General features: G+C 48.0%; 2 protein-coding genes across 10 annotated transcripts; one reads left to right on the top strand and one right to left on the bottom strand.

Annotated features, from left to right (window-relative positions):
- Positions 1-4941: 4941 nt before the first annotated feature.
- Positions 4942-31441, bottom strand: LOC144122031 (uncharacterized). 9 transcript variants are annotated; one of them, XM_077655543.1, is made up of 16 exons: positions 30996-31441; positions 30867-30928; positions 30731-30793; positions 30537-30593; positions 27845-27903; positions 16196-16267; positions 15532-15620; positions 14754-14805; positions 13966-14008; positions 12787-12880; positions 12078-12099; positions 7552-7623; positions 7438-7484; positions 7339-7388; positions 5564-5621; positions 4942-5377 (listed from the first exon to the last, which is right to left on the bottom strand). In XM_077655543.1, the coding sequence occupies exons 1-15, from the start codon at positions 31333-31335 to the stop codon at positions 5604-5606; spliced, it is 1140 nt and encodes a 379-aa protein (XP_077511669.1). In that variant the 5' UTR covers positions 31336-31441; the 3' UTR covers positions 4942-5377; positions 5564-5603. The 9 variants fall into 9 exon arrangements, 4 of the variants coding, with proteins under 4 accessions (XP_077511669.1, XP_077511670.1, XP_077511671.1 ...); XM_077655544.1 differs by having other exon boundaries at positions 7339-7370; positions 30996-31440; XM_077655545.1 differs by having other exon boundaries at positions 7339-7370; positions 7441-7484; positions 30996-31440.
- A 16810-nt stretch (positions 31442-48251) lies between these two features.
- On the top strand, positions 48252-60046 carry LOC144120274 (uncharacterized). Its single transcript, XM_077652671.1, has 5 exons — positions 48252-48368; positions 48476-48550; positions 53910-54060; positions 56289-56457; positions 59530-60046. The coding sequence occupies exons 1-5, from the start codon at positions 48252-48254 to the stop codon at positions 60044-60046; spliced, it is 1029 nt and encodes a 342-aa protein (XP_077508797.1).
- Positions 60047-63763: the final 3717 nt, after the last annotated feature.

Raw genomic sequence — 63763 nt, 5'->3', positions numbered from 1 at the left:
GGTATTCAGGAGCCAAAAGGGGAGTACTTACACGTAGGCATTCCATTCATACATTCATTTTTTCAAGTGCTGTTCATGTGTTGGAGACGCGCGGCCGGGGTGCGGAACGAATCACTGTCACGTGGCGTCTAGAGCTCGCAGGTTAGACCTTCGGGTTTGGTCGTGTCGCGGCTGCTGAAGCCACTGTCGGTCCGCGACCGCGCAGAGCGTGCTTGAAAAACAAACTAGTACGTTCCTTGAGTCACAACATGGTTTTCAGAGCGACTGCATCATTTATACTCTTGCACAATGTTTGAGTTTTGAGGTTTGTTTGAGCTAAGTGTTGCGTGTTTGAGCGGAGTGATCTTTCACGCCACCTGCTTCGGCACTCTGTTAGAGGCCACATGTGGCGTACATCAGGTGACTGCCCTACGTCGAGAGCGCCTTGGCAAAAAATTTTTATTAGCAAAACACGGACCTTCAATCGTTCAGAATGTGGTTTCGTGCTTGTAGAGGCCAAAGCGGCTGACGGCAGTAGTTTTTAGGCGCTTGATGCACCAATCGAAGCTCCGTCCGGGCACTGCAGGTTGGTCATTCGTAGTTCGGCTTAGTAGAGACCTTTAGTTGAGGGTACGCAGGCATACGCAAAGGCATAGCGAACGCTATAAAATAGCGTCCTTCATACTGCGCATGCGCCAAACGCTATTTCAAATCGAGGTTGGGCTGCAGCTGCGTTCCAATAGTACCAAGTAGACGGCTACTTAGACGTCTAGCCGGACAGCCGCCATCTTGGGACGCGTTCCATTTCTCGGCGAAGCAGTCTCATAAGACTGCTTCGCGGAAGTCCACATCGATGCAGGCTAACTTGCTGTCTAAAGATGGCGGAGCTGATGTACGCGGATGAGCGAGTCGTGCTCTTGCGGGCGTCGGACTGTACACGGAGTATAGGAAAGGAAAAATGTGAGTCATTCTATTTTGTTATTTGGTACGCAAACTAGTGGCTAATTAATCTTCGTGGACGTGCGATTCCTAGCAGTGAATCACGCAGGAGAAAATCGTGCAGTTGAGAGCTTTGCTACAGCAGCGGACGCTGTAGGTCTGTTTACGTGATCCGGCATCTGACGATGCCGGATCTTAATAAGCACCTTGATTTTAGAGAATACTCGTCGCTGTCGTTGGTTTCCTCGACGGGCGTTAAGACGGCTGGCGTGACGGTTAACAAATGTGTTCTTCTGTTGCTGTATTAGTTGCATCAACTCTTTCGCGTGCATTCTTTTTTATCTCTACACTCTCGGAACAAATACACCGGCATGTTGCGAATTGATTTTAGTCTTTGCAGGATTAAAGATCGCTGCTGTATTTAGGTCTCTCGCTGTCTCCGAGTGCCACGTACGGCAAACAGCAGGTTTAATGTCACGTATGTGTTTTCCTGTTGCAGTGTATATTTTTTAATTGGTTTTTGGGGAAAGGAAATGGCGCAGTATCTGTCTCATATATCTTTGGACACCTGAACCGCGCCGTAAGGGAAGGGATAAAGGAGGGAGTGAAAGAAGAAAGGAAGAATAGGCGCCGTAGTGGAGGGCTCCGGAATAATTTCGACCACCTGGGGATCTTTAACGTGCACTGACATCGCACAGTACACGGGCGCCTTAGCGTTTTTCCTCCATAAAAACGCAGCCGCCGCGGTCGGGTTCGAACCCGGGAACTCCGGATCAGTAGTCGAGCGCCCTAACCACTGAGCCACCGCGGCGGGGCTGGTGTATATTAGCCGTAGTGTGACGTCTAGGAAGCAGTATGTCCATGTATTGGAACTTGTCTACTGCTCACGCCGCCTCGCGGCATAATAATGTAACTAAAGCTTATGAACAGTTGTACTACTATTTTTCACAAACTGAGCAATAACGATAATTAAAAACGTGTTTTCAACAAGTTTACACATTTCTTCTGCAATGACTTTGCGCGTAAACAGGACTGGTGGATGTGCCTATCGGTCAGTCTACTTGTAGCAGACGGGGCCGCTCCCCGAAGATGACGGTAAAGAGATATGAGATTATTCTTTTATTATTGATGCTAAACTGTACATGCTCCTCGAACGTGCTCGTCCAGATGGTCCTGTAAACATAAGAAAGAATACGAAAGACTGTAATCAATTTGCGCGAAATGCGATACGGCAAGTGTATATTAGCCGTATCGCATTTCGCGCAAATTGATAACAGTCTTTCGTATTCTTTCTTATGTTTACAGGACCGTCTGGACGAGCACGTTCGAGGAGCATGTACAGTTTAGCATCAATAATAAAAGAATAATCTCATATCTCTTTAGCGTCATCTTCGGGGAGCGGCCCCGTCTGCTACAAGTAGACTGACCGATAGGCACATCCACCAGTCCTGTTTACGCGCAAAGTCATTGCAGAAGAAATGTGTAAACTTGTTGAAAACACGTTTTTAATTATCGTTATTGCTCAGTTTGTGAAAAATAGTAGTACAACTGTTCATAAGCTTTAGTTACATTATTATGCCGCGAGGCGGCGTGAGCAGTAGACAAGTTTCAATAGATGGACATGGGACACTGCTTCTTAGACGTCACACTAGACGTCTTGTTAGACGTCTAGAGTATCTAGAGTATTGGACCGCAGCTGGTCATGGCCTTATTAAATGTACTCGTTTCAGCGGTATGCACAAACGTTCGAAATAAATTATTATCACGTTATTAAAAACCTTTCTCGGTTCAGTTACCTAAGGAAATTAGGCCGTGGCTCGACTGAACTGGCCATGGAACTGGCTATCTATGCGATACGACTTGGATAACCTTGGCTAAGTGCGAAAAAAGTGCCACAATTTATTTTCACAATTTAACACCAAATGGCGCCATTGTGGCCTGCGCCATCGATGCGTTCGGGTTAGCATACGATAAACTAATGGTAACTTCCAATCACAGAGTTGGAGCACTTCTGGAGCAACGTTTCCTGCTCTTTTCGGAGCAACTGTATTCCAAACGCAGATCTGAGGCACGGATCGCGTCTTCCAATCGTAGACAGGGAGCGGTGGCCGAGCCGAGATTGCTCCGTGGAGAAGTCGGGACTGCTCCGCCGAAATCGGCGGATCCGACCGGAAGTTTGCGTGACGTTCTTTTTTAGCGGCGCCCTACATGCTCTGGCCAGAGCAAGTGTACTCCAATCGCAATTTCAGGTCGAGCGCTCTGCGCCGGATTCAGGCGCTCTGTCACAGAGCGTGCAGACCGCTCCGGGCCTGCGGTTGGAATTCACCATAAGTGTTCACGCGACTTCCACTGTAACCTCCTGCTAAATGCATGCGTATAACGTACGTAAGCACTCATGCGCTTTACTAAAAGTCTCTAATGTCTCCAAGATTATTACTACTAGTGCAAAAAAGTGTAACCAGCACACTGTGATGGTAATGGTGCTGGGAACGTTCCTAGCTTGGTTTCGGTTTTGCATCCGATTCTAACGCGCATTCGTTTCGAGGCTCAATTTTCGAGTACGAAGTGCGTGTCAAAATCGGGTAAATATGGTAGTGCATGTATTCCTCCCCAAATCACAGCTTGGCCCATTGTCAATGGAATAAAGATCTGAAAAGTCATATTGCCATCTTGTTCAGCCCATTTGCAAGTACTCTAAAAGCGGCCATCTGCATGCAAAAGCCCGTGTTGATTAGGGATGGACGTTTTAAATCGGAACTTACCGAGACCTTGAAAAACTATAATACGGCTAGCCACATATTGTTTGCTCATAGTGCTTGCATCTGGTTCCAATACCTGACAACTCTCAGTATTAAAGTGGTGCCTAAATATCAACATGCAATGCTGCTTGCGGTCCTATAGGTAGTGCTGTATTCTTTGTTCTACATCCTAACACTTACTTGATCCGAAATTGTTGAGATTTACCATGGTTTTTTCATGCCTTTATGACTCCCGCTGTACATTTTCAACAGCTTTTATTTCAAGCTTGCACAGACATTTTTCATCTGAAACATTATATGCAGCTAGAGAAAATTGTCTTTTGGGGAGTGGTGATATTATTGCTCAGATAATGTATTCTACGGTACTTATGATAAAGATGCCTAGCGACGTGCTGTTGCAACAACTGAGGCTAACATCATGCAATTTATGCCAGGCATTATTGCAAAGAACCGTGTGCCACACGCTGTGCTACTCCAAGCAGCTCTGAGCTACATAACTGAAAAGTACTTGCAAGAGACCCAGATCTTCGCCAATGGTTCATGTTCAAAAGAGAGCGAGAATGAACTTTATTTAGTGTAAAAGTGTGCAAATGAGAGAGTTCCTCCTTTGTTTTCATGTGCGTTCTACAGGGAAAATTCTCTCCTATCGCCTCCAGCGGACAAGTCTCCACACTGGCAGAGCTATACGGCATCAAAGAAGCTATCTTTGTAATAAATCTTGTGCCGAACAGCTGGCCGATGGGTGACATTCAAAGCAGTTCTACAAAAATCTCTGTTTAGGAAAGCTAACCATCAGCCAATCTCCTTGGACATTGGATATCCCCAGCACACTGGCATTATGGGTAACGAGACGGCAAACGAAGGTCTGCCAGGCAACCTGCTACCTCTAGCTGACATTTAATAGTAAATCTCTGGAAATGCCAAACTTCAGCTCATGTTGTTGAGATACCTCATGGTGCAATATTAGAGAGAGATTTGTTTTGAACTTTTTGACAAATTTGCACGGTTGAGTGGGCAGTTTCCACTGAACAAACGGGTAAAAAAATTTCACTAGGCTTCCTTTAAAACTTTCTGAAGCCATTCTGCGTCCTTTATTCAGTGAAGTGAGATGCGAAAATTGTGTTCCTCTCATTTTGCATTCCCCACACAATAGTTTCTTGTAAAAATGGCTGTGCGAGGGATTTATTATACTATCTTCAGTTCTTTGTGTTGGTGCCGCTGGCACAAACTGGGCTTTGGAGTCTGCGGGGCACTTTTCTTGAGATAAAGTGAAGCTTTGTTTTATTGGGTAAACAGCAGGGGAGGCACACTTTGCCATCTCGCTAAAGAACAACTCTATTTTAACAAGAGCTTTAAACTAACTTTTAACTTGAACAAAAACTTTAACTTTTAATTAGAACTTTAACAGCTAGCGATGCTAAATGTGCTGCTGTTATTGCTGTGTTCTAATCTCGAAAACTGAAGCATACACACAGCTGTTGAGGCATACCTTGCCACCTTGTTAAAGAACCACGCTACTTAATAAAAACCGTTCAATTAACCAACTTTTAACTCGAACAAGACTTTAAATATAACTTTAACAATAACTATTGCAACTAGCTATACTAATGTGTTGCAGTTCTCGTAGTGTTCTAATTCCTGAATGCTGAAGCTTTCGCAGGGTCTTGTGGTCTTCTCAGGAGCACTTGCTGATTGGGAACCTGAAAAAGATCAGACCAGCGCCGTGAGCTCATAACTGCCATCAGTAGCAGTTTCTCATTCAATTTTAGAGGTTCAGCGAAATGCTAAGTTGCGCTGGTTAGCACATGGCAATAGGAAAAGGGGCGAGACATAAGGAACGGCAAGAGACACAAACGAAGTGCTGAGACATTTTTGAAGGTACTCACACAACTTGTTTTTTATTCTGGGCTGTCCCACAAGGTGCTTTCAGCAGCTGTCAAAAAACTGAAAATTGAATTAGCTGACTTTGTGTCGCGGCATTATGCACACTGCTTTGTACATACTTCTCAGCTTTGTATGTATCAATGAAGTGCAGCAATTTTGGTGATGCCTAGGAAGCCCTTGGGAGCCAACTGTTTAAAACAGTCTGGCTGTTCTGAAGCTGTTTCAGTAATGGCAAGCCTCGCTAGTTCTGGCCCCCCGAATTTAAGAGGGGCGTATGATTCACCTTAGTTGAGTTGTTAGCTGCCTGTGGAGTTAGCCTTCCAATTTTTCTGCCGGCAATTGCTCCACCATAGTGACACTTAAATATTGACTGCAAAAAAAATATTGCCGCAGATTAGTGATCTAGCGCAGCTATCACAGCTACACTACCACGTAAACAAACTCATGCAATAGTCATCAATCGATGCTTTCTCCATTTTGAGTCCAGTTCAGTGTTTTCAAGGAATTCAGTAATTTCTAATAAACAGTCCACACCCAGGGTATAGCCCGCAGGGCTCAATTTTGGCTGCAAAAATATTTTTTTCTCATGATCGTACCCGGCATATAGAATCGCATTGTGTAATTCATGTTATATTTGGCGCTAGTGAAAAAAAACTGCTGTATAGTTTGCACCTATTAGTCCACAAAGCTTCAAACAACTTTTAAACATCTAGCATGCAGGTTGTACACCAGAACTTACGGTATGTTAATAATATCACATTAAGGCAATGAATTGCTGTTTGCATACACGTAGTATCTCACAAAAGGCACTGGCACTTCATGCTGCATGGCTACTGATTACAACTTGGCCAGTCTGTCACATTAGGACAATACGCCTTTCTAGTCAATATGCGCTGGTTTACATGAGATTCAGTATTCTAAAAACTTAGTGCGATATGATCGCTGATGTATCCACGACAATGTAACCACATTGAGAAGATCAAGCAAAGTGGTACATTGCGTTGACATTGCCTTGGAACCAATGGAGCTGTCTGCTCCCATTAATAGAAAACTCGTAATAAATACTGGAATATTCAAGCTGCCACTAGCATGTTTCTTGCAGTGAAGGAACTGCTGCGCCAAACTGCACCAAATGGTAGAATGCGTTCAATACTGTAAAAAAAAAGTCGTTTTCTCACTTTTGCGCTACATTTGCGACCAAAGGTTATGGAAAAACTTTGCCGATAACAAAACCGAAACTGACGCCCGTGCTTTTAAATGGTGTCTGCCCGCACCTTCAACGACAATGTCGCAGAAAGTAGGGGTATGAAATATCGAAAATTTCCAATAGTTTGTAAATAGAATCTGGTGTTCGATTTGAGTCGCACTGCGCGTTTTCCATTCCAAGTATGCAAGCATGGCGGATTTTGCTGCTTCCCTGAACTTGCGGTCGCAAACTGTGGCGTTTCTAACAGAACTCTCTAGCGTGACAGGCGCGAATGATCACTTCTACAACTTATTTCTCAAAGTTCTTGAGAATGACGATGCTTGTCCAAGAGAACCATGCATTTAAATAATGTTAACAAACGGTGATGAAAGAGAAATCAATACCATTCACACATACCACAGGTACCCAATGTGAAAACTAGAACCGTCTTCACAAGCATTAAAAGCAAGCTTTAAATAGCAACTTTAGCATTTAAGTGCTGTTTGCTTGGATTTTTGATTGGGCAAGCAGTTGTTAAATGTGCACAGCGTTAAGTATTTGATGCTTCTCCTGCATAAAAAGTGGACTCACCCTCACCGATTGATTAAAATATGTCTTCGAATCTGTGAACAAAGCAGTTTCTTTTAAAATAACCACCATACTGCTACAAGCAGAAATTACTGTGCATACCACCTCTGCGGTCATTTGGTGCTGCTGATAGACTGCTAGCACTGTACCTGAAACATGACCAAGAAAGAAATGAATGTTTAATTACTTTTGGATCCATAATTCATATGCACTCACATTGACTGAGAATCAGTGCTTGGCGTCCGGAAGTAGCTGCTGCTCAGTGACGAGTCGGAGCCCGGAAGTGACCTGAGGGCATTCATCAAGAGCAGTCGGGATACCATTGTGTGCAGTCATTTAGATGCTTGGCCTTTTTAACCCCCCCCGCCCCCCCCCCTGATTATAATGGACCCAGGAGTCAAATTAGGGTACGTCAACACTGCATAAAGCGTAGTATCTGAACAGCAGCCAGTAGTTCACGCAGTGGGTGGTGGGAAGAAGACTGGCACATCAGAGTCTGTGAAGGGCTAAATTCTCTACACGTGTGTGTTAACCAGAGGTTGAAAAGGAGGATAGAAGTGTTGCTGCATTTTATAAGTTGCATTTCACACAAGAAACGTTAATGCACGTGAGTGTATTGTACAACACGTTGCCCATTACAGATGTTCTGAAAGCGCAGCAACAGAGCCGCCGCGGTGGCTTAGTGGTTAGGGCACTCGCCTGTTGAGCTGGAGGACCCGTCAGAAGCGCGGCGGCCGCGTTTTGACGGAGGCGATGTCTGTGCGAGGTCAGCGCACATTAAAGATCCTCAGGTGGTCTAAATTAATGAGCAGCGCTCCACTACGGCGTCTCCCATAGCTCATATGTCGTTTCGGGATGTTAATTAAACACCACAATTTACAATTTATTTACGCTTGACTGCTGAGCCTATGTTGCCGGACAAAATCCCAGCCAAGGCGACCCATTTCGATGGAGGCAAAATGCAAAAAAAAAAGCCCGCTGTGCGATGTCGGCGCTCGTTAAAGACCCCCGGTGAACCCGCATCTCTCAACCTCGGTGTCCCGAATATATTCCTGATGTGGAGTATTATAGATGCTGCTTTTGGGTACGGAGCAAAACCCAAGGTACTCAGTGACCTAAGGTACATTTTCACCACCAGGTAGGAGAACGGCGCAAATCGCAGGGCGGCCGACAAGTGGAAGCGAGGCCAAGGTGGTAAAAGCATTGTGACAACGTGGTCAGGCGCTATCTACATTGAGTTGCGCATAGGAGTATTTCCGTGGAGCAAAAGCAACAAAGGTTGGTGGTCTGCTTATATAACCGAAGCGTCTCCGCACCGGTCGGGAGGTCTTGTCAGCTGGTCGCGAAACTTGGGCGCACCACTCTGATCCAGAAATGAAGCAGCAGTCAGAGCAAGGGAACGTTCTACAGACAGGAACATAAAAGTTCTGTGGGAAATATGCTGGCCTCCGCCTTATGGGACTATGAGGGAATTCTGATGGCTGATTACCTCCAAAAAGCCCCGAAAATCAACACTGACTACTATTCGAACTTTTTGGAAGCACCGAAAGCTGCCATTATTAGGAGGGAATGCTCTGAAAAAGCTAGATCTATTGGCGCAATTTTGCAGCTGGACAACGTGCCCTTCCACACAGGACCCCATTTGGTGGAAGCAATGCAGTCACCGACCCCAGCTTAATCACCCGACCTTGCATTACTGAGAGGACAGCATTTTCCCACCGACAATGCAGTCATAACTGCTACTGACAGCTAATGTCGCCTCCAATGTACCTCGGATATATTAAAGAATGAAATCCGTGCGACCGTCAGGTTCATTATAAGTGGCCAGTCAGTCGAGCCCAGTTATAACCAGCCTGAGGGTAGCGCGGATTTTTCTCATTTATGTCTGAAGTTTGTAGCAAGTGCACCTGCCATATAAAAACTTGGAGGATTTCTTAAAATTCTTAAAGAAGATGCAAAAGCATTGAGGTTGCCTTTTAAATGGTGTCTACAGTGAGTGTCTAATGTTCTCCTTGCGATTTTCCCGCCAAAACTTCTGTTGGAACAGGTTCCATTGCTCTTATATGGTACGCATAAATCACCACCTTCTTTAATGTTTGCGTACCTTCTATTGGATCATCAAATGAGATTATACTAATCCATCTAATCCGCCAACCAATTCCCACTAACCCACGTTAATTCATTTTCTTGGGTCGACCTACTTCCAAATATTGGGAGACTACCTGCCGCGCTAGGCAGGTTATAATGATGTCACATAGTCACGTGACCTCTCTTGACCAATCAGAAAATTTTCTATCACTGAAACGTTGCAACAATGCGACTTTTCTGTTTATGTCGGAGGTTAACACATTGTTATCAATGCCCTTTTTTCAAGCGTTTGTGAAACGTAAAAAATGGGCTTTGGAAAACTTGGACGATGTTCACCTACCCTTAAGAGTACTGTGATAGCATTAGCGATGCCTACCCCTCAAGTACTCCTTCTCTTGCATAGATTCATATATCGCGGGGAGTCCTCAAACCACTGCTGACATGGTGGTGTAGTGGTTAAACAATGCGCCAATGCCCCGGCAGGTGGCTGTTTCAAACATGGCCACCGGTGGGGCTTGTAAGACCCAGGTTGCTCTACCCGAGCTCCCGTAAGGCTACTTTTTACACATATAGTTCTTCGGGAGGCTAGCTACCTCTTGACCAATGAGCCGATGCCGAGTGCCACGGTGGGCAGGTGGCAATTGTAATGGAATTTAAAAACGGCTGGCGCTTTAGCAATGCTAAGCGCGGAATTATTTGCGAAAGCACGTTTTGCATGCGGACACCAAGCGCGATTTAGGTGTCTATTGGCCCAGGGAGCCAGTTAGGGAGCCAGATTTCTCGACTAGTTACGTGCACTGAAGGGGTTGCCGTGCCTGCATGCTTTTGAAACCGCATGTATTTCCGCACGATGCACCAAAACTTTGTCGAGCCACAGCACCAAGGGTAATCGCGTTTTCGAAATTCTAAAAACTCATATGGCTATTACTAATGGCCGGCTAGAAATCTCTAATTGCAACCAGGTGCCTAACCATATTAGTTAAAAGTTAATTACTAAAAATTATTTAACCAGCTTACTACTTAAGACGATTAACCGGTTTTCAGGTGTCTGCCAACACTGATAGTACTATGCTGCAAAAGCCATGTTTTTACCCCAAAAAGCCTATTTTTGAAAGCGTTCGCTGAAACAACATCTGCGGAGAGCGAAAAAAATCCGATACGTAATAGAATATATATATATATATATATATAATTTTGCTAGTAGTGACAACAGCGAATAAGGTAGTGCAATATCTCAGTAGATGAAAGAGGGCGAGAGTTGCGAGACAAAGCTTTCGAGATCCTGCATAATCAAGGCAGGATTTGCTAAATCTGCCTAAGCCCTACCTCGTCGCCCAATCTTGGGAGCCATGTACGATTAATTTTTATGGCACAAGGGCATCTGTAGCCAAAGAGCACCATGGCACAAGTTTTTTTCTATTACTCAAGGTATAGGGCCAAAGGTCTATTTCCCAAGCATTTCACCCTAAATAAGCAGAGCACCATGCAAGGTAAAGCTTGTACCCATTGTATCACCGGTGGGTACCCAGCGGCACCGGGGAACGAACCCCACACCTCCTGCATGCAAGGCGAATCCTCAAACGACTAGGCCATTGCTGCGGTCCATGTATGAGCATTATGAACGCCGCCATACAAAACGACCGCGTCGTGGCGCTGAACCCCACTTCCTGCGCTGTCCGACCGCGGCAGCATACTGTGCGCGGTCCGAGTATAGGGCGTGTGGTTTTGAAACAGTCATTGAATGAAACCACGCCGAGCCTTACTGCCAATCGTTCGGAAGCTATTCGAAAACTTGAGAACTTATTCGATAAGAATAACGTTGAAAATGCACTATTTGATTCATTCAACTAATTGAATAGGAGGATATTGAAGATTGTTTTTATGGGGAAAGGAAATGGCACAGTATATGTCTCACATCTCGGCGGACACCTGAACCGCGCCTTAAGGGAAGGGATAAAATGAGGGAGTGAAAGAAGAAAGGAAGAAATAGCAGCTGTAGTGGTGCGCTCCGGAATAATTTCGATCACCTGGGGACCTTTAACGTGCACTGACATCGCACAGCACACGGGTGCCTTAGCGTTTCGCCTCCATAGAAACGCTGCCGCCACGGTGGGGTTCGAACCTGGGTACTCCGGACCAGTAGCCGAGCGCATAACCACTGAGCCACCGCAGCAGGTGAATAGGAGAATATTCGTTCTGCTATTCCAGTTTCCAATATTTGCACAACCTTATCGTTCGTATATTGTCAATGGTCCACCTACACTAAAGATGAACCATTTTAGTAGCAAGGAAAGGAACAACTTTAGTAAGACGTAAGCATAATTCTTGCGTTGTTCTTGCGGATTGCTTAACTTGCCTTTTTGTCCCATGAAAAATGAAATATGTGTATGAGGGGGGCGAGGAGCAAAGTGGCAGTTTCGATCGGAAGTTGCGACGCATCATCAAAAGGAAGTGGCCCCACAGAAATGTCATGTCAATGAAAGTGCTGGGAGTATTGTCTTGAAGGACCAAACGCAATACACGTGGCGCTAGCCGCGCGTGATTGATTAGAATTTTTTTTATTACGCTACTGGGAAGCGCAGCAACATTCTCATCGTGCACACGTTGTTTATATTAGCTTCGCCCATATCCTGGAAAATGGTAAGCCTCCTCACCTGCGCTCTCTCGGTGAACGCCCTGGAGAAGAGAGAGGGAGAAAAAATATAAAGCCAAGTAATGTTAAATTGCAGTGCAGCATCATTATCGTGCTGCCGAAGTCGTTGCGCCAAAAGAGGCCTCCCTAGCTTTCTGTTTTGAATTGCATTTGAGTCCCAGTGACCAAGCTATAGGCAGCACTCGCTGCTGGATCTCCACTTCGAAATGAACTAGGTAATCAACGACTAACAGCACTATGTATCAGTGTGGGCGCAAATTGCAGCTCGAAACAAGGTTCACTGTCTCCTACTTTGCTCGTGGGAGTACCGTACACGAGTACTATGAGGCGGGAATCAACCGGGAACGCCAGCTATGTAGATATCTCGCCATTTTACATTCAGCTCGCAACTAGCTTGGTTGGTGTTTCCACGTGAAATTTCCTGCGAGGTGTACGTTCCGCAACAGAGCATACGTCACTTTCATGCTGCACCGATATGAAGTATACGACGCACGAGAGCGTTCGCGTTTTAATTCGGCCCGGTACATTAACGCTGAAAGTTCGTACTGAGCAATATCTTCGTCCTCCCACTGGTGACTTTGTTGACATTTTTTGTTGTTGTTGTTCCTCCAGGCGCTAATAATGCTTTCTTCAACTGCGCCTTAGCTTTTTCAGCCGCTACAGGATGCCCTGTGGCTGCAAGCAAGCTGGTGGCGGGCGAAATTGCTTACCGAAGGTCGGCGTGACTTGGGCGACGACCATTGAGCGGCCGGTGGCCCGGTCATCATGGGCGTAGGCGCGGTGGCTCCTCTGCTGGGACATATCCTGCGGTATTCGCGTCAAGACTGTCAATCGCGTGAGCACATATGTTCGTCCAGGGCGCACTTCAGGCAAACTGGCCAACGCGCGCTTGGTAAGACGGCGAAGAATGTCTCGTGAAAAAATGCTACGCAGCCAGGCAGTGAACGAGAGCCCGCAAATTCCGCGCAGATGGCGCCAGTGGTACAGCTGGGTGCCATCAATAAAACGGGTGGCCATGGAACACGGAGGGCTTCAAGAGGAGGGACAACATTTTGTACGTTCGCTTCGAAATCCAGTTAGCGTTTTATGCAAGGTGGCATGCATCTTACAGCACTGAAACATGCGAATACGTGCACGATGTACACTATTTTACAGCATGCGGATCAAAAATCCTACACGAGTAATATACTGTTTATTTTGTGCGGTAAGCGCATTACGTATTGGAAGTAGTCCCACAACCACCAGTGCACTCTTGTATCAGCACTCTTGGATATGGGGCTAGCACTAGCAGACTTTGTGAGCTGCCCTGGTTTTGGTGGCAACCAGTTCGGCCAGAAGTGCGACACTGCATTTCGAAAGGTCGGATACTTTTTGACGAGAGCTCGCGGCAGCAGCACGAGGTATGCGTTGCTTTCTAGTAGTACTGGCGAAAGGCTTGCCAAGGGGCGTGAGGCAAAACAAATCAATGTCGAGGCGCCCAGCTGTACAAGACTTTATTCACCACGTTCAGTCAGTATTGGCGCAAAATGCTTAGCCGTTGAAAGACTAGATGCGGATATGTTTACTATCAACGTGCTACTGGTCTAATGTGCCGTAACCAGAAGCTCCGGCATCCATCTGCTAGCCACTGAGAATACTTTTCAGGCAGGTCAGAGAGTTCTCGCGAATTGAGAGGGGAGACCCTTTGGCGCGGATGGAGGGGCAAGAATTTTGCTGGTACTGGCTACTGCTTAGCTGGAACAATGCATGTCGATAGCCACAATTAAGGTGCACGCCAGGAGGGTGTAGTTTTATTCAACACGACACAGCAGTGAAGGCACACGAAAAATGCCAACATGTGCAAATCCGGTTGAACGTGCTACACCTTATGGGTGTCACTATGAACTCACCATGCTGGCCGTCATGGTGGTGGCAGGTCTGCTCGGCGTGTAACTGCATGAGAAGAAAGTTCGGGCATCACCAACCCGCTCCAGGCCATGAGTGAAAGAGAGAAAGAAAGAAAAAAAGAAAGAAAGGAAGGAAGGAAGGAAGGAAGAAAGAAGGCTTCACAAAGCAGTACAAGCCCAACGTAAATAGCTCGTAGAACCCAGTGCAGATGCCCGAGTTCTCTCCTACTTCCCTTCGCAGCAGCGGTCTGCGGTAGGCAGAGTTTTGGTGCACGGAATTAGCACTTTGCACAGACAACATCTGTGGCCTGTCGCAGTTAATAAGGCCAAAAAGACTGCCTGGCCGCGCACGGACAGGCTTCGTAGCCGCGTTTCGGTGCAACGGTCACAAAGCAAGTTTTACGTCAACTGGAATGAATGACTGAGTTATTCGAAGGTTTATGGTTTATGGGGGTCTAACGTCCCAAAGCGACTCAGGCTATGAGAAACGCCCTAGTGGAGGGCTCCGGAAATTTCGACCACCTGGGGTTCTTTAACGTGCACTGACATCGCACAGTACACAGACCTCTAGAATTTCGTCTTCATCGAAATTCAACTGCCGTGGCCAGGATCAAACCCGTGTCTTCAGGTCAGTAGCCGAGTGCCATAACCACTGAGCCACCGCGGCTCCGCTAAGTTATTCGAAGGTACTGCATCATATAATCGTGCCCACGGTTTAGAAGACGTCTGCTGTGAGGCAGTCAAGTTTTCCAGGCAAGGTGAGGCCAGTGGGGAGGTAGCAGTTAACTTACCTGCTGACGATGGAGAAGGGCGCTTGCATCCTCGGAGTGCGTTGTCCTAACGCTGCGAAATGTGACAGAATAAGAACATGGGCAAGGTCAGCATAAAGACAAGCGCACCGCACAGTTCGGCAGCTTCGAGGCCGCTGTCTGTTGGGTCTCTACGATATGTGAATCGCAGTCAGCAGCAGCGACACATTCATGCCTAACCCGCCCGTGCGCTCAGAAGGTCACGGGGGATATGTCAGTCGCCGCTGTGAAGGGGGCCCCCACCTGCCGGAGATTGCAGCTCGCGAGCCGTTCGCGCCGCCAGCGAACCGTGGCAGCTACGCCCAAGGAGCAGAAAGCTCGACGGAACATTAGTGGTCGGCGTGTTGCATTCGCTACAGTACAGATTTCTAGTACAAGACCACGGCCGATCGCTTGCGCCAGTATATGTCGCGCGTCACTTAAGTTCAAGCATGGGCTCGAAGGACAGACCATGATCGCAACGTGAACTTGGTAGCGGGAAGCGAGCTGCGCTTCTTCGTTCAGTGAGTCATTTTAGGAGACTGGCTAGAGTTTTAGACTCCAGCGCTGACACGCCACGCACGGAGGCGGCCCTGGACTGTAGGACTCTCCTGGAGACGCTCTGAATGGAGGGTGTTTGTTGATAAATTCACCCATCTATCTCTACCTGCGAGCTAACTTTGAAAGGGTCACTCGGAGGGGGCGTTTGGGGGGTCAAAAGAGTGGTTCCAGCATGCTTTTCCTTCGTAAAATCTCTCGCTTGGGGGAATGCCTTCCTTACCTGCCACCGGTGGCGTCTCGAAAGCAGGCGGGATCGGGTAGTCGGGCCGGGTCAGGAAGGTCGGCGACTGGCCGATTTCGATGCCAGGGCTGCACAGTGCGAATGTGGTGTCTGCGCTCAGCACTCTCTGCAATATCAATGCGGGAGCTGTCGCGTGCAAAACTGCTTTGTGCTGGGCACATGTTTCCTGCCGGGCGATGGACAAAATAAGTAAAGCCCGCGGGAGCGCATGTTCGTGCATATAGTTTCTTCCAGCGTGCTATGGTGCGACCGATTTCCCAATTAAACCGTGAAATACATTCCTTCTTTCCGCTATCTGGCATGCGAACGCTCTTTGCACGAATCCCTCTTAGTTTTAAAAAGGGACCCATTATATTACAAATTGCGCGCCATTTTTTTCTTGAGCACCCGCAATGAATACAAGAAAATCGCTGCCTCAGTAGTCCCAGCGCAATGCTCTGGACGCTAATCGCGTAACCGCAAATCGAGGACCTCGTGGTCGATTGGATGGGTTGCACAAACCGATGCTTCGACCTGCATGCACCCTATTATTGTAGCCATGGCACGCTGCACACAAGGCAAGGCGCAAGGAGGGAGGAGCCGCACGCGCTTGACTTTGTATCATCACGTTCGCGCGGAAAATAATGGAGAAAGAGAAGGTTGCCTTTGCTCGTCTTTCAGCTTCTTGACCTCGCCCTTCAGCGCCGCCACCTCCTTGCGCAGTCTCTCGTTTTGCCTGGGAAAGAGAGAGGGTGGAAGCTTTCATTTGTCGGGCACCACCGACTACACAAAATGCAACTTGTGTTGTATGCCCCCTTTGCGCATGTGACACCATGAATAGAGCATGCATTTTTGTTTGAAGCCCCACAGGTCTTCTCGTTTTCGCACATTTTCCATTCCTTCATCGGGGACAAGCTCCCGCGGCTATGCGACATGTGCTGGTTGAGCGAGCTGTCACTCTCCGGACTTGAGAGGCTGTCGCACTCGTCAGGTGTTTCAACGCTAAGGAGTTCGTGTCGCAGAAAAGCCGACGTCGGCGTTGTAACACGGTAATCTCCAAATAAAATACCTTGTGAAGATACGGGGAATCGAACCAAGGTCCTTCAGGCTGGAAGGCCAGCACACACAGAACTATGCTACGAAGGCTTTTTTTATTCTTTACTGCGTGAAAATAGTGTGGAAAAGAAAAGTCTAAGCATGCTTACGCCACAAAGCGCCCAGGCCATCATACCCCTGCATGAACCCTCCTTCCAAAACATCAAAATTCTGGGAGGCACACACATGCATCCAGATCGGGGAGCCAGCTAGGCGGCTCTTCCAGGGCAGCATATGTTCCTTGCACCAAAGCGCATTGTTCCCGAAACAAAGATTTCGATGACCGCGGTGATTCGGCGTGGCGGTCCATCATGCGGCTCTTCCAGAGACTAAATGGTCCCAGCAACATAAATAGATCATATGGCACAACACTGTTTTTCTCCACAGGCAAAAAAAATGTATACTGTAGGATGTGATGTCAATGTCCTTCTTAATTGTTCGTTGTAATATGTCCCAGAAGAACACAGCATCAATGCACACAATAAAACAATGCTCAATTGTCTCTGGTGTACTGCACAGGCAGCAATTCACCGACCACGGCACAAGCTTCTCCTTAGCATGAAGCCATGTCTTCACAGGCAGCGTAGACGTGTGTACTTTAAAGAAGAATGTGCAGCAGAAGAAATGCGCAACGCCAAACACATTTTAAAACACTGGTGTCAAGGGACTCCAGAAAGCGTTGCCGATACAATGGTACAGGGAACAAATACTCTGTAAGTGCCTGAGTCATCGTCTAAAGAAAAGCCCACATTGAGGAAATTGAAGGTGTCAGCAACTTCCTTAAGAAATCCCCATAAAGGCCCCTCAGGAGTGTGTCCAGTCAGTGCGAATAGGAAACGCAAGTGAGCACTGAGACGCCTAATAAGCACAGCTACTAGAAAAAGGTGGTTTGAAGATTTGAAAAAGAAAAAAAAACGCAAACAAGCTGATGCACGAATAAGTGAACAAGGCCGATTCCACCAGACTCTAGGGAAAGAAACAGGTTATCGCGACGCATGGGCTCCCGTTGGAAACGTTATACGAATTTAGCAAATATTCTGTGCATTGCCTGCACTTTCTTCCGCGCACAATGGAGAGCCTGCAGTACATAGACAAGTTGTGCAAATAAAAAATGTTGCAGACATGAGCCCGAGCAAACACTGACAGTTCCTTACCCAGGCGAGCCTGGGTCTGTCGCCTCATGGGGACTAGCTGTGAATCTCAGTGGGCTCCACTGTTGCGAATTTGGTGAAGAGGAACACCTAGGTAGTGAAGGGTCCCGCAGTCCCAGCTTATGCCACCATAATGACTTTGCGCTGTACCCCAAAGGCACAACCAAAACCCTTTGGAGCAAGCCTTCATCGCAGAGGACAGCTTTTAAGGCACTTTTAAAGTTCTTGAAGGACTCATGACCGAGTGCAAGATTGTGAACAATCAGTGTGTGCCCTGTGTACCCTGCAAGTAACGGCCAACAGACACGTGGAAAAGTGATCATATCCCTTTGCTCTCTCCCTTTTCTATCTCTCCCTCCGTTCTACTTCCCAGGTGTAGGGTAGCATACCGGGCGCTGCCTAGTTAACCTCCCTGCCTTTCCGTCTTTCTCTCTCTCTTTGTATTTATGTATATTGAGAGCCGAACCTGACACTTCGCAGAACTATTCAGTGAAATGTAAATGCCTCAAGCACACTCTTTTTGTCAGAACAGAAGAGGGCGACATCATCTGCATAGGCCAAAGTCTTAATTTCACATTGCGCCAGGGCGAAACAACGGATAGTTGCTGACAACGGATAGTTGCAGAGTAAATAATACTGAGGCAAAGGGGTTCAAGATATAGGGCAAACGACAAAGGCGATAAGGAACAGCCTTGGTGAACAGATAATTTCAGTGGAATAGGTTTGGTTAGCTCTTGATTAACAGTTAGCATTTTATAGGACTCCTTTTGCACAGTCTTATGCCCCCAAGAAATCGTGACAAACTTTATCAAAGTCCTTGGCAAGGTCAATCTGAATTAGATCTACTTGTCCGGTCTCATCTGATACTGGGGAAGAGACCGGTTTGAGTTCTCGAGGGTGGTGGAATGAGATGCTGCGTATACGACGTGCCGTGCCGAGGAAACGAAGCTTTCGCAATTCAACTATATGGTTAACCAGAACTACGCCACAGCCAATTTTTCTCTCACTCCTTCCTTTATTCCTTTCACTTACGTCGCGGTTCAGATGTCAGCCGATATGTGCGGCAGTGTTGTTGTGTTGTGTTTTATGGCACATAGGCAACTAAGGCCATCATGCGCCAAGCACAAGGTATCGGAGAAGTTTTTTGCTGAATTTTATAGAAATATGAAAAACATCCTTGATGTAGAGGGCCTCAAATGTTAGTGCTAGCTAGTGAAAAGATAGGGAAGTTTTTTAGAAATGGCTACTACTGAAAGCTTTCAAGAGGGTTGGGTAACCTCAGCAGCTATCCTTGGCTGGGCAAGGATCTTGAGGCTCCCAATAAAACAAATAAAGACCTCAGCCTTTTTCTCAGGGCTGAGAATGTGGCTGAGGTGTATTAAAATTTGAACAGACCAGTGGGAAAGAGATTTAGAGTTTTCTGAGAAATCCCATTTCTCTTAAAAAGCTAAAAACGCAAGACGTGTCTACGATTCCATTATCTCCTAAAAGTAGTGTAGGATGGAAAGGAATGTGTTCGTTATAAAATTTATCAAAGTACTTTTTTCTTTGTTTTTTGAGTTTCATGCAAGAAAATAAGATATGGTTAACCGTAAGCTCATCTTCGCATTTTTTGCAGAGGTTTGTCTTGTTTTGTTACCAGGAAGCTGTGTGTAAGGTGTGTGTGGCCTATTCTAAGACGGCAGAGAATCACTTCCTTGAAACGTTTCTGGTGCAGACATGACTTCCATTCGCCTAAAACTGGCTTAATCAAGTGTAATTTGTTATTGAATTCGTTGTTCCCAGACGGCTGCCATTTTTCTCTTAATTTACGCTGTACTGAGTTCATGCAATCCCTAAAAGGTATATTAACTTTTTTTATTTCCTTGCCACGAGCTTGTGCAGCACACAAATCTGCTTGCTCTCTCATTGTTTTTTATTCCGACATGACTCGGGACCCAGCAGAGTTTTATGTTTTGTCCTCAAGCTGTGGCTGTTGCTATGTTGTGTATGATTTCACCAAGTAGCGGAGTGATTGCATTTCTATGGTGAAGAGCTGTAAGTACACTTAAGGAGTCTGTGTAAATTATACTGTTTGTGAGGTTTTCATTTACTATTTTTTCTGTGGCTATGCAGACTGCATAACATTCTGCTGTGAAGATGGATGCACACTGTGGAAGTCGTACTGTGTCCTCCGAATTCCCTCGTACCACTGCGCTTCCTACATGAACATTAGTTTTTGAACCATCAGTATAAAAATCTGTGAAGTCGCCGTATTTTTCTTCAAGTGCAAGAAATTCTTGTATGATATGTTGTTGTGGAGTCTGTTTTTTGTGAAACTGTGCAAGAGTAAAATCGCAGACTCTAGGAAAATTGTACCACGGAGGTAGCGGATCTTGCCTTTGTGCAACAGCGGGTAATATGTCCAGTTTGTCGAGATTCTGGCACATATCTTCAAATCGCAAAAGTAGAGGCTTGGTGGCTTGTGGCTTGTTGTTGAATATTATTCTTGAAGGGCAACTCGTTACAAGTGGATAGCAAATGTGTTTTGGTAGCAACCTTACTTTTAGGATTTATGAACAAGTCAGAGTGGTTCTTCTATGTTCAAGAGGAGGTTCATTAGTTTCTACATAAAGGCTAACTATGAGAGATGTTCTGTATGCACCACAAGAGAGGCGTAGGCCTGAGTTGTGTACTAGATCCAACTTTTTTAGATATGACGGTCTTGCTGAACCGTACACAATGCACCCATAATCTAGCAACGAACGTACCAAAGAGCGGTATATGCGCAGAAGGCATGTTCTATCGGAACCCCAATGTTTTCTTGAAAGCACTTTCAGTATGTTTAAAGATTGGGAGGCTTTCTTTTTCAGTGTGTTTATGTGGGGTAGAAATGTTAGTTTTTTGTCGAATGTTATGCCTAAAAATTTATGTTCTTGTTTTATTGGTAGCATAGCTTCATTTAGGTGTAGGGTGGGGTCGTTGTACAAGCCTCTTTTGAGCGAAAAAAGAACTGCAACTGTATTTTGTGGGAAGAACTTAAACCCGTTTTTGTCTGCCCAACCGCTAGTCTGTTTGGTGTATGTTGTATCTGTCTCTCACAGGTTGATAAGTTGGATGATGTGCATGCAATCTGAAGGTCATCAACATATGCAGAATACATGATGGACTTTGGAATTATTTTCAATATGAAATTCATTCTTACAACAAAGAGCGTGGTACTCAGAATGCACCCCTGTGGTACTCCGTTTTCTTGAACGAATAATTCGGAAAGTGTTGAACCCAGGCGTACATGAAATGAACGTTCCGACAGGAAATCTTTCAAGCAGTTCAGCATCCTTCCGTGGATACCTAGGTCTACTAGGTCGCGGAGAATGCCAAACCTCCAGGTAGTGTCGTAAGCCTTTTCCATGTCAAGGAAGACTGCTAGACAGTGTTGCCTGTGTATGAACGTTTCTCGTACAGTGTTTTCAAGGCGCACGAGATGGTCAGTTGTCGAGCATCCTTTTTTAAACCCGCATTAGTGGATGTCGAGAAGTTCACGGTTTTCGAGGGTAAACATTAACCTGATATTCAACACACTTTCGAAAGGTTTGGTGAGGCAACTTGTGAGTGCTATGGGTCTGTAGCTAGCAGCGGAAGTGGGTGGCTTTCCAGGCTTCAGTAATGGCACAATAACTGCTTTTTTCCAAGCCTCAGGTATTTTTCGTAGTTTCCATATTTTGTTAAAAAATTTTAGAAGTGGTTCTACTGATGCTTCGGAAAGGTATGCCAGCATCTCATAATGTATTTCATCAGGGCCGGGTGCTGTCTGTTTGCCAGCCGACAGTACTTTATGTATTTCCTCGAGTGTAATTGGGCTGTTATATGGCTCGTTCGAACCGCCAGTTGTTGGGAGTCTGTTTTTCAGCCATGTTTTCGTGCCTTACAAATGACTCTATGTAATGTGCGGAACTAGAAATTGTAGAAAAATGTTTCGCTAGAACGTCTGCCTGTTGTTTAATACTTGTTTGTGTGCCTGGGCCTGTGAGAAAAGGGATTGTGAAGGGAGAGTAGCTGCCATTTATTTTGTGAACTTGCTCCCACATTTTCTTCGATGTTATTGAACTGTTTATAGATGTTATATATTTCTGCCATGATGTTTTTTCGGAGCTTCGACGAATATACCTCGATTTGGCTCTTGCTTTTTTGAAATTTACAAGGTTTTGATGAGCAGGGTACCTATGAAAAATTCCCCATGCTTTATTTTGTTTCCGTTTCGCTTCTTTACATTCTTGTGAGTACCACGGCTTCTGACATTATCTCACTACGCCCGACGACTGAGGAATAGATATGCATGCAGCAGTAATTATACAGGTTGTGAAAATCTTATTTAGTTTGTCAACACTTAGATCATCTGAAAATAGTTTCTCCAGACTAGCATTTTCATGAAACATTGCCCAGTCAGCCAAGCGTAATTTCCAACGACGAGGTTTGCCCGGAATTATTGACGGAGAGGATGACAGGCTAATAATTATTGGCAAATGATCACTTCCCCGTGAGTTATCAAGAACATCCCATTTAAAATCAGTAAAAACAGATGGTGAATTAAACGATAAGTCTAAACAGCTCATTTTTCCAGTGCTTGGGGTACAATATATGTGTTTTCCCGAATTTAGCAGACAGACATTATTGCATAGAATAAAATCTTCCAAAACACGGCCTCTAGTGTCAGTTTCTTCACTTCCCCAGAAAGAGGAGTGCGCATTAAAATCCCCGGCTAAGAGATATGGCTCTGGCAGCTGTTCTAGAAGTGTTTCCATGTCTTGAAGTGTAACTGTTTGGTGTGGCTCGAGATATATGGAACATATTATGATAGTTTTAAAATAGATAACAGTGACAGCAACCGCTTCAAATTTGGTTTTTAACCTGATTTCACGGGTTGCAAAACCAGACTGGATGATAATCGCAACACCTCCAGAGAGCCTACTCGCTTGCTCTCGGTCGCACCGAAAGACTTGGTATTTTTTAAAAATGTCTGTATGTTTAGAACCTAAGTTCGTTTCCTGTAGGTATAACGCCACAGGGGAAGAAGAGTTTAAAAGATCTGTTACATCACTGTAATCTTTTAAGAGTCCTCGGCAGTTCCAACTAATTAGGAATGTCATGCTGGATACGTTTTGAGGGAGTTATAAAAACTTGTTCAAGTTTTTAATTGTCCTGTAATGGGGGCCCTGTCTTTTCTTTTACGCTCAAGAGAGCTGTTCCGCCGTTGTAGCGAGGGCGAGTTTTGAATTGTGTCCATTGCCTCACTAGAGGCCCTGGACGGCCGCGGAGAACCGGCGGGTGTGCGGTTTAGAGGCCTCTCCCGACTAGGGGAAGCCTCGACGGCGGCCGGCTGAAATGCCGGCGTGCCCTTTTTTCCGGATGGCAGGGCAGCCTTCGCTGCATCTGCCGGGGGCGAGAATGGCCCTGCTGGAGGCTTTGCCTGGGCAGTGGCCAGAGCCGTGTGTGGTGCTCCGCCCTTGCGCACCACATCCGTGAAGATTGTCTTTGCAGTGAATAGAAACGGGTTTGTAAGTGCCAACCTTTTTCTAGCTTCTTTGAATGATATGTTTTCCTTTGTTTTCAGAGTTATGATCTCTTTTTCAGTTTTCCATCTTGGACAAGACCTGGAGTAAGCAGGGTGATCGCCTTCGCAGTTGGCACAGAGGGAGGCCACTGCATCGCAGTTCTCAGTTGCATGTTCTTTCGAGGCACATTTCGCGCAGGTTTTATGACCGCAGCAGCTGTTTGACCCATGGTCGTATCTTTGGCAGTTAAAGCATCTGCGAGGGTTAGGTATGTATGGTCGGACTTGTATTTTCACGTATCCCACTTCTACTGTCTCAGGTAGTGTGCTTGCATAGAATGTTAGGATCAAGTGCTTTGCAGGAATTTCTTTATCGTCTTTACGTATGGTGATTCTCTGGACAGTGACGACGTTTTGATCAGAAAGACCATCTAGCATTTCCTTCTCGGTGATGTGGAGGAAGTCCGGGTCGGAGATTACGCCACGGACGGTATACAGGGTTCGATGTGCAGTGACGGTCACGGGAACATCCCCAATAGATTGAATGGTTGGGAGCTTTGCATGCTGTGCTTCGTTGTCAAGTTAGAGTAGAAGGTCTCCACTGGCTATTTTGCTGACTCTGTATATTATGCCTAAGGATTCTGTCAAGCATTTTGACACGAGGAATGGGGACAATATTCGAGCTGGTTTTTCTTGGATTTGAGAATGGATCACATGATATTTGGTTCTCTGCAGGAACTCTGCTGTGGCTTCGGTCCGCCCCCTTTTATCGGGGCGATCAGATGCTGAGAGAAGGTTTGCCATAGATTAAGTGTGTTGCTCGGCCGTGGTGCCAGCCACCCACCATGGAGTCCAACAAGGGGACGGGACAGGAACTTGCAAGAAGTCTTGCCCACGCCAGCTGTACACCTCAACTATAACCCAATATGACGCAACTCAGGGTGGTTGGCCACACAACTAGAAGTGAGTAGGAGACAGGAGAGCTGTGAGAAAAGGGTAGGAAAGTTAAATATTTAGGGGAGGATAGGAAAAGGCGACTGCCGGTTTCCTCCGGTCGAGTCAGGCCGGAGGAGCCGTCAACAGGAAGCTGGGGCCAAAGTGGTGTGTTGCCTCCGCCAGGGGCCTTAAAGGTCCAAACACCCGGCATCGGCTCAACCACCAGGATCCCCTTTTCCCCGGACACGGCGATGCCACGCACAGCTAGGCGCGGGTGCTCGGATCCGTGGTGATGCACAGTTCACCATCATCCCCTTGTGGGGATGTCCCTGCAGATGCTCGGGAACCCGCGGTGTCGCCACTTGCAGACACCCCCCTGCTGGGAAATATGTGAGATAGATACTGCGCAATTTCCTTTCCCCCAAAACCAAATTTTTCTCAGTGGTTAGGGCGCTCGGCTACTGATCCAAAGTTCCGGTGTTCAAACCCACTGCCCCAGCATCAAGACGCCTATGTGCTGTGTGATGTCAGTGCATGTTAAAGATACCCAGGTGGTGGAAGTTATTCTGGAGCCCTCCACTACGGCACTTCTTTCTTCCTTTCTTCTTTCACTCACTCCTTTATCCCTTCCCTTACAGCATGGTTCAGGTGTCCACCAATATGTGAGACAGATATGGTGCCATTTACTTTCCCCCAAAACCAATTTTACTGGAGAAAAAAAGTCATTCCGGGACCAGTTCCTCCAATTACTGAACCGGGTTCATCTGAGCTCTAATAGAAGGAAGTAATAAAAATGCCGAAAATGGAGCCCTACAAGAGAGTGGAAAAAATTGTAGGACGCTTAAGCTTCGCCTTTGAGCAGAGCGCGACAGCGTGTTGCAGCACTGCCAGGGAGTCCACGGAACGCCATCGCCCGTTCAGCATGACACCTTGCCCGTTAGACAAATCGCTCTGCTACCTATGTGAAATGGACGCGCGGAGCGGCAAACCACGTAGAAGCACTCCCAGGCGCCTTGCTGAAACGTGCGGGACTCAAGTTGCAGTCGTAGTTCGTCAGCACATCGTTCTCGACAAACCCGATGCCACGAACGCCAGCATAGCTTCTGTGCCGAACGAACGGGCAGCAAGCCGCAAGCTTCGTGGTGAATGCGCTTTGGATGTGTGCTGCGTTGTTCGCAGCTCACCGCGTGATTCCTGCGTGTTCGCACGGCCCCACTGCGCCCGAATGAGACGAGCGGGAGGCGCTGATTTTGGCCTTCAAATGAGCCAGAGGTCAAACCTCTTACGGTGCGGCTCGGGTGCCCACTGATAAATGCGAGACAGTTACTGTACGCCATTGCGAGACAGTTACTGTACGCCATTGCGAGACAGTTACTGTACGCCATTGCGAGACAGTTACTGTACGCAATGCTCGAAGTACAGTTGTTCTTGTCAATGTCATTTTTTTCGCGTTGCAAGAGTGTTTGAACACTATTGGTCAATGTTCCATAAATATTGCTTAAATTATTCAGCGAAAGGGTATGAAAGGGACACTATAATTTATCACAGGCAGCGAGGGTGCTGCTCTGATGTCTGATATCTTCATGAGTCATGACTTGTGCTGAAAGCATTTTTCCACCCGAAAAATTAATGAAAAAACTCACCAAGAATTCATGACGGCAGCCTGATGAAAAAACACTACAGATGATGCGCTTGTGATTATTTCTGATGACTCACTATGATTGGAGAATACAACCACGTATGCAAGGAATGCCTCCTCCCTCCAACGTGAAAGCTGGCAAGTTGGGAAAAAAATGGCGGTGGCTTAGCTCGGCTATGCCAGGATATACGTAGCGGGAGGGATGTTTCCCTGGCTGAGCTTGTTGTGGTCACTGTATGTTTAGCAATGAGAGACACTGGGCTCCACCTCGGCGGTTATGCATCATCTATTATGCTCGGTAGTCTGGCATCTCCGTTTGGCAAGCCGTTCCTGGGCGTCTCCGCTGCTCTCTTTGCCTTCTTACGCTCATTCTCTCTTTTTGTGCGGAACATCACAAAGTCGGGCGGCAGACGGTCTTTACACGCCGCATTATGAGAAGTGTTTCATTTCTTGTTTTATAAGTAGTGGAGGCGGGACGAAGGGGTATTTTAGATTCACATCATTAATATACTTTATAGCGTCACAGTATACTTGCATGTTATCAAGTGATGCATTTTAACGCAATGTGATACTGTGGTGTAGGCAGTCTCGATGTACAAATAAACTCTTTTACTGATTCATTGATTGATTCTTCATGCATAGCGATTTATTCTGTTCGTAAGATAAGGAATAAACCAAGCTCTCCTTTCCTTGGCTTACAATTACCTTGATCATCCAAAAAAGCTGCTCGAACCAGATTTGCGACAATGATGCTTTGTGTACATAATGGAAGGCGACAATAGAGCCATGACAAAAACATGTGCTGCTGAGACGGCCGAATCTTCTGAGTGCCCCCCTTGAAATCTGCCCGTGTTGCACTGATTAAACACGAAGTGTTATGGGGACTGCTTTCTGCTGACATATATGACATGGGCGCCGACCAGAAGGTAGCAGGAATGAGCACATTGACTTTGAAAGTTTGTTTTTGAGGAAAGGAAATGGCGCAGTAACTGGCTCATGTCCACCTCAACTGCACCATAAGGGAAGGAGTAAAGAAGGGAGTTAAAGAAGAAATAGAGAAAGAGGTGCCATAATGGAGGGCTCCGGAATAATTTCGACCCCCTGGGTATCTTTTATCCGATAACCTCTTATGTTGTTTCGGTTTACAAACTCCCTTTCATCAAAACTGTTCGTTCATTTAAAAAGGTTATTAGACTTAATCTTCTTTCAACTGTTTGTATACTTGATATTTGTTTCAATGATCACCATTTGCTAGATTTGCTGTTTCACATCCCTAGTGCTTTATTTATTGAGTTATTCAAAAGAGTTTTCATTCCATCAGACGCATTGGTTCCTGTTTTTGTACTGATGCATGTATCTTTTTGTAAACAATGTTCCACAATGATGCTGTAAACGCATTCCTGTATTGTAGGTTTTTACTTGGTGCCCACAGCCTCGTCAGGCAGACTTATCTGCCTTTAGGCCCGGGCTCCAAGATTCCTGATAACCCAAAAAAATAAAATTCCAATTTCAAAGAACATCAACGCCAGGGCTATGCCTGCAACAATTGCTGCTGCTGATGGTGATGCATTATTAAGCGGGTGGGCACCTTCACATGGTGTCTGGCCAGAGCACAAAAAATTAAGAGAACAAAACAAAAGTAAAAGCACAACCAGTCGCTTGTCACTGTTTACGCGCGCATGCACATCCCCACAACACGCACACGCATAAAATTCATGAAGGCAACGGCGCTGCAGTACCCACAATCGTGACCTTATCGAGCAGTGTATGGGGGAGAACCTTCTGAGAGCAACAGTTCGCAAAGGAGGAAATTATTACAGTTAACATACACCTGAGTGCAGGCATACTTCTTTTGAAAAGGAAAGTTGCTCACGGCTGCATTAAGATGGACATGCTAATCGTAATCATTTCCTCACTGACTTCACACATCTCATAACCACCACATGTATACGTTTTACTCACTGCTTGTACTTGATCCCGTTATCAGTGGCCGCTTTGAGGGACGTCTTGAGGGAGTCCACCTGCAAGGATGGAGCCATGCACTGCCATTAGGGTAACAAGGAAGCAGATCTTGCGTAAGGCATACGGTTAGCAAGAAAAAGAAATGCCAGAAGAACTGGTATGGTACGGTATGGCATGACATGACATGGCAAGATATGGTATCATACTATACGGTATGGTGTAAGGGGTTAAACTCCCGATAATGCGCACGGCATATTAGAGATGCCGTAGTGAAGGACTTTTAATTAATTTCGACCACCCTGGGTCCTTTAACGCACACAAAATTAGACAAGCTGGGTGGCTACATCGCAAAACTTGACAAAAATCGGCCCGTTGTTTCACGCTATGAATACCGTCTGCGTTAGTGGTGCATGTGCGACAAGGGCCCCAACCTAAAGTTTGCCACTCGACGGCAGCGCCGTGCTCCTCCCGTAGCGGCGGAATTCTGAAGCGTCGATCGGACGCAACAGCGCCGCGGCACTCTGGCCGTGTTCGCGTGCTGCGCGCGCTTTCTCTCTCCGCGTGCTACTCGCGCCCGTCTCCTCGCGGGCGAGGCGGATGCGAGCACAGCCTGACGACTGCACAATGCGCCAATTATGCCCATCGGTTGGCAGTTTTTATGCGGTGATCGAAGTGGCACCGTGGTTGCATAAAGGTGGGGAAGCGTCGTGCTTGACTTGTGGGCTTCCCTGAAATGACGCATTTGCTTACTGCCGTGTGTGTTGTCAACAGAAATTACCCAGGTGGCAGGGATCGTTCACTGCGAAGTACCGGTGCAGTATCGGGCACTGCAGTATTGATTAAAAAATAGTACTAATGATCCATCACCTGCGGCAACGGGAGAGAGCGCTGGCGGGCCTTTAAAGGGGCTCTGAAACACCTTCCGAGTAAAGCACATCAACTCCCCTAATCACTGCATTGTGTTGTCATGAGAACCTGAGCCCAATAGTACACTTCTACATGAAGCAGAGGACCCACAATAACACACGAAAGTTGGCCAGCCGTTCCCGGCGCACCCTCCTCCGTTGCTCGCCTCTACATATACATGTTGAGGGGTGGCTACTGGTTAGATTCTTTCAGATGTCAGGCAGATACCAAGGCCGCGGCCCGCTCCCGGAGGTGGGGCCGGCGGAGGAGCGCCGACCTTCGAGCGTGCAAAAAGTGACTAGAGGAGAGGGAAAGGCCCAATGACATTGAAATTCAATCTCTTACTACAGATAACTCAGCTTCTACAAAGTGCATTAGAAAATTTCTTGCTGGACAGAATTCGTGAAGAGGCATGCTTTAACATCCCAGCCATTCTGCAACTTTATTACAGGTCCTGTCAGAGCCCCTTTAATATATGTGCACTTACTCGACCGATACCACATAAACTGGCAGAGCATAGAACTGTGAAGGCGAAGATGGCAGACACGATTCCACATGTGAACTAACCTTGTGACTCTGTCGTACACACGCAGTAGTAGTATAGCTCTGCAGATTACAGACCACGGACTGCACCTCGGGCGGCCGCGCAATAGTGTTACGTGCCCCGTCGATGCGCATCAGAACTGAGTAGTGTCAGTGGTTTGTGAGTTTAACGTCCTAAGGCTGTACGTAGGTTGTGCGCAAAGCCGTTTTTGAAGGGCTCCGGATTAACAGATATTATCTTTAGATATCTGTATGGTAAATACGTCATCTGCTATAGATACGACCATACGGTAGAAGCGGCTACGCAAGCGCGACATCAGTAGGAATGGCATGCGTTTCCATATTGGTCGTATCAGCCGCACGCTCATGCGAAAACTCTCAAACCTCAACAGAATGGGATTAAGTAACTCGCAGCGATATCGCGAAATGCGCTTTCGTATTTCGCACAAATCTAAACGCGGCGCGATTCGACCTGTGGTGGTAGTTGTTGCTATGAAGGGAGGGGGGGGGGGGATGACACTGGGGTGCGCAGCCTAGCGCCAAAGCCACTGAAACACCGCGGAAAGGGAAAAGAAAAAGGTAGCAGAAACGTGTCACCAGCACGCACGGCGGAAGCAAGCAGATCGAGCAGACGAAAAAAAAAAAAAGAACCCGCGAAACGCATTTGTACCGCAGTTTCGTTCGAAGGTAGTCTTTCAGTTTTCACTTCGTACACCACGTGGTTATGCACCCAGGGCGCAAAACTAGGGCGTGACGAAAAAGGCGCCCTTTTGGACTATATGCTTGACGCCGCGCACACGAGCTGCTCAGCACGAGTGCGCGCGCAAAATTTTCGCAGCAATGTCAAAGCGCAAGGAAAACCCTCGAGCGGGCGCGCTTTTCGCTCACAGCGGCGTCCATGCACGAGCGAAGAGAGCATAGCTATAGCTAGAACACTATAGCATAGCGCGCTCGTAGAAGCCTCTCTAAACGGCGCCGAAGCGCGAGCCAGAAAGAACGAGCGCGCGAGCAAAACTAGCTTGCTTCACGTGCGGTCGCCGCGGACGCACATAGAGTCAGTGGCGAAGCTCGTCGGCCTGCCCGACCAACCAGGAGGAGCCGCTCGGAGAAGTCGCTGTTCAATGCCGTCCGCAGCGCCCCCTGGCCCAGGTTGTGTGTACTAGGGGCACTTACCCGAAATGCGCCGCTGACTAGCCTAGTGTAGCTTTCGCTATACAATAAAGTTAGAAAGCTCTGCTCGTACCTGTTGCCTCAGGTATGCAGATAGCCCGGAGAGCTGCGACACCTGGAATCCGGCGATCTAGCAAGCAGAAAATAAAGTACAGGAACGGTGGGTTTCTTATCGAAGCAGACAATAAAGAATCACCCGGATACAAAAAGGTCTTGATACTGCATGAATTTTTCACTACGAAATATGTGACCGCGAAAGTTACCCACCATCGTTGCTTTCTGCATAATGATTTTGGGGTCTTTGAACAGTTCGCGAACGTCGGGGCTCATCTGAAAGAGAACCAGTTGCAACGTGAAAAGCCCTTGTTTTTGTGCTGAACGCACGAGAAGTCGGGATACATACATTCTGGCTCAAGGCGGCAGTTGAACATGCTGCGTTGCAAATCTTGCACTTGCTTCGAGTGCCTAAGCAGGAGTGCAACACCGAGAAATTCAAATTCATTCCCTGCTTTAATAAAGAGAATGTACTCACAATCATCTTTGCAACCCTGGCAGAAGACATGCGCGCAACTTGTAACAAAGAACAATGATGTTCTGGTTGGTTGAGCAAAGCAGTTGTTGCAATAAACCAGCTTGTTCATTGCAAGTTTCTCGTCAACACCTCGGCGCAGATAGAACGACGTCCTGAAGGAATCAAGATACACAACTCTACCTACAATAAGTGTTAATATAACTATTAAAAACTTCACTACTGGTTTTAGGGCGCAATGTTCGTAAACAGCGTCAGAGAGATTCCCGTCAAAAATGTCAAGGGAGAAACTGCCGTCTGCTGAGACGTTATCGCCTAATTGGCACGTTTCACGTCTTTGCATTTACCAAGAACCTGTTTATGCATGAAAATAAGTAAAATATACGTTAAAGGCCTCATAGTAACCGCAGAGAATATATGACTCAATGCTTCTGTGAAATCGTATTTGCCAAGCAGAGCTCCGGAGCCTGCCGCATCGCCTTTTCACCGGCTCCGCGCGCCAACAGTGCTCGCTGCGCCTCACTTTCGTACCACGACCAAGGCGGATTTGCCACGACGAGAGAGCGGCGCCAAGCTGGCCAAGCTCTTGCGGGCGGGTGTGCAGAGCTGGGACGCTCGAGTGCGTACTTCGGCAGTCGTGCAGCGTCATTCAAATATAAGTGCGGGTGGAGTTCGGCGCGGCCGATGAAAGTTTGTTCTTCGGCAGCAGAGCAGCTATTAACGATTTTTGCTGAACTTCAAAACTCTCTCGCGGCTAGATCTGAATTTTGTTCGCGCCAGCGGTGGACTCGAGCAACGGACGGCCCGTCGGGCGCGCGGCGCGTTGTATGAGCGGAGTGTGCTTGCGTGTGTGTCCTTGCTTGGCTCCTAATACCCTCTTTACACGGGCAGCCTTAACCATGGTTAAGCTTAACTGTGGTTATAGGACTTAACTATGCTTAGCGCAAACCGTAGTTGGCCGCCTTAGGGCATGTCGGTTAGTGTGACGGAAACCACCATGTGATCACCTCCATTGCGAATTTGTGACTGCACCTATACCAGTGTATTATTAAATACGGTTACTTTAAAAAGGATAAATGGAAGAAAAAAAAGGTTGTTTATCGCACTACCCCCTGCGGGGCAGAGCTTTGGTTACGCATGTGGCGGACATTAACGAAAAACAAAAAGAAGTCTACAAACGATGGTTTTAGCTGACTTTTTAGCCGGCATAATAGCCACTTGTAGCCATTACTTTGCTGGGAGCCGTCGTGGGAGCATTGGGCCTCTTTTGATTGCAAGCGCACCTCGTGTACGTGATCAGTGCAGTCACGTGCGGCGTCTAATTGCCTGATTACGTTCTGTGTGTGTGCAATATCGTGTATTGTGAGTGTGTCGACATTCAGCATTCAGGCTGCGATGGCTTCACGCGGGCCTGTGGCGGACGGTGGGGACGACGCCGACGTTGAATTTTGGCTTGTGTTTGCGGCGCATCAGGCAGCACTTCAACGTCTCCGCATGCAGCAGATTGCTCTGAGCGCCGAAATCTTCCTCGTTGGCGTTCCGTAACCCCTCTCGCAACGGCGCCTCTCCTCCTCCTCGCCCCCATTTTCCCCCTTTCCTTCTATTTTCCCTTTGCCTCCGCCTCCTCGCCTAGTTGTTCTCCTCTTTCACAGCCGTTCCGCTCTTCGCTCCGTTCCATTCTCTTCTATAACCTCAGCGGCTGGGGCATATTTCTGCAGCTCTGCGCCCATTTATGCAGCCACAGAGCCCTGTTCATTAACCGCCGCAGAGAAAGCGATTCGGGGACGTATTTTCGCCTTATGTCTTTTTTCAGAAGGCCAATTAAGCGTTCCTTCACTGCAAAGTCAAGAGTTGGCTCCTCCTAGAAGCCGCTTGGCGTGAAGGGTATAGCTTCCAGGGTTTGCGTCGCCAAGCTGTTTCTAGTCATTGTTTTCATCAGGTTGATCAGAGAGAAAACTCTGTTGCACTGCAGTGCGGCGAACAGGGAAGCTTGCAGAGGCAAAGCCTTATTTCAGGGCGCCCGTCTGCCTCATTGAGTCTTTAGAGCTCTTCTCTGCAGCGCTTCCCTCATCATCTCTGTACAGTCCGTGCATTTGATTCACCATGTAAATAGAATAAATATATTGTTGTCCCCCAATGTCTTCGTGAGTCCCGTCATCCTCGTACCTCCACCCTGCCCGACCCCGCTACCTCGATCCCATCAATGCTTTCCGCACGTGCAGATGGCGCATTGGTAGACTCTCAAAATCAAGGTGGTCAAGAAAGGGTGAATAAGGAGCCTATTCACACCGAAAAATAAAAATGACCCATACAGAAAGTAAAATTTTCCTACATTACAACAATAATCTATTTTTCCCCTAAACGTTTAAATTCTCTAGATATAGGAGAAAATCCCTGGGGTTGGCAGGCCTGCGCCGAAGGCTCGGAAGAGCTGGCGCAGTGTAAACGGAAAGAGAAGTGGGTGGGGAAGAGGAGGAGGGGCCGGAGCAGCGAGGAGGGTTATGGAACGCCAACGAGGACTCGCGTGCCGTCGGCTCGCGCGCGCCTCGGTACTGCAGTAAACAAGGCAGCTGAGGCGTGCTTTTTGAGAGCTGCAGAGAAGTTGGCGTTACGACCACTGAGAGTGAACAAAGTTGAAAATTAACTTGGAGAGGTTTTTACGGCACCACGGGTGTTCTTGCCCAACAAAAATCCGTCCGTCGCCGTCCTGTTTTAAGCGATGCAAAATCTTAAATGGGAACACAGTTGCATGACTGTGTTCGAAAAGTGTGGAAATGACGGGGCGCTTACATCGCACCACAGTGCAAGTTTATCGCCAAACAGGGCGGCTGCCAGTGATTAGTTGACCACAAGAGCGCGTTTTCCGGAAAGGCGATGCTGCAGTGATCACCCTTGAGATTACTCAGACACGAACGTCACAAGATTCATCTCACTTATTTTTTTTAATCAAAAAACATCATTATGCTAAGTAAAGCAGTTTTCGGATAGGCAGCACAACGACCTTCACCTCAACCAACGACAGCAGTGGGTGACGTATGTGGCATAGTTATGGCGTCGAACCTTTACCCATGACCTTCAGTTGTCCTTTGACATTGGGGTGCCCTTTGGGTTGACCTTAAGAGCACCCGATGGGGTGCTGTGAAGCCACGTGATGGGTAACCATGCGCGCAGAAGCTTCCCGCTGAATTCCAGGGTTATTCAAGTTAAGGCACTGCCAACTTTCCCCCTGAAAATTGCTGCTTGTGGTTTGGTTATTTTCGCGTGGAGGGCGCAATTCCGTCATTTAAGTGCGACGCAGCACTGAAAAAAAATCACACTTTCCAATAAATGCACGCCATAAAGAGAACTTGCGAAGAAGCCGCCTTGTGTCCACGATCAAAGGGACGGAGAGCAAAGACCTCAAGTGAAAAGCAGGGCCGACTAGTATGTGGGTTTCTCAGTAGGCACAGGCCACTACCCACCGCGGGTTCGAGCTTCGCGCGAGCCAAGGGCACCGATCAGCCGTCACCACACGCACCCTGGGGCACCGCTGCGGCGGCGTTCAACCTCTGCAGAGAGGAGAGCGGCTCGCCGCAAGAAACAGGCCTCCAAGTTCACAAAGGAGACGTTTATTGACGCCGCCCTCCAGCGGTACATACACACACTCAACAGTCACCCCGTCCCGGGGCGCGCTCATAGCAAGGCTCCGGTGCGCGCTCGGGGCAACAAGAGAAATGCGCGCCGCTAGCACGCCGCTGCAGGAGATTGTCCCCGCGGCAGTGCTGTGATCTCTCTCGTGTCGGCCGATGGGCCGTTTGCGAGAGAGAGTGGGCAGTCAACGCAAGGTGCGCCTGTCAGAGGTCGTTGGACCCCTGGACAGGCTCGAGCCGCGGCGGATCGAGGACCCACGCTGGCAAGCTCGAGTATGAACTGGTCCGAACGGCAGAGGCCGGCTCGGACGAGCAGTAACGTACGCACCTTACGCTGTCTCGGAGGGGTCTCTCTCCCTCCGGGCAACACCCTGGGTGTTGCTCCGGGCCCCGCTCGGAAGGTCGCGCGACCACCCCAAACGGGTCCCAAATTCCCGCCAAAAGTCACCAATGGTAAAGGACCTTGGGAAGCCGGGGGCGGAGCTGCGGCCGAATGACAGCGATTAGCCACCAGCCGTCTCTCCGCCGCCCGAGGCGGGAGAAAGGGAAAGAGAGCGACGCGGGATGCCGCGCAGACGCCACGGCGGGAATCTAGCAGGCTTCCCACAAGTAGTAGCCAAAAACGATGTAAATGCGTGGGAAGGCTTACTTACCACCAGTACGTCGGTGAGTACTTTATATGTGTCAGTATTTGGCAACTTGCTTCGTGTATACTTGTTCGTATTGGAAGCTTCTCACTCATTCACGCACGAACCGGCAATTGACGAACACAGCCCTTCTACACCATCTACAGGCGCGCTCACATTAGCGGGAAAACGCGCAACGCCGGGCGTTTTCCGCGTGCCGCTTCCCGCCCAAGCCGGTTTTTCTCCCGCGGACAGCCTGCTGTGCCGTCCCGCGGAGCGATGGGTTCGGTACCTATTTTTCCCGTGCCGGTGACGAGAACAGCCAATGGGCGCCGACCGTGAACCGTGACGTCGGTCCCAGTTCAGTGACCCCGTCGGCGGAGGCGGAGGCTGCGCGCGTCCGGCCGGCCGGCCGGGCACTCGGCGGCTGCTTTGCCAGGGCGACCGGAGGGGAGCTAGCAGACGATCAAGACGACGACGCGAGAAAGGGGTGCGCTTTCCAGTCTTCTCTAGTGTCACGTGACTATCCCCTTCTCTTTCTGCTCGTTCGGGTCCTCCCTCAGCGCCTCCTCTCTCCACATTCCAAGACAACCGCAGCGAGAAAACGCGCGCAGTGTGAGCGTCATTCTGAGGAGCTGCGAGGCAGCGTCGACGTTGACGCTGTGCCGGTGCGGGAAGCTTCCCGCTAGTGTGAGCGCGCCTTACCAGAAATTGAGAGGAGGGGGGAGGTATTCACTATACTCTTTTTAGGCTTGAGAATAGTTACCGAATGTAAAGAAACTGGTCGCCGATGTACTTTCCAATGCGACGGTTATGCAGACGCATATCAGTATATTTCGATTTTCTAGCTCTCTCCGGCATAGCGAGAATGCTCTTTTCAATCCTCTGTATGTTGCCTTCGAAAACACTTGACAAGCTGCGACTGCAGTACACGAACAGAGGCACGCAAAAAACGGCACCATGTGACGTCACGAACCGACGAGTCAAGCGACGAACATCATGACGTCGCTTAATTAATGGTAATTAATATAATTAGGCAAAACTAAGATTAATTACTATAATTAGTGATGACATCATATGAGTGTGGCGTCATACCAGGTCAAGTGACAGCGATGTAATGTGCCATCAGACCTAGTCACGTGACGACGCTGTAATATGACATCACACCTACTCACGTGACAACGATGCAATTTCTCGTCGTACCAGGCCCCCATCTACCCCCTTCCACCCCCATTTCAAGATCCATATGGATCCCACATTACTACACATGCGCGCATGACGCATTGCAAACCCACAACCCGGTCCGCATTAATGACATTAGGATTGTCCAGCAGGTAAACGCGCCAGTTCTCATGTATGACTTACTGCAAAGATCATGCAACGACACACGCCTTTGACTCTCGAGATGATGGCGATGATGATGATGATGCTAACAGTGTATCCTAATGAGCGCGGGGAAGTGTGATATACCGCTACCAAATTAAATGTTGCCAGATAATTGATTAAATATTGTACATTACCCAGCAACCGAAGGCAATTATTGTGCGGGAAAATAGGAATACCTGCAGCTAATAGTTAGGGATGATGATGTCGATGTTCCTGGGAGGTCAAGACCCTCCCGCGTTTCAGCTACTTCCCTCCAGGTTTGGAAATCCTAGGAATTCTCCGATTACTCGGTGATCCCGCGTCATTTTGAAAGAAAGGGCTAGATCACGTCTTCGAACACTGTGTCAACTATTGGTCAAAACAACTGGCCTAGAGGGGACAGGGTGAACCGCTCTCTCTGTCAAGAGCACCATGGCTCAAATTTCCCCGCAGCAGAATATCTTTTCCCGAGCACCCTCCCCCCCCCCCCCCCCCATAAGCCTGAACAGAATTTTGTGTACCACTTCGTCAACCAGTCTGAGAAAATTGCTTTAAGTCAATTCACTTGTCTTCCTTCAGGACTGAACTAATCAATGGTACGCCAACATCCTCGACGTTTTTTACCTGCGAGCACCGCCCGTGCATTCTGCTAAGTCGTTTATATTCAACGATGGGTCTCTGCAAAATAGTTGCACGAGAGATAACGCGTAGTGCCTGGTCATCTGCAAGGCAGGCTGCCAACTTAACCGATCCCATACGAGAAAAGAAAAAAAAGACGATGATTAGAAACATACAAACAAAAATCGCACACTAAAAACAGAAGCGAACAACAGTGTGCCCCATTAAACGTCATATTAGAAGGTTTGAAACAGCGACTCAGCAGCACGGCGCGAGCATATATTCAGTTCTATTATACATCTTCATTAAAAAAAAAGGAACGCGAATCGGCTACCACATCTCTATACGTTCATTATAGTCTTGCATTTTTTCGCCGCTAAAACACCGCTATGCTGGCGCGTTCGCCTCGTGTTGCGGTGTTTCGGCATAATAAGCGAATTTCCGAGAAGGAACAAGGAACCGGAGACCAAAAGGGGGTTATTCGGAAGGATAATAAAGTGGATAAAAAAAATGGAGCGAACAGCGGAACAGCTGTGAGAGAAAATTACAATTTTTACAATTACTGCCCCATTTCCTCTCCTCGAAAAGCAATTTTCCAAATAAAAATGCCCCTGTGCTGTGCGGCGTTAAAGAACGGCAAGTGGACTAAACTGAAATGAGTACTCCATTATAGTATTCATCATGATCTCTGCATCACTCCGGAACGTGTAACTCAACGTTTACCTTTCTGTGTTTTTTATTCACCCGTGTACAGAAGTACGGTCGACCTCAGTTTTCGGCATACCGCCGAAGCAGACATGGTTTGGCGCATTCATAACCGAGCTCATTAGGCAGTGTAAGCTTTATCATCGTATCCACAAGTACAGCACCTTATCGCGGACACTTCTAGACGGCGTGCGCTTTACCAAAATTAACCGCACGCCACGCGCCCCCGTTTCATTCCGTCCCGATATCGTCCGCACGCGTCTACAGCAGCGGTGAGTCGCACGCAGCCTAGTAGGCGTTGCATAACCCTCCTCGCCCCACCGGCCGCTCCCCCTCTCCATTCGTCCCAGCAGCGGCGCCAAACAGGCGGGACTCGGGTGCGCGGGGGTGCTGAGGGGGAAAAAAGCGCGGGGAAGAGCGCCCGCGCGACCGGCCGCCTCGCCATTAGGTGTCAGTCGAGTTCGTTCGCGTGGCGGGGCCGCCATATTGCTGACCTGGCCCGAGAAAGCGGCGCCGCTGCACAGACAGCGACTGGGGACGTATCTGCGCGCGGCCAACAAGGTCGAATCGTAGTCTATGCGGTTATTTCGAGCAAAAAAGCGATTCTGCGCGCCATAGCGCAAGAAACTGCAAACTATTTGTGCTCCCTCGTGTGAAGCGCTGTATGAAACTCGCGTATTGCGCGCAATTCGAGCAAAAACGCGATTCTGCGCGCCATGATGCGAGACACTGCAAACTACCAGTGCTCCCTCGCGTCCATCTCTGTATCAAATTGCGCCCGAGCTCGGAAACTCTAAATTGCGCTCGGAAACTCGGACTGCTCCATACCCTCTTCTACAACATGCCTGATACGAGTGTTGCTGCATTGGCCAGTTGGTTTTTCCCAGTTGTCGGCTAAAATTTTCCCATTTTTCCCCACAAATATATTTTTCTTATATATAGTAATTTTAGAGTAAAAATTCAGCGCGAACATAGCAGCAAATTTGTAGTACATCGGGCTCTTTTTTGTGGTCTAATACCTTTCTTTACAACCCGGCTCGTGTGGCCTCTTTGTACGCTGTATATGAGTGCAAGGCTCGTATAGAGTCATGGCACATCGACTGGAACCTGCCCAGCTGACCTGCAGTGGATGTGTGGACCGATGCTTCCTTCCGCGGGACACTCGACAAGATTTTGCCGCATGCTACGCTCGGAATGGTGTCGGCAAGCCCGCTTTTTGAAGGACTGCCTACGTATTGCCTGTGGCAAGGAAGGTGATAACCGGCGTCAAGCACGAGCTTTTAGAGACTGGACGAAGACAGCGGACCAGACCATCGAGTTTCTGTGGGCTTCTGTACGTCCCCAACTCCCGAAGAAGAAACGGGTTGTAAATGCCGGCCAGGACGTCCTTCTGCTTGGAGATGCCCAGATTCCGCAGCAGCACAGGGAACTACTCAAGCTTGGCCCAGTGCTGTCTCCGCCGGAAAAGGTGGCTCTGGTGAAGAACTTACCCGCCGCGTCACCGAGGAAGACCGCCATCGCTGTGTAGTGTAGTGCGTCGACGCATTGACAAAAGCTGTAGGTAGGCCACGGAACTCTAAGGTCCTACGACCTTTGGTTACGTTCCTCAATGAGAATGAATAGCGCCGCATGGTGTCGGATAAGGAAGGATTTTTCGTTGTGCTCCCCGAGGCATCATACTCGCAGGAAGCAAAAGCGGCAATAGATAAGAACTTCAAACAGGTTAAGGTGAAGTGTGAACGAGTAAGGGACCGTGCAGTCGGAATGCTAACGGAGTGTAACCTCATCTCGCTTGCTTCTAGTGTAAAGAAAGCTCCAGCTCCAAGTCTTGAATTGTTTTTTGCCGCAAAAACTCACAAACCGAATATCCCCTTTCGCACAATTGTGTCCGAGCGCCACACTTGGCAACACGCAGTATCCGGCTATCTACAAAAGAACCTCAACGCCTTAGAAGTAGTCGACCCCTATGCTGTTCCTGACTCACAGGCGATCGTCCGGTACCTCCAAGATACCCTCCAAGAACCCAGGAACCTGTTTCGGATTTAGCATTAATGTTGAAGATTTGTATTATTCCCTACCTCATGGCAAGCTCTTGTCCACCGTGAAGGAATGCATCACACTCAAGAACGATGAAGTAGCATTTACTGGTCGCAGCGGTATCACAGTAGAAGCCTTTTTAGAACTGCTTTCTTTTTACCTGTGTTCAACTTTTGTGGAATGGCGCGGGACAATTTTCTTGCAAAAACAGGGTGTTTGTATTGGTTCTCGTGTAGTCCCGATACTCAGTAGCATTTTTCTTGCAAAATTACACGTAGCGATCAAGGAAAATCTTGACGGTCTTGCTTTTAAGATCTGGAGATATGTAGATGACTTTCTAATACTAATGAAAAAGGGAGGGCACGCTAGGCGCGCGGTTGATGTGTTGAAAGTGTTTAAAGAGAACGCAATGGGTCTAAATCACGTTCGCAATGCCGGAAAAAGATGAACTTCAGTTCCTATATCTAAGACTGATGTTCAAGGAGGGCCACACTTGTTGGGTTAATAAACCGCGCCCCAAAAAGCCGATACTGAACTTTTGCTCAGGGCACACAAAACTGGTAAAAAACGGCATAGCCCTCTCCTGCCTAAGATCTGCTCTAGAAAAAATCTTGTGTGCACTCCGTCGCAGACGGTGTTTCCTTGCAAGTACAACGACTGACCGCGGCAGGTTTCCCCCTCTCTGTGATATCACGAACATGCGAAAAACTAATTGGCAATTTCAGAGGTCTCCGGACCACGAACAGAGGTGAAAGAACGGGAGCCAAAAAGAAAGCAGTGGCTGTTCCCTACGTGCCGTGCATAGATTGGCGCACAATCTGAGGAATGTTGCTCGTCGTTTTAATGTCGACGTGGTCTGTACAGCACCCCAAAAGCTTCTACGCCTTTCCGATAACTGGGACTGATGTCCAAGAATGGAAGAAAAAAATGCACCCCTTTAGGTGTTCGGTGCGGCACAGATCGAGATTTGCGTTCGGTGGTCTACTAGATTCCTTTCACTTGCCAAAAGGTGTATATCGGACAAACCGGGCGCTGCTTAAATATCCCCCTTAAAAGGGGCACGAAAACGCATCGTCAGATGTTTCTAAACATTGCGCTCAGTGCGAAGAGAAAGACAGCTGTAAGGCAATATTTCAGAAAACCGAGGTACTGTATACCGGCACCGCGACCAACGTACTAGAGAGATCATGGAAGCGTTTTTTGTAAAGAAGAAGATTAACACGCGCATCAGTCAACCCTCTATCACACTATTTGATGCGGAGATACGGTTCTTGTGCAACACCTGATTTGCCATGAGTCACAGAAGAAGAAGAAAAAAAAGGCGCCCTGCGCTATCTGGTCTGTTTTTTTTAGTTTGTTCCAAGTGTTGATTGCCTCACGTGATTGCTGACTTTGCCGTTTTTTCGGACGCTTTTATATATGTGTTTTCCTCTTGAATAAAATTTTAGCTGCGAGACAGCGCTTGTGTTGTGCACCTCTTCTTCGTCCGTCGTCTCTGTTCGCGATGTATTTTTTCCTTTAAAATGTACGTAACCCAACTAGCCCAACTTTCCATCCTATTATATAGTAATTTTAGACTGAATACAACCAAGGTAATAAATATAAGAATCAGTGAAATAAAACAAATACAAAGCCTGTTAATAATGAACATCAGGGCTGGATTGTTCTTGATCACATCACCGTCAATCACCAATTCGTTTTTATTAGTTTTTGCGTTGAGGCTTGCATTTGCTTTCTAGCCTCTCCTGTATAGACCGTAGAAATTTTCGCGAATTCCTTTACAACAACATGATTGCGTGACTAAAGAGCTGGGAGCGGTTGGAAGCAATTAATAGAAGGGCCACTGCCACTATAGCTGGGACAAATTCAAGGACGCAGCACTCGAAGCCTGAATGAACCTGAATAGACCAGGGCTCTGTATCCAAGGCTAGGCAACAAATTAAAGGAAACATCAAGCCAAATTTCTTCTCGCGACACTAGTCAGGCCGCCATGATAGCAGCATTTTCCCTTCATCTCTGCATATTTTCCCGAGAAAGCACAATTACGACATCGGTTAGACACCGCGCTTTTTTCCCCCTCAGCACCCCCGCGCACCCGAGTCCCGCCTGTTTGGCGCCGCTGCTGGGACGAATGGAGAGGGGGAGCGGCCGGTGGGGCGAGGAGGGTTATGCAACGCCTACTAGGCTGCGTGCGGCTCACCGCTGCTGTAGACGCGTGCGGACGATATCGGGACGGAATGAAACGGGGGCGCGTGGCGTGCGGTTAATTTTGGTAAAGCGCACGCCGTCTAGAAGTGTCCGCGATAAGGTGCTGTACTTGTGGATACGATGATAAAGCTTACACTGCCTAATGAGCTCGGTTATGAATGCGCCAAACCATGTCTGCTTCGGCGGTATGCCGAAAACTGAGGTCGACCGTACTTCTGTACACGGGTGAATAAAAACACAGAAAGGTAAACGTTGAGTTACACGTTCCGGAGTGATGCAGAGATCATGATGAATACTACAGTGGAGGACTCATTTCAGTTTAGTCCACTTGCAGTTCTTTAACGCCGCACAGCACAGGGGCATTTTTATTTGGAAAATTGCTTTTCGAGGAGAGGAAATGGGGCAGTAATTGTAATAATTGTAATTTTCTCTCACAGCTGTTCCGCTGTTCGCTCCATTTTTTTATCCACTTTATTATCCTTCCGAATAACCCCCTTTTGGTCTCCGGTTCCTTGTTCCTTCTCGGAAATTCGCTTATTATGCCGAAACACCGCAACGCGAGACGAACGCGCCAGCATAGCGGTGTTTTAGCGGCGAAAAAATGCAAGACTATAATGAACGTATAGAGATGTGGTAGCCGATTCGTTTTCCTTTTTTTTAATGAAGATGTATAATAGAACTGAATATATGCTCGCGCCGTGCTGCTGAGTCGCTGTTTCAAACCTTCTAATATGACGTTTAATGGGGCACACTGTTGTTCGCTTCTGTTTTTAGTGTGCGATTTTTGTTTGTATGTTTCTAATCATCGTCTTTTTTTTCTTTTCTCGTATGGGATCGGTTAAGTTGGCAGCCTGCCTTGCAGATGACCAGGCACTACGCGTTATCTTTCGTGCAACTATTTTGCAGAGACCCATCGTTGAATATAAACGGCTTAGCAGAATGCACGGGCGGTGCTCGCAGGTAAAAAACGTCGAGGATGCTGGCGTACCATTGATTAGTTCAGTCCTGAAGGAAGACAAGTGATTGACTTAAAGCAATAGTTGAGTTTCCCCCTTCCTGTGGCGACTACGCCAATTGAGATCCTGTGTCGACTGCGCCAGTTGCGATCCTGTGTCGACTGTGCCAGTTGAATTTCCGCCTTCAGGTGGTGATGAGAGGAAACTACTTGATGATGAAATCGGGGTTCCTTGATGACCCGGTGGTTCTACTCGCAAACATTCACATTACTCAAGGAAAGGAGAAGGTTAACTATTTATTTACAACATAGGTAAAAAAACGAGAAGAAACAAAGCAAGGAGAAAACTATTTACATGACTAAATCGTGGATCAGACGAATTCAGCCCCCGCTCAACCCAGAGCGCTTGGTTTTAAACCCTCTGTCTCCGCCCTTAGCGGGGACAGCAACCAATAAGATAACAAACGACCCATCTCGCCAATCAGTGGTTAGGGAAAGGAAAACAAGGTCCGCCCACTGATCAGAGATTGGGGAAAAAGTACTGATTAAACATTTGGGAAAGGAGAGGTTGCAATCAAATAGACAAACAACACAAATGCGACTTCCGTTCCCCACGCCACCCACGGCACCACAGACGCTAGAACCATGTGCCGACGAGGCGATGACTCAGGTTGTTGACAGCAACAAAGAGAACACAGTCGTTAAGGGAAGTAGACAGTCGTTACAGGAATAGTGGGTTTCCGGTCACTCGGCTAATATCTCGTGCGCCCCCGAAACCTCGTCAACCCCTTAACAACCACATGTCGTCAGCTGTACTTGGTTCGCGTTTTTCCCGGCGGGTCATCCCCGTGACGGCGCGGCGTATACGAGGACGTCCGCTGCACAAAGGGGCGGCAGGGACGGGACGGGCCCCTTTGTTGGGGACTTCCGACCCCGCTGGAGCAGCCTTCCTTGCGAACCCAAGACCAACGAGTTCGCGGAATGGTCAGCGAACTCCACAGCAATTTTCTCAGACTGGTTGACGAAGTGGTACACAAAATTCTGTTCAGGCTTATGGGGGGGGGGGGAGGGGGGGGGGGGGGGGGAGGGTGCTCGGGAAAAGATATTCTGCTGCGGGGAAATTTGAGCCATGGTGCTCTTGACAGAGAGAGCGGTTCACGCTGTCCCCTCTAGGCCAGTTGTTTTGACCAATAGTTGACACAGTGTTCGAAGACGTGATCTAGCCCTTTCTTTCAAAATGACGCGGGATCACCGAGTAATCGGAGAATTCCTAGGATTTCCAAACCTGGAGGGAAGTAGCTGAAACGAGGGAGGGTCTTGACCTCCCAGGAACATCGACATCATCATCCCTAACTATTAGCTGCAGGTATTCCTATTTTCCCGCACAATAATTGCCTTCGGTTGCTGGGTAATGTACAATATTTAATCAATTATCTGGCAACATTTAATTTGGTAGCGGTATATCACACTTCCCCGCGCTCATAAGGATACGCTGTTAGCATCATCATCATCATCGCCATCATCTCGAGAGTCAAAGGCGGGTGTCGTTGCATGATCTTTGCAGTAAGTCATACATGAGAACTGGCGCGTTTACCTGCTGGACAATCCTAGTGTCATTAATGCGGACCGGGTTGTGGGTTTGCAATGCGTCATGCGCGCATGTGTAGTAATGTGGGATCCATATGGATCTTGAAATGGGGGTTGAAGGGGGTAGATGGGGGCCTGGTACGACGAGAAATTGCATCGTTGTCACGTGAGTAGGTGTGATGTCATATTACAGCGTCGTCACGTGACTAGGTCTGATGGCACATTACATCGCTGTCACTTGACCTGGTATGACGCCACACTCATATGATGTCATCACTAATTATAGTAATTAATCTTAGTTTTGCCTAATTATATTAATTACCATTAATTAAGCGACGTCATGATGTTCGTCGCTTGACTCGTCGGTTCGTGACGTCACATGGTGCCGTTTTTTGCGTGCCTCTGTTCGTGTACTGCAGTCGCAGCTTGTCAAGTGTTTTCGAAGGCAACATACAAAGGATTGAAAAGAGCATTCTCGCTATGCCGGAGAGAGCTAGAAAATCGAAATATACTGATATGCGTCTGCATAACCGTCGCATTGGAAAGTACATCGGCGACCAGTTTCTTTACATTCGGTAACTATTCTCAAGCCTAAAAAGAGTATAGTGAATACCTCCCCCCTCCTCTCAATTTCTGGTAAGGCGCGCTCACACTAGCGGGAAGCTTCCCGCACCGGCACAGCGTCAACGTCGACGCTGCCTCGCAGCTCCTCAGAATGACGCTCACACTGCGCGCGTTTTCTCGCTGCGGTTGTCTTGGAATGTGGAGAGAGGAGGCGCTGAGGGAGGACCCGAACGAGCAGAAAGAGAAGGGGATAGTCACGTGACACTAGAGAAGACTGGAAAGCGCACCCCTTTCTCGCGTCGTCGTCTTGATCGTCTGCTAGCTCCCCTCCGGTCGCCCTGGCAAAGCAGCCGCCGAGTGCCCGGCCGGCCGGCCGGACGCGCGCAGCCTCCGCCTCCGCCGACGGGGTCACTGAACTGGGACCGACGTCACGGTTCACGGTCGGCGCCCATTGGCTGTTCTCGTCACCGGCACGGGAAAAATAGGTACCGAACCCATCGCTCCGCGGGACGGCACAGCAGGCTGTCCGCGGGAGAAAAACCGGCTTGGGCGGGAAGCGGCACGCGGAAAACTCCCGGCGTTGCGCGTTTTCCAGCTAATGTGAGCGCGCCTGTAGATGGTGTAGAAGGGCTGTGTTCGTCAATTGCCGGTTCGTGCGTGAATGAGTGAGAAGCTTCCAATACGAACAAGTATACACGAAGCAAGTTGCCAAATACTGACACATATAAAGTACTCACCGACGTACTGGTGGTAAGTAAGCCTTCCCACGCATTTACATCGTTTTTGGCTACTACTTGTCGGCCCTGCTTTTCACTTGAGGTCTTTGCTCTCCGTCCCTTTGATCGTGGACACAAGGCGGCTTCTTCGCAAGTTCTCTTTATGGCGTGCATTTATTGGAAAGTGTGATTTTTTTTCAGTGCTGCGTCGCACTTAAATGACGGAATTGCGCCCTCCACGCGAAAATAACCAAACCACAAGCAGCAATTTTCAGGGGGAAAGTTGGCAGTGCCTTAACTTGAATAACCCTGGAATTCAGCGGGAAGCTTCTGCGCGCATGGTTACCCATCACGTGGCTTCACAGCACCCCATCGGGTGCTCTTAAGGTCAACCCAAAGGGCACCCCAATGTCAAAGGTCAACTGAAGGTCATGAGTAAAGGTTCGACGCCATAACTATGCCACATACGTCACCCACTGCTGTCGTTGGTTGAGGTGAAGGTCGTTGTGCTGCCTATCCGAAAACTGCTTTACTTTTAGCATAATGATGTTTTTCGATTAAAAAAAAATAAGTGAGATGAATCTTGTGACGTTCGTGTCTGAGTAATCTCAAGGGTGATCACTGCAGCATCGCCTTTCCGGAAAACGCGCTATTGTGGTCAACTAATCACTGGCAGCCGCCCTGTTTGGCGATAAACTTGCACTGTGGTGCGATGTAAGCGCCCCGTCATTTCCACACTTTTCGAACACAGTCATGCAACTGTGCTCCCATTTAAGATTTTGCATAGCTTAAAACAGGACGGCGACGGACGGATTTTTGTTGGGCAAGAACACCCGTGATGCCGTAAAAAACCTCTCCAAGTTAATTTTCAACTTTGTTCACTCTCAGTGGTCGTAACGCCAACTTCTCTGCAGCTCTCAAAAAGCACGCCTCAGCTGCCTTGTTTACTGCAGTACCGAGGCGCGCGCGAGCCGACGGCACGCGAGTCCTCGTTGGCGTTCCATAACCCTCCTCGCTGCTCCGGCCCCTCCTCCTCTTCCCCACCCACTTCTCTTTCCGTTTACACTGCGCCAGCTCTTCCGAGCCTTCGGCGCAGGCCTGCCAACCCCAGGGATTTTCTCCTATATCTAGAGAATTTAAACGTTTAGGGGAAAAATAGATTATTGTTGTAATGTAGGAAAATTTTACTTTCTGTATGGGTCATTTTTATTTTTCGGTGTGAATAGGCTCCTTATTCACCCTTTCTTGACCACCTTGATTTTGAGAGTCTACCAATGCGCCATCTGCACGTGCGGAAAGCATTGATGGGATCGAGGTAGCGGGGTCGGGCAGGGTGGAGGTACGAGGATGACGGGACTCACGAAGACATTGGGGGACAACAATATATTTATTCTATTTACATGGTGAATCAAATGCACGGACTGTACAGAGATGATGAGGGAAGCGCTGCAGAGAAGAGCTCTAAAGACTCAATGAGGCAGACGGGCGCCCTGAAATAAGGCTTTGCCTCTGCAAGCTTCCCTGTTCGCCGCACTGCAGTGCAACAGAGTTTTCTCTCTGATCAACCTGATGAAAACAATGACTAGAAACAGCTTGGCGACGCAAACCCTGGAAGCTACCCTTCACGCCAAGCGGCTTCTAGGAGGAGCCAACTCTTATGACTTTGCAGTGAAGGAACGCTTAATTGGCCTTCTGAAAAAAGACATAAGGCGAAAATACGTCCCCGAATCGCTTTCTCTGCGGCGGTTAATGAACAGGGCTCTGTGGCTGCATAAATGGGCGCAGAGCCGCGTTTTCGCTCCAAAACAAGCGCATACAAGACGCTGCACCACGATTCGAACGCGTTCCGAAGGCGAAAATACGTCCCCGAATCGCTTTCTCTGCAGCGGCTGCAGAAATATGCCCTAGCCGCTGAGGTTATAGAAAAGAAAGGAACGGAGCGAAGAGCGGAACGGCTGTGAGAGGAGAACAACTAGGCGAGGAGGCGGAGGCAAAGGGAAAATAGTAGGAAAGGGGAAAAAGGGGGCGAGGAGGGTACAGGAGGAGGAGAGGCGCCGTTGCGAGAGGGGTTATGGAACGCCAACGAGGGAAATGCCCTTCAAGGCACGCGGCAGCGAGCGTTATGAATGTATACACGCCCAAACTCGTGGTACGAGACGGCGCTACCCCATCTTCCGGACAGCGGCTTTCGCGGTAATTGCAGAATGAACCGCCCCACATTTCACTATATTGTGGGCGTTTGCGAGAACATGCGTCGGCAAGACACCAGCATGCGAGAGGCAATCGCTCTGGAAAAACGCGTGGTGATTGGCCTTTACCGCCTCGCAACGTCACCTGAAGAGCGGACTGTTGCAAACCTTATTGGCGTGAGCCCTGCCTCCGTGAACATGATATTTCGCGAGTTCTGCGCCGTAATTGTGCACACAACTTGGAAGCTCAATTTGTGTGTTTCCCGAAGTTGCATGAATTGCAGGAGCACATGCGCCAGTTCGCTGCAGTTTATGGCTTTCCTCAAGGTGTTGGCACCCTGGATGGCTGCCACATCGAGGTGCGCCCTCCAAAGGAAGAGGTGGCAGATTATTTTAACTATAAAGGGTGGTACAGCATCATCCTCCTCGCTGTGGTTGACCACAGGTACAAGTTTTTGTACACCAACAGTGGGAGTCTTGGCAGAAATAATGACTCTGCACTGTTTCAAATCTCACGACTTCCGCGTATTTTAGACAGTGACCTGTTTCAATTAGAAACAAGGACAATTCAAGGGGTGCAAGTTGGCCCTGTGCTTCTTGCTGACCAAGTGTTCGCCCTGCAGAGGAATGTAATGAAGCCCTACCCCTTTCCTGGAACTGCTGGGTCGCCCGCACAGACCTTCAACTACCATCTATCAAGTGCCAGACGTGTCGTAGAAAATGCGTTTGGACATGTTAAGGCACGCTTCAGAATGCTGTTGAAGGGCCTCGAGTGCAATATTCACAATGTGAACATTGTGGTCAGAGCTGCTTGTGTGCTACACAATGTCTGCGAGCAATTCAGTGATGAGTGTGATGCAGGATGGCTGAGTGCAGTGCAAAGTGCAAACGAAAGGCGTCCCCAACCAGTATACATGAGTAGCTGATTAGAGCCGTCAGGAGTAGCAGTAAGGAATGCCCTGGCGAACCACCTTGCAGGCAACTGAAACATTTTGCATAAATCTGGCATAAGGTGACACAATCTTTAGCTTTTCGTGAGAGCTACAAAAACAGACGCTTAGTTTTTTGCTGATCGGCAGAGATTTCGTTGTTTCATTACCAGTTTATAAAAGAAGAGCGTCCACTTCTGAACAGGCCATAGCAAAGTTAAGAGAAAAGTGACTACTGAGATGAATGGTAATGTATGCATATTCAAATAACCTAAAATGAGTGATATCAGAAGACGTAAGACTGGACATGGGCTTTAGAATCTTCAGACGCTGGCGCTCAACGAAGAAGACGACGAGAAGCGCCGAACACTCCGAAGCTCGTGCGTGCTCTGGACTGAACGCGGTCTCTGTTCTGTGCCTGGACGGTTCGGCTGGTTGTTCGTGACGCTGTGCTTATTACTGTGCTGTGCTGTGTGTGCTGTATTAGTAGTGTGCTGTGTTCTTATTACAAGTGATGGAGGTGCCAACGATCCCTCACCCTGGAGCTTCGCACCCGCGCATTGCCTACCGCCTCTGCAATGCCTGAGACCGTCGCCCAAACCGCTTCATCGCGCGCAGCAGCGTGACCCGACCACCTTCAGCGGCACAGATGACACTGATGGTTGAGGATTGGTTGGCCTCCTATGAACGTGTAAGCGCATACAATAAGTGGAACGATAGCGTCATGCTCACCAACGTTATCTTTTATCTGAGCGGCGTAGCCAATCTCTGGTTTCGAAACGACGAGGCTGACATCTCAAGCTGGGCAGCTCTAAAAACCAGTCTGCCAGAAGTCTTTGGCCGTCCTGCAGTGCGAAAGCTTCGCGCCGAGCAACGCTTGCGAAGTCGGGCCCAGCAAACCGGTGAAAACTTCACCAGTTATATAGAAGATGTCGACCTCTGCAAGCGTGTCAACCCTTCTATGAGCGAGGCCGACAAGATCAGACACATTATGGAAGGCATTGAGGATGATGCCTTCCAGATGCTCGTCGCCAAAGATCCCCAGACTGTCTCCGGTGTCATCGGCTACTGCCAAAGCTTTGATGAGCTGCGCAAACAGCGCCTTTCTACCCGGCGTGCAGGCTTTCAGGAGGCCGCAATTTGCAGCTTGGCTCTGCCAGGGGACGGGGCTCTGGACCAACAGTCGCTCCTCCAGAGCATCCAGCAGTTTGTACGTGAGGAAGTCGCACGCCAGCTATCTTTGTCTACCTGCCCGCCTACGCCTGCGCCGCTGCTCACTCCCAACCTACAGCGTGTTATCGAGGAGCAGGTCGCTGATGTCCTGCCACCTCCTTCTCAGCCACCCCTGATCGCGGCTCCTCTGACGTACGCCGATGCCGTGGTGCGGTCGCGGCCCTCACCTGCTGTCCCTGTCTACAGGCCACCTACCTGGCAGTTGGAACCCCAGCGACCTGCAACCCCGCCTTACTGTCCGGTTGCCCGCCCCCGATCACAGCCGCAGCCACTCAACCCCTGGTGCACACAAGACAACCGCCCTATTTGCTACGCCTGTGGTGTCGCTGGTCACGTGGCTCGTTTGTGTCGCAGTCGTGACCACTGTCCCTACGATTATAGGCGTGAGCCGACATACGACCTTCCGCCGTCGTCCTCGCCTGCGTCACACTTGCCGCCTCCGGATTCCTCTCCTAGCTACCATCCCGCTCCCACCGCTCCCACCGCTCGCCGTCTCCTGGCCGTCGTTCCCGCATGAGCAGAGAGACATCCGTATAGCGAGCATCGACGGAAGGAGACACAGCATACTTTATGAGAAGTTCTCACATAGCACTTGCGGACTACCGATTAGCAGAATGACTTTTCGGTTTACGGTGTCCAAGACCGAGAAAAATTTGCTCGCCGATGACGCTTCGGCCGAGCGCCGCTGCGGTTCCGCGGGCCGCGGCAGTGCGTTGGGCTACGAAGACGCCGACCTTCACGGTGAGCGATTCTCCAGCTGTTGCCTTTCTTTTGGCTGCTGTCCTGTGCGCAACATTTTTCTTATTCTTTCAAAATTTTCGCCCGCTCTCTGCAATTCTGCGCGGGCTGCCAGCATTCTGACGGGGGATGATGTGGGCTGCAATACGCGCTGCACAGAGGTAGAGCCTTCCAAACGGACCGAGAAAACAATGAAAGGAAAAAAAGAAAGAGAGAGAGAGATAAGGCTGTCGCTCGGCTTGATGACCTTGATATGGTTCGTTTTTTTTTTTTGTAGAGCGCATCTCTTTGGCGCCCGTTCCTGCGTTTCGCGGCGTCGCCGTTGTCCCTCGTAACCAGCTCCGCAGCCGGGACAGCGCGCTGCTCGCGCTCCTGGCGCCAATGCTCCCGCACGCCCAAGCCGAACCGCATAGCCGCCGCCGTTCGCCACTGCGTGAAAATGACGTGAAACCGCTTCCGACCACAAAGCTTCTTTCATGACAATCAAGAACTCTTAGTGGAGTGTTTCTTGAAGATGGAATATGTGCGAAAAATAATAAGTTGTCTGTAATTGTAGTAAATACATGCCTTGATCGAATTCTTTGCCTCAATCTATCCAAAGACTGCGACAAAGAGAAGAAACACATAGGACAGACGTTAGCGTCTGACCTGTGTCACACAGGACCAGTGTCTGTCCTGTGTGTTTCTGCTCTTTGTTCTTTGTATTTTAACGCTAGTAATATGTCGCAGTCTGTGGATCAAAAGCACCAACTAGCCCAACTTAATTCTTTAATCTATCCAAAAGCTGCAGCAGCTGACGAGCTGCGCTCAAATTTCGCATTAGGAAGCAACCTCAGGTGGTTGGTTCAAGCCTTCGCCCTGAGTTGTATCGTCTACTCTATACCTTACTTACATCTCCATCAATCAGAAGAAGACAGAGTAGAGTGCCTCATGAGGCAAACCTACAAATCCGCCCTTCATCTCCCCAAGTGTACACCCACTGAGAGACTTCTACAGCTAGGGATACACAATACGACTATGGAAATGGTGGAAGCCCATTGTGTGGCTCAGTACGAGCGTCTATCAAAAACTCAAGCGGGAAGAAGTATACTGTGAGAATTGCAGATTGGATATGAATCCACAGAGTCCCGTAGGCCAGCACCCCACCGATATACACAAACAGCTCTATATTAATCCCATCCCCAAAAACATGCACCCTAAACACCACGCTACAAGGTGTAAAGCGCGGGCAAAAGCACTACACAAGAACTATTCTCAGCTCCAGGAGACAGTTTACGTCGATGTCGCGGAGTATCCTGACCAGGAAGCAGTTTTCGCGGCAGGGATAGTTGGCAACTCAGGCAACCCCCTTGCAGCGGCCACTGTTAAGGTGAAGCATGCGGAGGAGGCCGAAGAGGCGGCTATTGCCCTGGCTGTCGCCTCAACAGAAGCTGAATATATTCTCAGTGATTCCAAGACAGTCGTGCGAAATTTTGAGAAAGGCAAGAGTCCACGCTGCCACCATGTCTATTCTTGAAAGACAGCCCAATCTAGCACCTAGCTGCCAGGTTCAAATTATTTGGTGCCTGCGCACTCGTCTCACCCGGGGAACGAAGCAGCCCACGACTTTGCCCGAGGATTCGTCAACCGGGCTGTGGCCTGCCCAAGCCTGAGGTCGGCCAGGGAGCGCATGATCACGTATCAGGACATAACTGTGCACTGTCGTAATAATAGACTTAAATACTCACCCCGCGCTAAGTCTTCGACCAAACCCCGGCAGGTGGCCTGGAGACAACTCCAGAAAAACACTTTCCCCAACCCTTATAAAAACTCCATTATGTATCCGGGAGTATTCTCACCCCAGTGTCAGCTATGTGGTCAAGATAGGGACGACTTAGCTCATATACTGCATGAATGTTCATGGGCCACACCGCCGATGGACTTGCAGCTCTCGAACCGCGAAGAGTGGGAGGTTGCGGAGCTCAGCTGCAGCCCAAGGACCCAATTCCGGGCCGTGAGCCAAGCTTTGGAAGTCGCCGAGCGCCAAGGGCTCCTGGCCACATCACGCGACCAGCAGTGGAGCAGGGAAAAAGAAAAGTGAAATGGAGACCCCACTCAATCTACAAAAGAGCATTTTGAAGAATGTTGATCAGTAGCCAAGCGCCCTAGCCGCCGCGGCGGGTCATTCTTGTGTCCCATTTCTTTTTTGCCAACTCGGCAAAGACGGCTTCTTTGATTTCCCTTGTTGAAATGCAGTCTGTAGGCTTTTAAGCAATGTGAAAGTTGCGAGAAAATAAGAAATTTGTTAATAGCCGAGATTATTAATAAAATATAAGTGCAAAAAATTACTGTCACACTGTTGGGTGCTATTTTTGATATCTTGGGTCAGTGCTATTTTTTTTAAACCTACAATCACCTACACCTCGTGCAGGCTTGTGTAGGCTAGTGGAGGGTGGGGCTAAAGCTATGGCGTAAACTAAGGCGCGTGGCACTCATCTGTCCGAGCCTCAGCCAATCACGTGATACTGAGCATCGTTCTCTGCACGAGCAGACTACAACCACCACAGATTTCGAGCGTAATATGCGATACTATTAAGTGGAATAAACAATTGGTTAGTAAAAAAAATTGATATTCTGTCATGATTACGATGGCATAGAAATGCTAAAACTACCTATATAGGTGGTTTTAGCATGCAATTTTTGTCATCTGCATAACGCGAACATGGAACGCGTCAGCTCGATAGCTGCTGAGTTTTTTGCGACTCGTCTTCTTCGTCACAGGATGAAAGTGATATGAGGCAGTTATTCTGATGCATGAAACATATCCTTTCTTCTGTAGAGAGTGGACAGCAACCGCATCCCCCTTTATGTAGCGAGCGTTGTTCCGTGGTACTTGGCCACCGAGTTCCAACGACTCTTCCGGCTGACCCGCGACGAGACAGCCCGCAACCTGACCGACCGTTCCGAGGCGTCGGTGTATGATCTCAGAGGCGAGCATGGAAGGCAACAAATAACAGCGGAGAAGATGATGTTGATTGGTCTCGCATAGTTGGCAACTCGGACAACTGTCAACCATACCCAGTAAAAAAAAAAAAAATGGAACCAATTGGGTTTCAACTGGTTTCACTTGGTTCCAATTGGACTGAATGGGCTTCCAGCTGGTTCCATTTGGGATGGTGTTCCTACTGGGCAGTCCAAATGGACTGCCAACTGGACCAATTGAGCTAAGTTTGCAACTGGTTCCAGTTAGAATGGTGTTCCACTTAATTGGACAGTCGAAATAGATTCCGCAATGGTGGAACCAGCGAAACAGACGCAGGACAAGAACAAGGCACACACACAACGCAACGTCTGTTTGCTGGTTCCACCATTGCGCATAATGAATTAACTAGCCCGGCAATTTACTCTATTGAAATGGACTCCCAACTGGACCAATTGAGTTTCCAACTGGTTCCAACTGGAATTGTTGCTCCAATTAGACAGTCTAGATAGAGTGCCAGTTGGAGACAGCAGTAGTCTGATTGGTAATTCATGTTCCCATTGTGTGCTCAGTTGAATCAGTATTTCCCAACCGGTGAATTGGCCTTACCAACTGCATCCAATTGGTCTGACTAACTGCGATCAATAAATTCATGTGAACACTTGCGTATTTGAGAAGCAGGGCAATACTGATTAGGTTAAAATAATTGGCCTTACCAACTGCATCCAATTGGTCTGACTAACTGCGATCAATAAATTCATGTGAACACTTGCGTATTTGAGAAACAGGGCAATACTGATTAGGTTAGAATAATTGGCCTTACCAACTGCATCCAATTGGTCTGACTAAATGCGACCAATAAATTCATGTGAACACTTGCGTATTTGAGAAACACGGCAATACTGGTTAGGTAGAATAAGAACTATCTGCTAAATTTCATACGTCATTTATGCTATTTCTGCAGTCAAAAATGAATTAAATAATTATGTTTAACTGGTAAGCGCCACTAGCCCCAATATGTGAGCCCCACATAATGGATATATAAACAGAAGCAAAAGTGTAATGTATGATTGGTTCGATTTCGGAGAAAGATTATATTCCCTTAAAAATTTGGTATGAGGTACAACATCTCAGCATGCAGTCCTCACAGATCAGTTTTTCTTTTGCACCTTAATGTCTCTCACAGTGTGAATTTTGCGTAGCTTAATTGGGTGGTAGATTTTGTGAAAGTTTCCTGGATGCAATAATTGCCTGCATGGGACCTAATGGGGGCAGTTATTCGAGGTGGCCCAACTGGTTCAATTGTGCACTAATTTTATGAATGGAAATTGCAATTGCTACCATTTAGAAATTTCCGAATTGGAGTCAGCTGTTTTTTTGACTGGGTATATCGTCGACAAGTTCGACGTCGCCAAGTCATCTGTAAAGATGTGCCTAAATCGGCTGCTGGAATTCCTCTTCGGTATCTCGGCAGAGATCATTCGATGGCTCCCGCCAGCTGAGCGTGACCGAAGTAAGAATCACAAGCTCTGGTGACCACGAAGAGCGACAGGCAATTGGATTACCTAACGCCATCGGGTGCATCGACGGATGCCATATAGAAATACCAAAGCCTGCAAAGTCCGAGCAGTCGTATTACAACCAGAAGTAGTACCATTCTGTAGTTCTGTAGGGCATCTGCAATGAAAATAAGAAGTCCATCGATGTTTTGCCGGTTTCCCCAGGTTCCACTCGTGTTGCGCGAGTGCTGCAAAACAGCTTCTTTTACGAAGGGGCGTCGGAAAACTGCAAAGATAATTTCACATATACACATTTAATTGCCTTAATATGTATCATCGTGGCACAAAACTTGCATGATCAGGAACCAAGCATCGCAGCATGTTTGGCAGTCGCAGTTCTTAATTCAATGATGAAAATCGTAATGGCATGCAGGTCCAAATGGAACATGTATATCAAAATTTAAAACTGGTTTAAACTCCATGGAATCGTCTTCCACTTCTTCCAGTTCACATTTTCTGCTGTATTCATTGAGCATTGCTGCCACACATTTTTTGTTTTTAATTATATTTAAATATAAATCCTTAAAGTGTGCCTGATATATTAATATGCATGCTGTGGCATTTGGTGAGCTGGTTTCACTTGTCATATGCTACAATATTTCTGAGAAATGTCAGCAGCCATGTGATCAATTCACAAATTTAGGGCTTCTATTATACTGGCATAACCAATAACATGCAGGTGGATACCTTCTTGGTGACTCGGCCTACCCCCTGCAGCCATGGCTGCTAACCCCTTACAAGTGCCCAAGCAAGAACTACGAGGAGGCTTTCAACAGTGTCCACAGTCAGCAGCGGGTCATTGTGGAAGGGGCGTTTGGCCTTCCGAAGAACTGTTTTGGGCTGGTTTTGTATGCAAATTCACCATCGGTTAAGCAAATTGTCCTAATTATTATTGGCTCCTGTGCCTTGCACAATATGTGCACAGAGTCCGGTGATGATGATGAAAATGAATTGCCCAGTCAAGAGCAGGATGTGAATAATGCTGGAGAAGGTGACGTTCCATCTTGCCCAAGCAAATTTTGGGATGACATAGCGCAGTCTCTTTAAAATGCTTTATTTATTTCACTGCATTGTTTGTTCATATATAGTACTGGCACAAAGTTTTTTCAGTGCTTGTTCCTTCCCTGGCAGGTTTTATTGACATATATAGTACTCATTTACGCTTATAATAATTGTACATAGTGTTTGCATATACATGTGACATGATGACTAGCCCTCGCTCAGAAAGTTCTTCGTGGCTTGTTTGCACATATGGGCAGGTACAGAATACACACTCATATGCAATTCTTCACGTTATTTGTGCATCATGTTTGTAATTATGTACGACATGACAACTATAGCTGTTGCTCGTAAAGTACTTGGTGGCTTGTTTGTACAGGCTGTTTCACAGTTAGAGGGAAATTCGGAGTGCGTCGCTTCGCGATGCGGCGAGCTGTGGAATCGTGCGCCACTGGGAAGCTAGCACATGCGCTGACGTCTGAGCGGCGGAGTCTTGCCGCGTCGTCTGCTATGGCGGGTGCGCCCCGCTCGGTCAAAAAGAAGGTGGATTACAAGGGCAGGGCCACGGCTCTCATCGTTTTTTGTAGCAGCTGAGCTTATAGACCAAAAGAAAGGTTTTGCCGCGCCAACCTCTGATCCTTGACTAGCAGTAATGCTATTGTATAAACTGCCTTCGCAGCATGCTTCATTTATACATTTTCTTTTCCGAAACCGCAGTACTGATATCGTTCAGTTCTAGAAACGCAGCGTGATGAAGACAAATTTTGCGCGCTATTACTTGGAGCGCGAAAGAGGAACAAATCACTGCACCAATCCCGTACAGCCGTATGGATCAGACACAACAAAACGAATGAATATTATGGAGTCATGTTTACAGAATATGCTCTGAAAGTGCTGCTTCTTGACCGCAGTTGACTGCCCCAGACAGCATGTAGCTGCCGGTAATACAAACGTCATGCTCCGGAATGAGCCTTTGTTCACGACGGCCCTGATGACAATGCATATTTCACGCGGCATAGAAGCGGAAAGAGAATCGGTAAATGCCGTGTTTATTCCCAGCACATCGAAATCGGTGATACTGATGAAGGCGGCGGTGACTCAGCGTTCCTTAAAATAAAATAGTAGATGTCATCTCATTGCTTTCGTCATAGTGGGAGGCATTATTCTTTGCAAGCGCAAGCAGCATTTTTGAACTCTGTACTGTTCAAGATAGTTGACGGTCGTTTCTTTCTGCTCGATCGGGAGTCTTGTTATATAGCCATCCTTCTAAGTCATTTGGCTTTTTCAATGGCCCGTGTACCAGAGAACGAAAGGATGAAGATGGCGAACCTCTGTTTTCGAAATTACACTCAGAAACAGATTGCTGAGACAAGAGGTCGTCCGATAAAAACAGTGAACAGAGTTTTACAGGCCTTCAAGAAAGAAGGGCGCATCAAAGATGCCTCTCGAGGACGTCCACCAAGGGCTACAACTGAGGAAGAAGATTTGTGGATTGTCGCAGCTGCGGCAGACAATCCCCGTGCCTCTCTGCAAGAAATCCGCAAGAGCTTGAACTTGAATGCTTCCAAGGCTACCGTCAGCCGTCGACTTAACGCTGCTGGCCTAAACAGCCGATCGGCCGCTCAAAAGCCTCTACTTCGCAAAATAAACAAAGAAAAGTGGCTTGCTTTTGCACAAGACCATCAAAGTTGGACGGCCAGAGAGTGGAAGACAGTGGTCTGTGTCCTTGTGTTTTTTGCGCTTTTACGTTCAGAATGGTCTTTAGCGACGAATCCACGTTCACATCCTCGTGTGACCAGAGAGCGCGGGTATGGCGCCCAGCCAGGACAGGGTAAGCTATTCAGTTCAGCATAACTTTATTGTTTCAACCGGTCCTCCTACCTACTCTTATTCTTTAGAACGAATTGTTTTTCATGTATGACATTAAGATATGAGTTTATAATTAGTTTTGCTCTCCTCGCGCGCTGCTTCAGTGTAATTTGTTTACTATTGCGTACATGAATGTTTCGTCGTCTATAAAAATATAACGCTTCGAGTAATGCCATGAACCACTGGAAGCTTTATTTGTCGTCTTCAACAGCCGCCGGCGCACGGCCTTATCACTGTGATTGTAGTGCATGGAATGACCTTGTTCGTGCTCGTTGTCGCGAGCCGCGGCTTTATCACATTCTTCGATGTGCGAGATGTGCCGAGATTTTTCCTGAATGATTACGCGAGGCACAACTGTTTCTGTATCGTTCGAGACGTTTCCAGGTTCCCTAGGCCATTTATCTAGACGGTTCTTTGCCCACTTTAAATTGAGCGCTGACGAATGCAACGGGCATTTGTATAGATCGACGACCGCCGAGCACGCTTGCTGCTATCGCCGTCGGCGATTGCTTAGTTCTTATGTGGGTGCAAGCCAGCCTAATAAAAAGCTTACACCAGTGAATTTCAAGCCTCCTCATTTTTCGCCATCGGCATTGTCACCTGATAGGTTAGAAGAACTTCTTGTTGGGCTAGTTGGTGCATTGCTTTGAAGAACCAAGTTGCGCATTCAAAAGAGACGACCACAGGAAAACACCAAGGAGACAGCGCTCTTTCTGTCTCCTTGGTGTTTTCCAGTGGTCATCACTTTCGAATGCGCAACTTGGTTCTTCAAAGCATTGTCACCACTACGTGACAGTATCTTTGAGCCAAGTATGGCAGAATGATTTGGTTATCAAGTAAGGCAAGTCAACCATGGCACTTCTTAATCTCATCTCTTTCGCGATTTCAATATGCGGTTAGGGGAAGTGCATGTGCTGTGATTACGGCTTTAGTGGAAATCACTGCCGTGGACATGAACCGATTATATTGTCAAGATTAACTTATAAACATCAATCCATACATCCGGTATTAGATATTGGCAGTTCATACAGCTCATTTGTTTTTATTTTCAGATACGATCCGCGCTACATGCAACGGGTCGCTGCCAGCGGCCGCACAACCGTAAGCGTGTGGTCGTGCATCACAAAAGATGGCCTTGGACCACTGATATGCCTCGAAGGCAAGCTCAGTGCTACAAAGTATGCAGGGATCATCGACGATGTGTCGATTCCGCACCTGCTTGACGGCCCGTTTCCGGAAGGGGACTACATATTTCAACACGACCGGTCACCAATCCATACCGCTGGTGTGGTAAGCAAGCTGTTAGAAGAGCTCGGTGTCACCGTCCTGGATTGGCCGCCCCAGTCCCCGGACCTCAATATCGTTGAGAATGCCTGGGGCTCAGTGAAATCCTCCCTGGCGCCGCGCCATTCTATGCAAGGCTTATCCGAAGATGGCCTCTGGTCCATCATTCGCAGCGAATGGCACGAGCTGCGAAAGAACACGGCGTTGACTGAATCACTCTACGCTTCTCTGCCCTCGCGAATGGGCGCTGTCATCACTGCCACTGGGGACGTGACAAGATACTGAGAGAAGTTGCAAACGTTATACGCCCATTCTCTATCGGTGGCTGAGGGCTGTGAAACCATTCCCTTTGGCAGGGTGCAGCACATTTAACGAATTTTGTAACATTGCACCATCACTATTAACATTTCATTCCGTCCAATTAGCACAGATGTGCGAAATCTTTTTCCTCTTCTGTTTCCCTTTTTCGATTTTGTGGTCAATAAACACCAAGAAATTGCACTGCAAATTTTGGTTTGCTTTATTTTCTCGGGTAATACGGTAGAACACACATGTAAGGAAATTAGTATTGCTATCTTGGAAAACAAGAAAAGATGCTGATTGTTTTGGTTTAATTTGCTTTATAGGGTTTAACCTCCTAAAGCGACTCAAGTTAGGAGAGACGCCGTAGTGGAAGGCTGCGGAAATTTCGCCCGCCTGGGATTCTTTAGCGTGCTTTAACATCGCAAAAAACGGGCGCCTTGCTTTTCGCCTCCACCGAAAAGCGGCCGCTACAGCCGCGCGCACTTGGATTCAGCATTCAAGCGCACTAACCACTGAGTCACAGTGGTGCGGAAAAGCATGCTATCAAAGGTGGTAAATAGAAGAGCAAAAGTTGCACTAACAAATGTTCTTTACCATACCGGCTCAGTTCCCATAAAAAACGATGAAGGCCGTGCGCTGCCTTTGTAATCCTCCTGCTTTCAGACCGAGAAGAGTGCACCCGCTCCGTAGCAGACGACGCGGCGAGACTCCGCCCCTCAGCCGCCAGCGCAGACTGCGCTTGCGCGAGCTTCCCAGCAGGGCGCGATTCCAGCGCTCGCCGCAACGCAAGGCCACGTGCTCCGAATTTCCCTCTAACGGTGAAACAGCCCGTACATACATGGGCAGGTACACAGCACATACTGATTTGCAATTAATTGCATTCTTTATAAATAGTGTATGTAAATATGTACATGACAACTAGCTCTTGCTGGTAAAGCTCTTGGTGGCTTGTTTATGCGCTTACAAGTTGTTTAGACAGCGCATACTTGTTTGCAATTCTTCATATTTGTACATTGTTTGTAATATGTGTGACATGGCAACGACCTCTCACTGAGAAAGTTTTCCTTGATGGCTTGTTTGTACACTGTCAGGTTGTTTACTCAGCACATACTTCTTTATAATGATTGATGTCAGGAAAAACAAATTAAAATGTCTTAGAATCATTCCAATTGTGTTACGCTTATTTAAGCTTCAGTCAAGTCGTCACTAAAAGATGTTGCATGCAAGAGCCCATTCCTAACTAGGAGGACATTATGCAGTTAGTCTAAAACAACCACGGCAGTGACGGCACAAACAGAGGATGGCAGTAATTACAAAAGGTAAAAAAATTCACAGGGTACTTAAGGCTGCAGTGCTAAGAAGGCAAAAGCATTAGTGTGCCATCATGAGTGGTCGACCTCAACACAGGTTGCTCACTGAGAACTTGAACAGGGGCGCTACCCTTAAGTACAAGCAGCATAATTTCCCGCTGTGGCGTCTCACTGTCTTAAGCGTTTGGTTACTGATCACAGCATTGGGGGATGAAATCCCAGGATCGAATTGAAATACCCATCAATCAAAACACCTATCAAGTCAGAAGTTTCTGGTCACCAAATCGTGGTTCGTATTATTTTGCTCATAGGTGTACAACTTTCTTTCATCACTCTTTGTGGTGTTTTGACAAATAGGTAAACTTTATTGTGTAGCATAAAACAATATCTGATGTAAAACACATAAGCAATTAGGTAAACGTATAAATAAGGTGTGATGACCCCCATAATGCGCAGGTCCACACGGGACGGAGAGGCAAAGAGACACCGTATGGCTCAGTTTAAACAAACAGGTATATTCAATAATTACACATGATTAAGGTTATACATCAGAGGCTGGGGCGTCCGAGCTTACGTGCCGACGACTTCATGGGGGCGATGGAGTGGCTCCGGAGTTGGGCTCGAGCGGTTGCTGGCAGAAGCTGCACGCCGTCGGGCTTCGGCGCTGAAGGCCCTCTTGGCGAACGATGTCGTCCTGAGCGTTCTTCTTCCGTTTCTTCGAGGATGGTTCACAAACCCTTCCTCTAGTGTCGTTCGGCTTGGAAGATGAACAGGAGGCGAGCTTGTAGATGATGACAGCAGAGCATAATTTTTCAACAGAACAAACTTTGCACTTCTTTACTCATCGACCGGGCAGGTTAGTGCCTAAGTAGCATCACATTACATGCTAAGCATGGAGCCCCAGCTCAGACTGGACTGCATCCGTTTACATGCGCTTTTAAGCACTTGATTAGCAAAGGACTAAGGGCGGTCATTTTCAGTGGCCCGCCCAAAACATCAATTCTCCAATCCAAAATAACATGCGAGATGGGGACCACCCCTTGGGTGGGGCTTAGCCTCGACCCCAGAGTCTGTTAACAATACAAACTAAATAAACAACAAAAACGCCACCACTCTCTCTCAAGTGAGAGTATACACAGGCTCTCTCTTCGGAGCTAATTCACTAGCGCCTGTCTTTCCACATTCTTGGCGAGTCTTGCCTGTCCGCCATGACAGGTGTCCGTCACGGCCCTTCTGGGAAGCTGTGGGTGCCTTCCCGGCGATAGCCCACGACAAAGGGGGGGGGGAGGGAAAGAATGTGGTCCCAGTGGCCCGGAAATTGGGGAGGATAAAGCCTGTTTCCCCGGGGCGGCGGCGGGTCCGGTTTTTCTGGTCGTCACTCAAAGAGCATGGCTGGGTAATTGATGATGCCGCTGTCACGGGTCTCCGTCTACGCCGCGCCGTCGAACGTGGATCCTCGTAGCATACACGGAATGTCACACTCGCTCACCCTCCAGAAGAATGTTCTCCGAACATTTGAGTCCACGCAGCTCCCCTTGTCTTTCTGAATCGCCTCGCACAGTGCGTCCGACAAAACACTTTTGGCTGCACTCAACACCACTGCACAACACCATATGCCTCCGCTGTCAATACTGGCGTCTCCAGGGGCAGCACTGATCTTCTTTTACAGATAAACATGAAACTCAGCACCCAAGCCTCTCCTTTCTAGTCCAAACTGGACGAAATAAATTTACCACAGTTACAAAGGAGCTCCCACTTCTAGCACGATCACGGCACAGACAAAAATATAGATAACGAAAGGAAGTAGGGCAGGTTCTGCATGCGCTCCGCATGCTCTCCTGTGCAGGTGTTACTTAATGACAGAAAGGTTTAACTACCAACTCCGATAACTTAACATATAAGCACAAAGCAATGTTATGAGCTGTGGCATTACACAATTCTAACCAGTTCAAAACTCCGCTCTGTTTACGCCATTAGTCCGACTTAGCTTTCCGATTTCGCAGCGGATATCGGCCTTCATGAGTCATACTAAGTAAGTCTGTGCCCCTTTGTCTGCTTTGGGACTCGGGAGGGCTCGTGGCAGGAGCCTCTCCTGGCGTTATCTGCGCGGCAACCTCGCGCGCTTCTTCTTCTAGCAATGCATGAAGTAAATCCGGTGGCATTCTGGCCGTCACCTCTGGCGCCTGCCGAACAGATGCAGGAGAGGGCGTTTCTTGCGAACTATCTGCGCGCTCCGCTTCACTTCTGTCCCCATCAAAATCCGCGCTTTCCCTTTCCTCATTTCGTGAATACTGAACCGGTGCCGACTTGAGGCGATTTGCGTGTATCCTTATCAAGCGCCGGTTCACGTCTCGGACTCTGAAGTTTACCGGAGAAAGCTTCTCGACAA

The sequence above is a fragment of the Amblyomma americanum genome, chromosome 2, assembly GCF_052857255.1.
Source record: "Amblyomma americanum isolate KBUSLIRL-KWMA chromosome 2, ASM5285725v1, whole genome shotgun sequence".
In the NCBI taxonomy this organism is placed as follows: Eukaryota; Metazoa; Arthropoda; class Arachnida; order Ixodida; family Ixodidae; genus Amblyomma; species Amblyomma americanum.
Note: the sequence above shows the minus strand (reverse complement) of the source record. Positions and strands in the feature narration are given on the sequence as shown.

Excerpts from the sequence above, each read along its gene's own strand:
- LOC144120274 (XM_077652671.1), top strand. The coding sequence starts at position 48,252 with ATGCGTCGGCAAGACACCAGCATGCGAGAGGCAATCGCTCTGGAAAAA. Across the intron at positions 54,061-56,288 it reads GTCGGTGTATGATCTCAGAG|GTGGATACCTTCTTGGTGAC; the intron begins GCGAGCATGGAA and ends AATAACATGCAG. Across the intron at positions 56,458-59,529 it reads AACTGTTTTGGGCTGGTTTT|ATACGATCCGCGCTACATGC; the intron begins GTATGCAAATTC and ends TTTTATTTTCAG.
- LOC144122031 (XM_077655543.1), bottom strand. The coding sequence starts at position 31,335 with ATGCAAAGACGTGAAACGTGCCAATTAGGCGATAACGTCTCAGCAGAC. Across the intron at positions 12,881-13,965 it reads CCACCATGACGGCCAGCATG|GATATGTCCCAGCAGAGGAG; the intron begins GTGAGTTCATAG and ends CGAATACCGCAG. Across the intron at positions 12,100-12,786 it reads CCAAGTCACGCCGACCTTCG|GGCGTTCACCGAGAGAGCGC; the intron begins GTAAGCAATTTC and ends TCTCTTCTCCAG.